This window comes from Molossus molossus, unplaced genomic scaffold (assembly GCF_014108415.1).
Source record: "Molossus molossus isolate mMolMol1 unplaced genomic scaffold, mMolMol1.p scaffold_m16_p_15, whole genome shotgun sequence".
NCBI classification, from domain to species: domain Eukaryota; kingdom Metazoa; phylum Chordata; class Mammalia; order Chiroptera; family Molossidae; genus Molossus; species Molossus molossus.
Genome location: NW_023425350.1, coordinates 6,485,070 through 6,557,158, shown reverse-complemented (window position 1 = coordinate 6,557,158; position 72,089 = coordinate 6,485,070).

Genomic DNA, 72,089 nt, shown 5'->3' with positions numbered 1-72,089 from the left:
AATTTGATAGATTTTGAGGCTTTTTCTAGCTCTGAGACTTAGAAACACCTTCCATGGCAGGCTCTATTTATTTATTTATATCTAAACATACCTCCAAAAGAGAAGAATTGATATTGGCCTTGTAAATATTTCTAGATCTGTGTGTAAACCCGCAAGTCCAAAACTACACGTTGAGCCCTCTAGAGAACCACAGTGAGCACTCTAAGGACCAGTTTGAATGTTTTGAGACGTAGGGAGAGAGCGCGAATATCTATTAGAGACCCACGGACACCAACTTGAGATATTTCACAGTTTCAACATTAGATCCCTTTGCATATCTTTCGATGATGTCCTATATTTGTGAGGCTGGGTTTTGTCTGGTTGCTATGATAAAATGCATGAAAATCATTGTGAAATAGAAAATGAAAATGATGTTCTCTAGTCTAATTTCAATATTTGAGAGGCGGCACTGTTTTTTGGAATAGGCTAATTCACTGCATTTATTTTTTTAATGGAATGTATTGGGGGTCACATTGGTTAGTAAAACCTTATGGCAAGTGTACAACTCAGCAAAGCATCATCTGCACACAGCACCGTGCGCCCACAGCCCAAGCGAAGCCTCCTTCCGGCCCCATGTCCCCCCGTTGCCCACCTCCACCTACCCCACCCCACTTCCCTCTGGCTGGCACCACACTGTTGATCATATCTACGTGTTATATGTACATCTCTCTCTGGCTAATCTCTTCACCTTCTTTCATTCCGTCCCCCATTCCCCCTGCCCCCGACAGCTATCAGTCTGTTCCATGTGTCCATGCCCCTGGTTCTACTCTCCTCATCATTGTGGTTACTGAAGAACAAAGTAAAAATATTTGTTCTTTTATTTCACACAAATTATTTTCTCCAAACTCTATTAAGTCCTTAGGATATGCATGTTTAAATAAATAAAGGGAACTGTGAGGTACTTCTTTGGTCTAAGATGTGCCACAAAAAAATCTGTTGAGACGTGAAAGGCACCACTCACTGAGAACTAATAAGAAAAAATATATATATATATTTCAAATAGATTCTCAGTTATATATAAAATGTAATAGCTACATTAGAGTCGAACTCATTCAACAGATAAAAATACTTATGTTGAGAAAAAATGTGTTTTTCTAGAGTTAGGTGGTTAAGGGCAGGTTGTTCTATCTGTCTACGTGGATGATACAAAGAGAGACTAGTTGTCATTCTCAAGCCCTTTTACAAAACACATATTTCTATAGAAAAGAACCAGCAGCTGCTAAAGAGTTTCCATAATTATGAAAATTAGGTGTGATCCCATGCTCCTGGGGACTCGCCAGTACGTCCAGCTGGTAGAAACAATTGGCCAGCTCAGCATGAAGACAGGCGCTATTGATTTTTACAAAAGACTTGGAAATTAACTTTTATGTAAATAAGGCATTTTTCTGTTCATGTATTCTATTCTCTAATTTGTTTATTATTATCAAATTTTTATCTACCCATGAAGGTCAACATAAGAATACAGAAATTATAAAGAATAATCTACTTTTCCCTGGAAGATTGAGGGCAATATAATATACACTGTGTGAAGGAAACATAAATGAAGACGCTATTTGTGGTTGACTTGGAATATTGTTGTATATCACCATGAAGTAGGTGTTCAGTGTATCATCTTTTGCATTTATGTAAGTCAGAGGAACATGCTAACTTTTTTCCAGTTTCAGCAATTGCTTTAAAACCCTGATGTATCTTCAGAATAGCCATGATTGAAGTCATAAGTAGTATTTCACATGGATAACATATAGAAGTTTTTAGCAGTAATTGAGAAAATTATAGGTAACTCATTCCTAAGTGCATAAAATTACGGTACATCTATGTTTCCTGAATAATTAGCTTCCCCCTTAGGGACTATAGGAAGTTCAGAATTATAGAAAGCACGGCTCTCAGATCAGTTCCTCAGAAGAATAGGAATACTTCTTGAATGCTTGTAATGTGTATTTTTAACAATGACCATACAGTAGGTTTGCAATGCTTTATTTTGACTAGTGTGTATTCAATATAAGAGCTGAGTGAATTTGAAAAAAAATTAATTTTGTCTCTCCTGTACATTGTTAACATGTTGGAGTATATGATTTGATTCTTATTTCTTTCCTATTAATGGGTACTTAGCAATCACGTGAAATGTAATGTTGATTATTATTCTGTTCCTCACCATAAGTATTTTCCATATACATATGTAATCCTTGTTACAATTATTTTAATCATGTCGTGTTGTTCCAATTAGCAAAATTACCATAATTTACTAACCTTTTAAAAATTATTTAACATTAAGAATTTTTTCCAAAATTTCACTCTAGGAATTAATGCTGATAGCTAGTTAAATGGATGGATACATAGATACATTTAGATGACTTTCCTGAATCTGCACTAAACTGACATTACATGAATGAAAAGGTAGAACCTCAAAACCAAAGAAAGGAGGAGAGAAGGAGATAAAAGATGATGACAGAAAAATATTTCAAGAAGTTTTCGGAAATTGTAAAATGAAAGGATGATTTGCTTTCCTTACAAGATTTGAGAAAGTAAAATGTGAAACCTGGAAAATGTTTTAAGGGTGTATAGTAAATGTAGAGATATTCATTCAGTCTCTAATCTCAGTGAGAACAGCAAGAATCTTTGGTATTTGAAGTCCACCCCCTTCCCACTCCCCCTACAGAGCCCCCCGGAGAAATCGCTCTCATGGCTGCACTCCGGGAAGGGGTGGCCAAGGAGGGGAGGTGGCTGGGTGGGGGTGAGGGCATCCTGTCTTCTTCAAGCTGCCAGTCGAGGACCGGGGTTCACTTCTACACATTTACCCAGAAGACTTGAAAACGTGTGTCTGAAGGCCAAGGTTTTGCTCAGCTTGTCTGTTACACCAAAATACCACACCCGTGGCTCCCATAGCAGAAATTATTTCTCTTAGTTGTAGAGGCGACAAGTCCAACATCAGGACACCAGATGGTCCCTTCTGGTGAGGACTCTCTTCCTGGCTTGAAGACGGCCGCCCAGCTACTGTTGCTCACATGCCGGACAGAGCGAGAACCAGCTCTCTGGCGTCTCTCTTCCAAGGGCTCCCATCACGAGCTGCACTGATGACCTCACTTAAACCAATTAACTCCCAAAGTCCCCACCTCCTGATGCTGTCACATTGGGGTTTAAGGCATCGATGTATACATTTTGTGGGTACACAATTCAATCTCTAGAAGCCAGTATAAAAATATGTATCACAACTCTATTTATAAGATTCCATTATGCCCTAAATGTCCATCAACTAGCAAATGAATAAACAAATTGTAGTATACATAGCCCATAGATAGTATGCATAACAAGACCAAATTGTTGCTCTTCGTATCAACGTGATGGATGTCAACAACCCATGTTATGCTAAAGAAGCCAGATGATGAAAATATATATTTTATATAAACACGATGGATGCGGAAGCCTAGAAACTGTGTTATGTTAGCACACTGTGGGCTGCCTGGGTCCTTAGTTGGGGGAAATTGGAAAGAGGTCACGGAAATTTTTAGAATGATGACAACATTCTATACCTTTTAGAGTGTCAGTCACACAAATATACAAATATGTCTCAGTTCAGTGAATGTCGCTTTAACATATGTGACTTATTTTATCTCAATCACACTTCAATACAATAACTAGACACAGTATAGATCATAAGGTATTCTGTAGCTTTCTGATCATTTAAACTTGAAGTTTAACTAAAGAGGGAAGGTCAATTACTTCAAGGCTTTCCCTGGGTCACAGCGAGCATCACAGTTATTCATTGAATAATGAGACGCAATTTAGTATTATAAACAACTTAATGTATAATAGACTTTAATGATTCTGTGGAGGTAATTTTTCTATATTTAAAAGTTAGGATTTTCATATTGGAAAATGGCTAATGGGTAATAATTAATAATGTTTTACTTGCGCAGCCGATGTGGCTCAGTGGATTGAATGTGACTCCATGGACTGAGAGGTCCCAGTTTGATTCCTGGTCAAGCCACAAGCCCAGGTTGCAGGCTCAGTCCCCAGTAGGAGGCGTGCAGGAGGCCGCTGATTGGCATCTCTCACATCGATGTTTCTCTCTCTCTCTCCCTTCCTCTTTCTTTACAAAATCAATGAAAACATATTTTAAAAAATAAATAAAATAAGCACAAAGTTGTAGACAGTACCCACGTTGGGTGATGCTCCCGGAACACTGCAGTCAATATTCTAGTGCTTGTTACAGAGAAGAACTAAAATGGTCTGTTCACGATAGTTTGCTTAAATTTCTTCGAAAGTATCACATTTTGCACATTTACTCCTAAACCTTTTCTGCTGTGTCATTGCAGAGTGAAAACCACGATTGTGTGCAGCACACACACAAACACGCACACTTACGTGAGAGAGAGCACTGCTTGCTCTCACAGCTTGACTACAACCACAACCAAAACACTGGCGATGGCACTTCTTCCATAAGTGTTAGTCACCAGAAAGCAGGTCATACAGGGAGAAAAGGAGTCCATCAGCTTACTTCCTGAATAAACACCGGGTCTGCCCATCGTTCTGATTCTTGTGCCGTGAACATGACTAAGCACGTTAGCCCAAACCCACCTCTTCATTGTACTCTGATCACGAGCTTTTTTATTTGGTAGAAATCCAGTAGAAACGCGTAATCAGCCTATTAACAAGTAGGTTTATCCAACAGACTACAATTTACCTAAGACGGATTAGCTCTCATTCAGAAGAGAGGGCTTTCGGGCTACATCAAGTAGCTCCTTACATCTTCCCGAGCTACACAGTCTTCCCAGGCGAGGCCTCTTGGCTGGGCCTTGACTCTTCAATGCCCAGCACAGTGCCTGGAATACACTAGGTGTATGCTCAGCATTTTAACTGAACTAAGCAAGTCTCAGGTTGATACTTACTTCAAGCATTTAGAACCGATGCCGTAGCATGAAGCATAACTTACAAACAGCTGGGGGAACCAGAGCTTTTCTTTTAAAATATATTATTGTATTATATTTTCTTCTATCACCATTTATCACCCATACCCTCTTTGACCTCCACCCAACCCTCTTCTCCCTACCTGAACTTTTCATTATTTAAGACAATATATTTTTTATCATAGATTTGGTCAGACTGATTCTTCCTAGTCAACAACCACAGCAAGACAGTGAGACAATGTCCGTGTCTCTAGCCATTCATATTTCTGAACCCTTCATGTGGGCCAAATACTGTGCTGAAGACATCTGCATTTTTATCTAAGGTCAGTCTGACTTAAACCCAAATAACAGTAGATACTCTCAATATCCCAACTTTTAAGTATTTATTCATTATTGATTTGAGAGAAAGAGGAAGGGAGAGGCAGAGAGAAAGAGGAATATCGATGAAAGAGAACATCAATTGGCTGCCTCCTGCATGCCCCTTATTGGGGATGGGCCCACAACCTGGGCATGTGCCCTGACTGGGAATCGAACTGACGACCTCTTGGTGCTCAACCACTGAGCCACACTGGCTGGGCAATATCCCCATTTTTGAATTGAGGAACCTCAGAGAAGTTTGATAGCTTGTGCAAAGACGCAGAGCAAGGGACTAAGACAGGGTTGGAACCAAGATGTTAGACAGTGGAGTGAACATTTTTCATACCTTCAGTGTACTGCTGACTGGCTTCTCCACACTGGCCGTAGATATATAATCAACAGCAACATCTCCATGCTTTCTGATTTCACTTTTCCTGTCAATGTCCAACTCTAATTATGAAATCAAGCTTTATTTTAAGTGCTTGAAATCCCTCCCTCCCTCCCTCCCTCCCTCCCTCCCTCCCTCCCTCCCTCCCTCCCTCCCTCCCTCCCTCCCTTCCTTCCTTCCTTCCTTCCTTCCTTCCTTCCTTCCTTCCTTCCTTCCTTCCTCAGTTACCACACTTCTCTGCAGGTCACGGATTGTGCTTAAAGTCAGGAATACAAAGAGATCAGATGAGTTCTTCTCCCACAGGAGCTCACTCCCAGTTGCGGAGATGGCGGGTAAACAGACCCAGTGGGATGCACACAGAGAGGAAAAGGCTAGATCTGCCTCCGGCGGGTGAGGGGTGAGAGTATTGCCACGCTCACTGATGGAAGGGGAACACTCCGGGCTCAGGGAAATGCTATGTGAGGTGACTAAAGGTCCTGGGGTATCTAGAATATAAGGAACATTCTGTGAGTTTTAACTATTGAGTAAGTCGGTCCAATGGGATAGGAGAATAGAAATGATGAGTCAGCACTTAAGTTGATTTGTTCCGTTTTGTACCCATTTAGGTGTGAGGGATAAGCTAAAAAGGCTTGCACCACAGAGTATGCATCTTTTAACTCTGCCTTTAACTGAATGAGATGAAAAACAAGCAGGCTCTTTCCATCACCAATCCTCACATTATTCACCATCTCAAAAAAATGACAGGAATATAAGACAAGAATGTCATATTCCTTAGTAGAATACCTTCCGTAGTTTGAATATCTCCTCCATAGGTACTACTGAAGATTTCAAGGGCCACTTGAAGTCTCGGCCTCTTGTAGAAGCAGGAAACAGTGTCGCTGGAGAAGTCCGATGTCCTTCTGTCCCGACAGAGGAGCGCTCTGTTCTCAGAGCTGTCTGCGAGTCTGAGTCATGCCTGGCCCTGGCCACTGTGGGCCTACACGGCCGCTCTCCCAAGCCACAAGAGTGACAGCAAGTGTGACAGCCCTCGGCTGCTGAGACCCCCTGCAGGGCTGTGGCCACCGCTTGTAGAAGTGTCAGAATGCAACGAGTGTTTATGGGAAAACGAAGACACCGAATGCAGATCCTCCAAAGAATACCATCCAAGTTAATTAGCTTTAAAATAAATCAGCTAACGTTTGTGCCAGACGCAGAGCTGATACACAGAGGTGAGAATGTGTTTGAAATCAGACTGAGCGATGCTTTGAAGCCACTTCTTGTCTCTGCAGAAATCAAGCCTGTTAACCTCTTGAAACCCAGGCAGATGGAGGATGCTTACGTATAGCTTGATTCAAGAGGAGGAAGCTGAGAATCAAGAAGGCTGACCCCTGTGCTGTACACCCGAAACTACTACCGAATAATAGTGAATGCAAACTGTCATTGAAAAATAAAGCACTAAGTTGGATCTTTTTTTTTTACTGCTCCCATCCAACCTCTCTCTTGCCACAGAAAACTTGGTGACGAACGGCCGAACACAATCTCAGCAAAACCTCACTTTTTTCTGCTTTGAATATAGCTGCACGAGACTCCAAGGGATCCGAAATAAATTCCAGAAGCAACATGGAAAACGTTATAGAATTATTTTAGATAAACATAATAAAAATATGAATAAAGAAGAACAATGATCAAGCTGATACGTGATTGAAACTGAAATCCGGGAAAGGAAAACCACGCTGTACTTCTAACGGGTGGGTCGGAAATGCTGCAGCCTGGAAGGGTCCAATGCATCCGGTGTTTTCATTGGTGATGCTGGGAGCACATTAAGAAACAAAGCAAGACTGTCGAATGAGCCCTGGAGTCCCCTGTCACAGCAGCGAAGGACACAGCCAGGTGTCGGGAAGGAGGTTCTCATGCTTCTTCCAAGTCACTTGCATCTCGGCAGCAGAACTGACTGGAAAATGCCCATGTCGCTTCTTTTCCCAGATGTTGGCATATGGGACTCACCCCCCTTCCTTATGCCTGGTGTCAGTAAACAGCTGGAGAAACGACAATGGGAAGTGCTTACAGGCTGCCAGCAATGTGAAAAGAGTCAGGAAAGAATAAGAGGTATTTCCTCCTTAACAAGAATATGATAAAAGGAAAAAAAAAGGGGGGGTGGGGGAGGGATAGCAATACTTGAATATGTTATGACTGAGAAATTTCTGGAATTGGAAAAAGGCATGAATTGTAAGAACGCAGAGGCAAAATAATTCCATGTATAACAAATAAAAATCATCCCACATATTTTGGGAAAGCTTCAAAACACGAAATATGGCTGTCTTCAAAACGGCCAAACGGAAAGATAGATGAATCACAAAAAATGTCGATTAGACTGACAAGTTCTACAAACGGCAAAACAGAAGCAGCAAAACCTGTAAGAATTATAATGACTTCAAGTGGTTGAGATGTACACATGAAAGCAACACACAAAAATTAACTTCCTCTCAATTCAGAATGTAGATCCAAACAGACATGAATATACGTAGAGCTATAAACCTCAATAGTAACCGAGAAGACTGAGATGAAATGAGATACCTGTTTACAACAATCACGCTAAGACCTGTAACGTGACAAGACAGACTGTAAAATCTGGCAATGCCGATTTCTATGTAAGATAAGGTACTGGAAAAATCATCTTTGGAAATGTCACAAAGGTTTCATTTACTTGAAAACAAGACAAGACCTAGTATTTACTAATCACTCTGAGTTCTCAATTGCAATGAAAATTTTGGACATTCTAATTTCTCTTTAATGATTTCAATTGAAATTTTATAAAATGTTTACTGAGAATTACTTATGTACATGTATTTATGTATATATTTACTTCAGATATGTTGGAAATACATACATATATACATGTAATTATCATATATTTTATATAACATGCAATATATAAGTTACATAGATAATATATAGTGTATATGTATGTAATATAACATATATAATATAAATTACATATGTATAATACATATTATATATATTTGCTTCAGAAATTCTTTGCCTTTGCATTACCATGTACTATGAGCCAATGGGGCCCATATTCACTAATTCAGAAGAATAGATTTTCTTTATTTGCTTATAAGGAAATTGTCTTGGCATGCTACAGTTGTCTTCCCCCCTTTTTTTTTGTTCAGATAGAGTGGGAAGGAGAGAGAGGAAGAGAGAGAGAGAGAAACATCAGATACATCGAGTGGCTGCCTCCCACAGGGCCCAACCAGGGCCAGGGACAAACTGCAACCGAGGCACGTGCCCCCAGCGGGAACTGAACCTGGGTCTCTCTGGCCCACAGGCTGATGCTCTAACCACTAAACCAAACCGGCCAGGGCTGTCTTCCCTTTTTAAATTTGCCTGTTTTAGGATTTTCTCAAATTTTTACTTGTGAATTGCCCTCATAAGGGTTCTTCTCTAGACCCTTTTCATTTACCGAGTTTTCTACACAGTAATCCCTGTCAAAGCAAAACCTCCCCCTACCAGGTCACCCATTCTACAGTTCAAGTTTTGTTAAGAAATAAAAGAAATAACCATTGTCTGTTCTGTGTTCACATGGCTGGTTGCGTTTGCAATGTGTAATGGATACGGTTATTTGTTTTCATAGCTGAAATGAATTTGAGAGTTCACTTTACCACTTTACGTAGCCTTTCATCTCTCAATGAATTTATTCCACAATATTTTATGGAGCCAGTTTATTTATCATAATTCAAGGTAGACATTAAAAATGAATAAGGTATGTTCCATGTTTATGTGTGCATTGTGGGGTGGGTTCTGGGGTACATACTAAAAATGAATAACGCATAGAATGCTATTTATTATTCGGTATAAACTAGGTACAGAAAAGGCAAAGAAAAAGTTGGTAAAACACTCTGTTTTAAAGATTTTGGAAAGAGCCCTGGAGAAGTGTGGTTGTTTGCCAGGTACTAAATCATGCCCAGAAGTTAGGAGGCAGAAAAAGGGTGCAGCCGAAACAATTCCATTCAGAGGAAATTGTTTATAAAAAATACTCAACTCAGAGACATTCCAGGGAGTGCCTTGGGCCTGGGACGGGGCAGGGTCAGGCAGGGGCAAGAGGCTGAGCGTCAGAGGAAGAGGGTCGAGCCGCAAGGTTCTTAGGAGACTTCGAATGGTAGCGAGGGTTTCAGCGTACTCTTGTATGTGAGTACATGCGAGAGATGAAGGAGGGCACGGCAGATATTTTACAGCAATAAACTGGGGCATGTTATCTTCATTCTGATGGATTTTTCTCTGTTCCACAGAAGAACGATTAAGTTTTGCCAAGTGTCAGAAAGAGAGACCATAATTAAAACTCCCGGGTGGGCACACTTACTTTTTATAAACTCTGGTCTTCAAATCTTGCACCCTTTATTCTGACGTTGGACACTTTCGAACTACTAGGAGTTGAATTGACCTGGACGTATTTCTGGGGAATGAGGTACAAGCCCATTACACTCTCTGATTGATGGAGGGAATAAACAGAAGCCAATTTGTTCTTACCTTGGAGAGCCCGACAGTGGCCACCATAATGCGCAATTCAAGACGAGGGAGATGTCAACCACAGGACAATGGATGGCGAGAGCCAACCACATCCCCGATGGCAGGAGGGAAATTGTAAAAGCACTTACTGCACATTGGCTGTGACCAGAAAAGCCATCTTCTCTTCTTCCCTGGATGTATGTTCCTCCCTTTCAGATAAGATTGAATTACATGTATTAATAATGATGCCATGCATCTTTCTTTGAGCTGACTGTGCTGTTTCATGACTGATACGCTGAGATCTTTTTAGCCTTGGACACTAAGTTATCAACATTTTTTCATGGTGCAGAGTTGTGCTCTGTATTTCAGAGGACATACTTTACTAACACTTATTTACTCGTAACTACTCGTTAGACTCTTTCCAAGCCATTGCATAAATTAAATCACTTCATTATCACCACAAGCCACTTAGTACCATCCAGTTGCTCTGTCTCTAGAGCTTGTGCATTTGACTCCCAAATTTTGCTATTTTTAAAGAGTTAGCACTCAAAGACAGTTTTCAGAACCCCTAGTCAAACACAGTTTTAGCCTCTGACATTTTTGGTGGTTACAAAGTATTCTGATAGCAGAGCTGGGAATCGGATTATGGTCTCTTTGTCCTAAATCAATAGCTGTTTATTCTGTATGATGTCACTGTTTTCCTGATAGGTACGTGAATTCATGGTGCACATGCACACACACACACACACACTTAATGTAGGTGTTTATAATTGGCATTTACACTGCAAATGCATTTTAGGCATGAAGTTTCATAAAATGTTATTTTTCCCTAAGAGAAATAATAGAATATTTTGTGTTCATTAACATGAGTATCTTGAAAACAAAGAGACGAACGCAACTTAGAAAGCGATGAATATTTGTTGACGGGCCTATGAGTATACTCACACATGTATATATGTATATATATATAACATACACATAAATACACCTAGATATATGTATGCAAAACGGCCCTCAAATGTGGATATATGTGCGTGTGTATACCCATCTGTATGTGTGTATTCATTGACTTACAACCCTTCTTGTTGGAATGCTTTCTATATCACAGAAATCTTCCATAATAACAAAATAATAATCTGCATAAAGTACATACCACGGTGTTGGTAGCACATAGTAAGTTGCCAATAAAGATAATTTATCAATTATATTCCGTGAAACTAAAGGATTATGGGGTGTCACCTCCAGGTGCAGCACACAAGGTGGCTCATAGGACAGAGATGAAGCTGGGCTGTCAGTGACCAGGGCTCCTCACGGTGCCTTAAGTGCCCAGAACCTTGAACCTGCCTCTGCTAACCCACAGGACAGTCTGCAGTACTTCCGCCCTCCAGGTCCCACACTGTGGTCACCTTTCTGCTTTGCTTTCCTGGCCTCCGGGGCGGAGCGCTGTCCCGGACACAGAGCCTGCTCAGTGAATGCTCCTGGAATGAATGCACAAGCCGGAGGGGATGAGCTCGGCTCTTTTTCATCTGCGTCTATTGATTCGAGCAAGCCAGGCCCTCCCTTTCAGCATTACTTTATCTGTAAAATTCACAGATCATGCCATGGCCCCAAGATGCCAACGACACTGAGTGATTCATTGCAGTTTCACATGTCGAGGGACTCCAAAGGAAATCGCAGTTTTTTCATTCTAGAAACATTTAAATTTTTTTTCCATAAGGGTAGAAGTTTAAAAACTGTACGGACGGTAGAATCCTTCCGAACTAATATTACTATTTCATACCCCACAGTAGAACTGTCCACTCTTGATCTCCCGTTAGGAGGAAAGGCCATGACTGGACGCCCACGCTGGGGACATGCAGCTGACTTCGGAAGGAATCTCAGGACTCCTGGTGATGCCTTTTAATCACAGCCATTTCGTGAATGTTTCATGACAAGTATCGTAAGAGGTGGCAGGGATGGTGGGAGTCTGTGCAGTGAGTTCATACAGCCGGACAGCATCTTTTAAGATCACATAACCAGGGTTCATTTGGAAGAAAGACATTTGTCAATGGTGTGGGCAGGGCTGACGACCACTGAGCATTTCTGTTCCTCTGTTTCCTTGTCCATTACAATGAAGACCTGCCCTTGACCTCCCATTGTCCTCTATGGACAACCTCAGGCGCGCCATCTGCAAAGTGGAGGAAATAATATGTCTCATACACTAATTGTGAAGATTAAGGGAAATAGTCTCTGGAAACCCCTGTGACATTGCTTTGCCACAGTAGGTAGTGTTACTGCAATTGTTGTTATCGTTGAATTCATTATTTTTAGATGGCTGTGATATTCTACATGGCATTCATTTTACTAGCACCCAGTGGGGTGAAAACACAATTGTGAACATTCATTCATAAATGCCCACTTTCCTGGGGAGACCCTGGAACCATACACCGCCTTTAAGGCCATTCTTCACATATATGCGCACACACATGTAGGCATCTCACAGAAAAGCACTACAGAAACCAATGTTTCTCAATCATTTCATCCCAAGGATTTCACATATTATATGGTTAACTCCTCAACATGCTTGTTTCTGACTCTTCCTCTCACCCCCAAGGCTGAACGGGGCTATCCCTAACTTTGGTTTAGTTCATTAGGTTAACATTAGAAATGAGTGTCATGACTGAACGTTTGTACCCCCTCCCCCAAATTCATATCTCGAAGTCTAATCCCCAGTGCCATGGTACTCGGAGGTGGGGCCTTTGGGAGGTGATTGGATCGTGAAGGTGAAGTCCTCAGAATGGGAATAGTGCCCTATAAGAGGCCAGAGAGGTAGCCCAGTCTCTGTCTGCCATGGATCAGTGAGAAGTCAGCCATCTGCAGGCCAGAAAAGAAAATGCACCAGAACCCAAATATACTGGCACCGTGTGCTCCAAATCTCAGCATCCAGAACTATGAAAAACAAATTTCTGTTGTTGATAAACTGCCCAGTTTATAGTAGTTTGTAATAATACCTGAACTACGTGAGACCTAGCTCCCATTAAGATCTACACACCTGTTCCCTTGTAGACATGATGGATCTCCAGCAGGTCAGAAGCGAGCTGTTACTTCATTATTGATTCTAGTTTGTCTCCACAGTAGCTTCTCTGATCTGTGCACGTCACCTCCTGATGTCATTTGATCATGCTTGTATCATGCTCTAAGACCCCAGCTGTTCAAAAATAAAATAAATTCATAATCCTTCGCATCCTGAACATTTTATCAAACCTAAAACTATGACAACAAAGCATGACTTTGTCAAATTTATTTCATATATCTATTTTTTATTGCATTCAACATTTATCATTTGAATACACTTAAAGATCGTCTTAGCAAAATAAATGTGAATATATCTGACCGGCATTGCGGGGCAGTGGCTGGAGCCAAGGGCATGCCGATACTTTCATTGATCACAGTCTTGTTTCACCAAAGCAGAAGAAAGGGATCTCTCAACACCAGCTACCAGAGAATAACCAGGCCTGGCCTGCTGTCTTCTCAGCCTGGGACGGACAGAATGAAGACAGAGGATTAGCCTTAAAGGAAAGCTGGGTAGACCAGAAAGTAATGTTCATTTAGGGTTGACGTAAAAGCCATGCAGGGCCAAACAGGACCTCACCAGCTGTCTCAAAGAGGAGAAATCCCTCCTCCCGCAACTCAGGACCTCAGCACACATGCGACAGGGATTCCAGTGGCCTCCCCCTCACGCCCCTAGTGACTTTTCTCACAATTGATGAGTATGGGTAGAATGGAAACTGTACTTTTGAGGATACATAAAGTTTATGTAATCATTATAAAAATGGGCATTAAAACAAAACATCCATGAGGTTACTGTTGAGGAATTTTTCATTTATTAACATTATTTTGTCTAGTTAGCTTTTTACAAAACAATTTTAAGGCTCTTAGTGCAATTTGTTTACAACTTTGTTGTCATTCCATTTAATGTAGTATAACTACAAATATATAAAATTAAGCTGCAGATGCAGTTTTCATTATAGTCAAAGAAGCTGTGATTTTCATTTTGTTTTTTATATATATTTTTTTTCACTTTTATTGTGTGTTTTATGTTTTGTTAGTGATGGTGACCATTCACAAAGATGATCTGATTTCTATTTTAAAGTGTACTCTCTTGAGGACCGAATTCCAAGACACGTGTGCCTTGGTGGCTTATCCAGCTTAGAAACCTGCCTTCGTGGTATTTTCCAGATTCCTTTATTGAGCCCTGTTTTGGACTATTTGTCTGTGATGTGTGGTTCAGTTTTCCTTGTTCCACACATGTGTCAGCAGAATGTCCATGGATTTACCAGGGAATATACTAAACAATGTGAACAGTGTGCATATACACATGGAATCCTCCAAGTTGACCTAGTGTAAGAAGCATGTTTTCCCTATGTGACAGGAAACTGTACAGATCATTTTGTCATAGTTAATGCTTATTTTCACATTAACTCTACAATATGTTCCATCCAATAGAATATGTTAGGTGTTATGTTTTCCCTGCATTGAGGAAATAAGAATAATATTACTTAAACTTACATCTAATATTCTTGAACTTGCATATTCGTTGTGAAATTTACAAAGCCAAAAACAGATCCCAAGGACCTACCTTAGACCAGGCATTTATACTTTAACACTCTCTGGAAATAATATTCACATACCTATTTCCTTCATAGCATTTACAGTTGGATCATAGGTTTGGGGATCAAAAGGGAAATAAAGGGGGAACATCTGTAATACTTTCAACAACAAAGGTTAAAATAAAAAGGTATGGATCTGTTTCTTTAAAACTTACTAGTTGTGTAAATTCTTATACATGAATAGACTTCTAAGAGGTGTAATGACCTCGACTATAAAATAATGATCAAAACATTTACTATCGAAGAGAATTTTTAGGATTAGGGACTATTCATCTAAGATACATGGTTCATATTATGGGTGCTGTTATTATGGTATTTTTAGTAATATCGCTACTTCTAATAAATCCTAATGTTTTGAGAAGATGTGTTGAAATATATATATCTCCAGCCAAAATTTTATTTCAAAGAAAGGCAATACCATATTTATCTTTCTTGAAGGGCTTTATCTTCAATAGGCTTTGAAAGATGAATGAAATTCAACATATGGAAGAGGGAGGCTTTCCAGTAAACTGACTAATATGCTCGGAGGGAGGGGTAAAATAGAAACTGGGACCACAGTTTCGGAAAAACAAGCAACCCATTAAGTCTGAAGATATAGTCTGTAGTCTGAAGATAAATAAAAATATTTAATGGAAGTATTCCATTTACGGGACTGTTGGCAGACTAGAGATGATGGGAAAGGATCTTATTTTAAACACCTACAAATAGTATCTTTGAAATACAAAGATGAACTTGAAAAGTAAATTTAAGGAGACATAAAGGAATCGGAATAGGAAAACTCTATGTTAAACTATAGGCTGGCTCAGGCATCTCCCATTAATAACTGTCAACTGAGGGTGTTATGTAAGCGACGAGGCCTTGGGCCCAATGTAAGGTGGAGAGTTGAATTTCTTGACTCATATCTTAAGCTATGTTTCTCAAGGTGCTCCGCACTCTGGGATTAATTGTACTCTTTGACAAATAGAGCAAAAAGTAAATGATTCTCCCTTAAGGATTGAATCTAGGTGAAGAAAACAGCAACAGAAAACTAATACATGATAATCATTAATTGGACTGTCCTTGAACTAGTAGTTTAGAAGGTAAATCTGTGTTCATACCCATAATCCTTAGTCCATGTATCCAGACAGATTGGAGTTCTGATCAGATTAATATAATAGTATCTTTCACTGGAAGAAAGGTCAGGCATGTTTATGAACAGCCCCCCTTAAAAGACTGGGGTCTCCTACATTCAGTGTTAGTTATGTGTACTATAAACCACTGTATATATGGCATATGCTTGTGACTATCTTTTTGTTACCCCGTGGGAAGTAGAACAGTAAGTTCACAACTGCTGTGAACATGGAGTTAGTCTGCCTGCCCGCAGTACTATGAGGAGTGAGGCCCTGTGTCTCTGACTCAGGAACCACATGTCTTCTGCCAGCATCTATGACATGAAAAGCTAACATGTCACTTTAACCTACAAGTAGGATGATATCTGAAACACTTTGCTGTCCTTGACGATTATCTTTGCTTTGCAGTCCCTGTTTAATTGACTTCAGAAAAAGCGATTTTCTTTGTCTAAACTTGAATTTCCTAATTTGCATGATTTGTGGGTTGGACGATGTGTAAGATCCATTCAATGCTGATATTTTAAGGTTTGTGTTTTCTAATCATATCAATACCAGCTTAGGATGGCAAGACGGCTATGGTCATGCCCATGCAAAGTAACCCATTATTGCTCGGCCGGTGTGGCTCAGTGGATTGAGCATCATCCCATGGACTGAGAGGTCCCAGCTCAATTCCTGGTCAGGGCACATGCGTGGGTTTCGGGCTATATCCCCAGTCTGGGGCGTGCAGGAAGCATTCGATTGATGTTTCTCTCTCACATAGCTGTTTCTTACCCTCTCTCCCTTCTCTCTCTCTAAAACCATCAATGAAAAAAATATCGAAGTAATCAATTATTCACTGTAGTTCAGGTGCCAATGTCAATAAATTGAGAGTGGCTGTCACAACCAATGGTCCTCAAGACTAACTGTCTACAGAAAAAGGACCTGAAAATCTATTTGGTCTAGGGTCAAAAACAGAAAAGAGACATTTCACTTTGAAAGGAGAAATCATATCAATTCCCCAGACATCTGATAAATGGTGTTGTCAATGCCAAGGTAGGTGGCGTCACTTAGTGCCTTCACAAGGTCGATAGTTTGTCTTATTTGAGAATTAGGAGACATCCCAAGTTTTAACCACATTTAGTTCTGTGATATTTCCCAGAAGAATTGAAGCAACTAGCAGAATGTAGGAGCCTTCTTTGATAAAGTGAGTGAGAATTAAGGGAAGCAAAAGGGAGAACAGAGATTGTGTGTGTGTGTGTGTGTGTGTGTGCACGCACACGCAAACTTATTTCCGTGAAAGTGATTATGATCTAATAGCAAGGCCTTTTCTTTTTTGTTTTAATGATTGACTATGTACAAAATTATTCTGTCAAGAAATGACTGTAATTTTTAAGCATTTGCTACGTACCCGACAGAGTCCTTACAAAATACGACTCGTCATTCTCTCTGAGGATAAGAGGGGCCTAATGGGAAGGCCATGGTTGCATATCTACTAAGTGAGACAGACCTAACTCCAGGTTTCTGACAAACATTTTGGGCCCTTTCATACTCCCCTCAAATGCCTTATTATTAGACTAATTTCCTATTATAATAGCTAAAGTCAGTAAGCGAGAAACTCTCACATACATGTTACCTGTAAACGCGGGGTCAAGGCCAGGGGCGCTGACACCTGTGCTCACAGGGGACAAGAATGATCAGGAGGAGAAGGTGGGTCAGGTTATTGCTGTTACTCATATAAGCCTTGTAGTTCAGCTGGTACCACATGGCATCTGCATCCCTTGGCTAATAATGCAAAGTTAGGTTGGAGAAGAGATGAGCGTGATGGGTATGCAACCATCTACTCGGTTTCTTAATGCACAGATGGGTACACAACCATCTACTCGGTTTCTTAATGCACTGGGGTAGTGTAGAACCTGGACGTGCCAAGTGAAAGCCACTTGACACTAGAAGACTGTTGCATTTTCTGAAAAGAAAACCTAATAGAATCAACTATGGCTTCACTTCCATCTCTCCATTATTTTTAAAAAACATATTGCTACTTCTCTCTCCTCTACTCTCTCATCCTCTCAGTACCTCTGGGAACTAGTGAGCCCCCCCCATACAAACTGTCAGATCTGTGCAAGCAGAAAATATCAATCACACCATTTCGTGTTTTAAAATTTTGAGAAATACGTCTACCTTGAGTTTTTGAGGTTTATAAATATTGATAAATATGGATTCAGTTCAGAAACTAAATCCAAGTGTTTATCAGTACTAGTGATAGTCATATGACTGATAGGGTTGTTTGTTTGTTTGATACTTTTCATTATCCAAAGTTTTCAGAACGGGCACCATCCCTGCCCATGTCTTTCTTCACGTGCTGTGGGAATCTCCCTGAAGCACTACATCCTTAATGAGGAAGGCGAAGCCAGAGGGTCATGCCTTACTTCATGGAGTGGGACTTACAGAGGACGGTCAGTGTTTTCCCTTTGGCTTTGACAACATAATTACCATCGCATTAGGCGAAGTTGTATAAAGGGACATACTCCGCCCAGATGAAAGCCATGGCAAGTAGTCTGCTGGCATTAGTGAGTCTCTTTATGCTGAGGGCTGCTCACTTTCACAACCATTCATTAGAAGCCTGGCCAAGTCAGCATCATTCATTAACTGTCTCTCTACTGAATAGGAAAAATGAAGGGAGCCCTTTAATGTGACATTAATAAATTGCAACCATTTGGGGAAGCGTTCAAATGTAAAACGTTGGGGTTCATCGTTGAAATTATATTTGATGACTTGGGTCTGTTCTGGCTCGTTTAAAGATATAATTTTCACAGGGCTTTATCCTTGATGGTGGGTGATAATGGGTACTCCAGTGAAGTCACAGAGTAAGTTGAAGCAGAACTCAACAGTAACAAGATCCAAACTGATAGAATGTGAAAGCCAGAGGTACCCTTGAGAAACATCTAGGAAGAGTAATTTTCAAATGTCAAAAAATTAATCTCTTATTTATTTAAAGAAAAATATAATTAAACAGATAGGTCTAGTGGTCTGATTTACCTCATTTTACAGATGGAAAAATTGAAGATCAAAAAGAAACAAGAAAGGTACTACAGTTCTTCAGAGATTAATCATACTCCATCAGGGAGAATTACTTTGCTTTCAAGTCCTCTTGGAGTATTTAGAAAGGCTTTCATGTTCTTTATAAGCAAATAGAGACAGAGAAAGAGCATTATAACATTTATGTTGTACTTCTGTATAAAGTGGTGTGCAAATGTGTGCAATGTGTGTGAGATTTTGAGGAGGATGAGAGACAGATGTGTTGCAGGGAAGAGAACCCTTGAAGTGAGCTTTGCAAGATGAGTGTACACCGCGTCAAAATGTGGTATTTATTTATTTCTTTCGCTCCTTTCATTTCCAAAAGACTGTGACCTTTTTGAGGAAAGAGACTAAGCTTTATATAAACAGAGTATGTAAACATGGCTGGCATGTCTCAATCCAAGCTGAATTTTAGTACACACAATGAAAATTCTTAACATTAGTTAAAAATATCCTATGTGTTTGGCTTCAGAAGTCTCTTAGTATTTTTTCCTTAATATTTATTGGCTGATAGATGAATTTTGACCATTATATGATTATTATTGATGGGATGATTTTGTTAAGAATGTCTCTGAAACAATCACTCTTTCTGTAGTGCGTTAGCATGCTTTATAGGAGACAGACATTTGCATAATTTAAATAGACATTTGTTGGACCTTGGCACTTTCATGAAATCTAACATTCTGCAATATTGTCTATTTAAAGTTTTTGAAATAGGATGGAATGAATTTTGTTCACACATTCAGAAACGGGTAAATAGATATTCACTTTGTTCCAATATTGATTTGGCATAATAGAATATAGGGATGATTCATAATGTATATTATCAATTATTTGTGAAAACAAAAAAGCTATATGGTAGGAGCTATAGCAACACTCAAAGTCCAGAAAAATTGAATTAATTATTAATGGATTTCCATGGAGAGGTAAGACAGCCATTTGTTCATTCATTCATTCATTCATTCATCAAATATAAATGAAGAGCCTACTCTATGCCAGAAAGAGTTGTATAAACATCGGAGATGGCCACAATCCCTTCATGATGCTTTCCTCGTATCCCCATAGACAAAGCTGTTATTATTCATACACCAGACCAGGGGACTAGAGTGAATGTCACTATTCGATTGTCTTCCCGCTACATGCAAACCAGAACCTTAAGATTCTGTGGCCGAAACCACTATTTTATCCTTAAACAGAGTGATTGAAATGGTTATCATCCACACCATTTGAGGGTACTCAATAATTTTCTGCTATGTTTCAACCAAACACTAACCCATTCTCTTAAAACATACTCCAGTAGAAACTGCTCATGCAGCCTCTGAGCAGCAATTGTCAGAAACTGTGACAATGTACTCAGAGAACGAAAACAATATGACACAGTTATTGTCCATAAGAGTTTCAGAGATAACGGGTGGGGGGACAGATATTTAAACAGCAAATTTCCAAGAAAGAATTGCTAGGTATATTAATAGAGGCAAGGACTAGTTACAATGTAGCAAAAAAGGCAATGATCATAATGATCATGTTTCGCTAGGATTTTAGAGCATCTACATTAACTGGTATAAATTCCAATTCAACCAGCAGTCATGATCAGCAGAGGGACTGTGACCAGTGATGGACAGGTCCTCAGCATCTCCTGGTCATGGTGTCACAGGGTTTCCAGAATCTGACTTCACACAAGGCTTCACTCTTAAGCAATTTATGTCGGTTCTCTCTGCCTCAATGTCTTTATCTGTTGAGTATGTCTAATAATTATACTCACTTGTAGAGTTTCTTTGAGGATTAATTTAGATAATACCAGATCTCATTAAATCTGAGACACCATCAATTGTAAGATAAACCACCATGTTTTATGCACTAGGAAAAACATTAATTTACTGACAATATTAATGAAAAGATGCATTCAATTTTAAGGGACCTGTGATTTCAGTGATGTTTAGATATAAAAAAAAAGGGTATCTTAAAATCGATGATATGAATTATACAAAAAGCAATAGTATAGTTCTAGAATGATTTGCTATTATTAGGTCAAAAGTTTTTGCCCATTTGACAAACAAGGGAACTTTGATAAAAGGGAGTAAAATAATTTGCTGAAGGCCAAAAGTCAATCTGATTTAGGAATATAATTATGATTGCTACACTGATGTAATTTCCAATTTACCATGCTTAAGAATATGAATTACTTATAGTAGATATAACAAGTCAAATAGTATGTCCCCTCTTTGATAAAAGATATGCTAATTCTAACAGTAAAATGTTTAATTTACAGAATTTGTTCTATATTAGTTGTAGTTTGTTTTACAAATATGTTTTAGTTGTTATATTAGGATTAAAACTGTTTTCTCAATGTAGATTTTTAAATGAGACTTTTTTCAACGTGATTGTATTATTTGTCAAGTTCAACACATAAAAATATATAACTGCATTTACATTATTTGCAATAAAATTTAAAATGTAAAATTTAAAGATACACATGCACAAAATAACATCCTAAGATATTCATTGATATTTTACCAATGAGGAGACACAGATGCAGAAGGAAGTTACGCCACTTGCTGATTATTTCAATAACATTTCACCTTAACATGTGTATCTCTGTTTGTGTGGTGTGTGTGTGTGTGTGTGTGTGAACATCTGGAATGGATTGTTGTCATGCTCCTGTGCTGGGTACCTAAGGAATATCTTACCCACTTATAATCTATCTACCCTCCAGAAACCATATTCATTTTTGTTCTCTCATTTAAATATATTCTGTGGTCTTGAAAACATTAGAATAAAATACTCTCTGGCTATCTGACTGACTCAAATTTAAGAGTGCATAATTTCTCCAGAAATGTTATTCCACTGATATAATGAGAGAGAAACCCTGCCACAGCCTGTCATTCTTCAGGGGCAAGGCTGGCCTGAAACCAGATGACAGTCACTTAGCTTTGTGTTAGTGCGTTAGACAACTTATTGAGTGTAATGATTATTTGATGAGATAAGTAAGCTATTAAAATGGATTCAGCCAAAGATCAAGAATAGTAGGAGACTCATTTATTTTAATTTTTGTTTCCATCTCCAGTTGCGGAGACAAGCCTGCTCATACTTTGATCAGCCAGGGTAAGAACAGATATAATGGCCCGAGGCCCAAGGGTGAACGAAAAGAGAAAGTCAGCACTGGAAAGTGTCTGCTTCATGCCAGGCCCTCAAGTCGATTTTAGTAGATCACCTGCTTAAGCCTTTTAACAGCTTCAAGGGTTAAATTTCCGAGCTGAAGACACTGATGGTCTTGGAAGTACAGTCACTTATCCAAGCTCACAGAGAGAGTAAGCAAATGCTATGGCCTCCCAGAGGCCGAACCGCTCTTTCTGCAAGATTATGTACAGTGATTGGTTTAAGGGAATGTCATTCTTAAGGCCTTTGCCAAGGTTTTAGTATGGTTACCAGGAGATCATTTGTGTATGTGTAAATGGTCCTTGCAAATATCGCAAAGAGTCCAAATTCTGAGAGGGCTGAGGTCCACTTGGAGCTGAAGAGACCCGGTGAGCGGGGGAGGAGTCTAAGATAGGATGTCATCTGACGCACCCCATATTCTCCAGACTCGATCCACACAGACTGTTCCCTACAGTTCTTTGCTCCGTTAATGCAAGGTTTTAAATTGCCAAGGACCCCAAATTGTTTACTGGCTTCTGTACATTTCTGTCATTCACTGATTTATTTCCAAGCTTATGATCAGATACTGGGAGTCTATGTGGGCACTGATGTTTTACAATATACAGTTCTACAAGCTTTTCTGAGAATTGTCTGGGCTCTCTCTATTCTTTAGACAATAGGAGCTCCCTTAGGAAAGAGCAATCACAACAATACATACATGGTGGACTTATGACAAATACAGCACAATCTTTGCTTATATCTCTGTAGTTAGGATACCATGGGAGTTTCTACTACATACAATGCAATGTGAGCTTTGTTACTTTATGACTGATATCTTTTCTAAAACATTGTATTTTTTTCTTCCAATTACTCTTCTAGTTTTGTCCAAACCAATGTCTCTTTAGATGATGGTAACAGCAATGACCATGAACACAGACCTATCTGAGGCACTTTGATTGTGATATACCTAGTATCTAGATGGATCTGTCACATAGCAAAATTAGTATAATTGTGCATATTGTTCTTTAGAAAATCCAATAAATGTATAAGTGGTTTCCTATGTGGGGGACATAAGTTGAATATAGTTTTGAATTATGAAAACGTTATCAAATTAGGATAATGGAGACAAAGGGTTTTTATTGCATACCTTGAATTAAAGTTATAAAAATTATAGTCTCAGTATTATATATTAAAGGGCACTATAATTAATTTTAAGAAATCAAATGGGAAAACAACAACATTTCATGTCTAAATATATGGCTACTAGTTTACTTTTTATTCAAATTGTATCTTTTAAACAGTACTGTCAGGATTATACAGCACGTTAAAATGGCATAAAAGTGCTCTAAGTGTGTAGTTGAAGAACCTCGGAGGGACTTTTTGAAGTCTGGTACTTTCTTTGTTCAATGGTCCACTTGCAGGTTATTCTGACTCTCCTTGGGAAAAAATGAGAGTAGGTTGGAATGTTGGAAATGATCATTCTAAGCCTCCTTGAGTGCTAAACCAGACAAGGTGCACTTAAAGGGAAAACTTACTTGGAGTAGGAGCCAATACTTCTTGTCAAATCTCACAGGCATTTTAATGCCAGACCAATACTTTTCTACTTTTTCTAAAATCCTCATCATGAAGAATATCCATATAGATAGAATCTAATAATGAACTGTAGGAATTTAATACATATTAAATGCTAGAAAGACAATAGGCAAAGAGTTTTAGCAGATTCCCTGGGGACAGAGAAATATTAAATGGGGAAAAAAATGTGATCTTGGATACAGGCAGATTAAATTTTATTTCATTCCTCTTAATTGTGTTGTAAATGATTCATCATCAAAATTCCCAAAAGTTTATAGGGTACCCAGAGGATTCCACAAATTACAATTTCTCATTTTGAAATATTTGCTTTAAGAACTGATGTAGATCCCATAACTTCATGCTGTGCTCATTTTGCTGCCGTCCACTCTCCCAGCATCGATTTGGGATAGTTCAAATGAGATAACCTTATTGTTAAAAATATTATCCGGTACAAAAGAGGTATATTACAGTTATATTGCAGACCATTTGGTAACAATAAATAATGAAGCAATAGTAAAACATAAAGATCATCTAGCCATTGTCTACAATTTTCCCTAATATCACTACAAGAACAAAAAAATAAAATAAAAAATGCTTTTATTTACAAAAGTTAACATAAATTTTAAAAATTTAGAAAATACATGTAAAACATGTTAAATCAAAACACATATTTATATATGTATGTATATATATATTTCTGCCTAGTCACAGAAATCTCTAGAACCATTCCCTTGAAAATAAGAATTCAGGAGACAAGAAATTGATCTTTAAATATTTCTAGATAGTTTAAATGGATCCTATTTAATATTAAGATACAAGTTGGGCAACACTGCCCATACTGAGCATTTTACATTTATTGAGATAATAGCAAGATTTTGGAATCTCTACTATGACAATTACAGAAATAAATAAGATTTGTGCTATTTTCTAAAGACACACTGAATGTGATTGATTGATCCTGTCTCCTCTCACTTACATGGAGCATCATCTCTTTATAAGGTATAGATAGGCAAGGTGTTTTGATGTACAAAGATGAAATCAACTTTCTGTCTTTATTACACTTTACGGGACTCTGTAGATAATGCATATAAGTGTAGGCTGATGTTTTAAAAAATAAATCACTATACAAAACAAACAGATTAAAAACATCTGAGTGGGATGTTCAGATAAGAACACATAGACCCATGTCTCCTTGCTTCCCCATCTAAGCACAACATAAACACTGAACATTGTGCAGAAGAGAAGAGGAGGAGAACTCTGAAAGAGGTAAACATGAAAACTGGTGTGAAATTCCAGGATCCGGGCAACAGCACAGTGTCAGAATATCTTGTGTGTTCCCACGTACCAGAGTGACCAACCGCATCTGGTATTTTCCCATTTATGACATAGTGGCAGAAGGTAGTCCAGGTAGGCTTATTATTTTCCCCAATTATACTGTAGTACAGATAATACCAGCTGTTCCAGAACAGGGGACACACTCTTCTTAACCACCTGACTTGAAAATGTACTTTCCTGCCCAGAGATTCCAGGCTGGAGGGCAGACCCTGCAGGGCAGACCCAGTAGACAGTCTTGGGAAAAATGGAATTCCTACAGGACTAAGAACAACAGGAATACGAGTTCTCAGTTCAGTAGCCTACTGGTACCATAGTATTTACATCCTCCCCCACAGTAGAGAAACCCTCCTGCCCCGCAGGCAGCGCCCACAGAGTCCAGTAGGAGTCCCAATAACACCAAGTTAGCCAAGGAAACTAAAACAATACTGTAAAGAAGGAAAAGCAAACAGCCATTGAAATCACAACGCACGAAAGTAGGACTCTGTTCTCATACTAGGCCAAAGCAGTGTGAATACCCGATAGCGTAAAGGAATTAAATAAATCATTACACAATGATGAAAGCATTAATCCACCAACTAGACATAACCATTCTAAATGTGTACAGACCAAAGATCAGCTTTCTAAAATACACAACCAAAAAACTGATAGAACTGAAAGGAGAAATCCGAGACTCCACCTCTGCCATTATTACACTTGATCGAATGAGAATAAAAACCAGAGAGGATCTAGAATATTTGAAAAACACATTCAACTAATGGGATCTAATTGGCACATATAGAACACTGCATCCAACAATAACAGAATGCATTGTAGGCCTCTTTGGCACACTCACCAAGATGGTCTATATCGTGGACCATAAAACAAACCTCGACAAATTTCAAAGAATTGAAATGGTACAAAGTGTGTTTTCTGGACATAAGATCAAACGAGAAACAACAGAACAGAAATAGTACTAACCAAACAAGGTTATTCTCTAAAAAAGTGAGAAATAACATATTTTAAAAATTCAGGGGTCAAAGGGGAAGTCTTAAAGGACTTAAAAATGGTCTTAATTAACACTACTAAAAAGAATACATAGAGCCCTGGCCGGTTTTGCTCAGCAGTTAGAGCATCAGTCTGCGGTCCAGAGAGACCCACTAAGGACATGTTCCCGCTAAGGGCATGTACCTCAGTTGCAGTTTGTCCCCGGCCCTGGTTGGGTTGTGTGGGTGGCAGCCACTTGAGGTGTCCCTTTCATGTCAATGTTTCTCTCTCTCTCTTCCACTCTCTCCCTCCTATTCTATCTGAACAAAAAATAGAAAAAATGTCCTCAGGTGAGAAATAAAAAATAAATAAATACATAGAAGTGACTAAAGACAAAAAATTAATATATCAAAATATGTGAGAAGCAGCCAAAACAGTGCTCAGAAGAAAAGAGATAGCAGTGAATGCTTAACATTAGAACTTGGAAAATGTCTCAAATCAATAACCTAAGTTTTTACTTAAGAAAACTAGGGAAAAAAATAAAGTAAAATAAGTCTCAAATAAGCAAAAGATAGAACATAAATATCAAAACAGATTTCAATAAAATTGAAAATGGGAAATAAAAAATGTCAATAAAACCAAGATTTTTTTTGAGAAAAATTTATAAAATTAAGACTTTTCTTTAAAAAACCCTAAAAACTAATAAAAAGATACAAATCACACACTTTGAGAGTGAAATAAGAAATATTACTGCAGATTCCACAGCCATTAAAAAAAAAAAATGAGTAAAGAGTGTGAACAACTTCATGCTTATGAATTTGATGACTTAAAATAATTGGATCAATTCCTTGAAAAATAAAAAGTATCAAGAATTCACCAAAGTAAAATCAGCAATCTAAAACATCTGCCAGAATGGCTACTATCAATAAATCAATAAACAATAAAAGCTGATGAGGATGTGGAGAAAAGGGAACCCTCATGCACTCTTGCTGGGAATGTAAACTGGTTCAGCCACTGTGAAAACAGTATGGAATTTCCTCAAAAAATTAAACATGGAACTGCCTTTTGATCTTGTGATCCCACAAGAATATACACTAAGGGAATATATACTAAGAATCCTGAAATACCAGTCAGAAAGGATATATCTACCCCAATGTTCATAGTAACATTATTTGCAATAACCAAGATTCAGAAACAGCCCAAGTGCCCATTTGCAGATAACTGGATAAAAATAACTGTGGTACATTTACACAATGGAATACTACACAGCCATGAAAATGAAGAAACTCTTAACTTTAGTAACAGCATGGGTGAGCCTGGAGATTACTATGTTAAATAAAAGACGCCAGTTAGAGAAAGACAAATACCATATTATATCACCTACATGTGGAATCTAAATAACAAAATAAACTGATGAACAAAACAGAACCAGAGGCATGGATACATGGGACAGACTGACAGCTGTCAGAGGGGCGGGGTTTGGGGGGTATTGGATAAAAGAAGGAGAAGAGATTAGCCAAAGAAGATATGTGCATAACTCATGGACACGGACCACATTGCGGTGATGGACAGGGGTGGAGGGGTGCTGGGGCTGGGTGGAGGTGGGCAAGGGTGGGGAAATGGGAACATCTGTTGTAGTGTCAACAATAAAAAAAGTTAAAAATAGTAAATAATGAATATATAAATAGCTCTATAATAATTAAAGAAATTGAATCTGTAGTTAAAATCTCCTGAAAACTAAACCTCCAGTACCAGATGTTTAAACTAAAGAAAACTACTACTTAATATTATAACGAAGAGTCCTGGCCAGTTTGGCTCAGTAGTTGGAGCGTCGGCCTGCAGACCAGAGTGTTCAGGGTCTGGTTCCCGCTAGGGGCATGTACTAAAAAAATATATATATATATACACACACACACACATATATATATACACACATACACACACATATATATACACACACACACATACACACACACACACACACACATATACACAAATTAATACTAATTCTACCTGAAAATAGAAAAGGAGTGAATACTTCCGAACCCTTTATGAAGCCAGTTTTACACTGATACCGACACCAGAAAAAGAGTGTATGAAAACAAAGCAAAGCAAAAAAACTACTGATTGGAATCCCTCATGAATGTAGACATGAAAATCTTAACAGAATATTATAAAATAGAATTCAGCAATATATAGAATGAATCATTATAGACCATGATTAAGTGGGGTTGATTCCAATGATACAATAGTTTAACATTACAAAATCAACATTATGATGATAATCAACAAAATCAACAGACTATAAATGAAAATTCACATGATTGTATTAATTGATACATAAAAGTCATTTGACGAAAATTAACACCCACTGTCCCTGGTCAGGTAACTCATTTGGTTAGAGTATCGTCCTGATATGCCAAGGTTGTGGGTTTGATCTCCTGTCAGGGCACATACAAGAAGCAACCAATGAATGCATAAATAAGTGAATCAACAAATCAATGTTTCTCTCACCCCACCTTCAAAAATCAATAAATAAAAAACTCTCATAAAGTTAGGAATGGAGAACTTCCTTAAATTCATTAAAAACATGTAAAAACAACCCAGCTAACATTGCGCCTAGTGATGAAGGACCAATGCTGAATCTGGGAGCAAGCGACCATGATGACTCACACGACCCTTTTCAGAATAGAGCTGAATCTCCTCTAACCAGTCAACAAGGAAAGGCAAGGAAATAAAGGCACATAGATGGGAAGGGGGGAAAGTGAAATTATCCTATTCACACATGACATGATTGTCTATGTAGGACAAACCAAGGACTTTACCGAAAAAAGAGGGAACTGATAGTTGATTTCAGCAAGGTTACAGGATGTATAATGCATATACAATAATTGTCTTTCTCTATAATAGCAATGAAAACAATTACACAAATTAAAACACAATATCATTTGTGACACTCAAAATGAACTAGAGAATGAATTCTCATTCTCAAAACTACACAATGTTGATAAAAGAAATAAAAATACTTTGGTAGGTGAAGAGCGATACGGTGTTCATGGATCAAAAGAGCCGACGTAGTAATGGTGTCAGTGTTTCCTAGGTTGATCCACAGGTGTAACATCATTCCTGTCAAAATGCCAGCACAGCTTTTTTTTTTCTTTGCTAATGATACAAATAAGATTATTCTAAAATTTACATGGGGAAAAGTCAAAGAACTAAACTAGCTAAAATAATTTTGAAAAAGAAAAAATGTGAGAGAAGTTAGTCTACCTGACTTCACCACTTACTACGCAGGCACATTACTAGAGATTATGTAGCACTGGGAATAGAATAAGCATGTAAGCCAATGGGAGAGGACAGAGAACCCAGAAACAGACCCATGCAGATATGCCCAGCTGATTTTGTACCAAGATGCAAAGCAACTAAATGGAAGGAAAATAGCCCTTTCAAGGAATGGTGCTGGAGCCGTTATATATTCATAAGCTACAAAAAAAAAAAAAAAAGACTCTCAATCTAAGCTTCCTACATTATACAAAAATTAAATCAAAGTGAATCCTAGACTTAAATGTAAAACTATAAAACTAATTATAAAACAATAGAGAAAAACATCGTCTGGATCTAGGGCAAGCCACAGTTTTTTAGTCTTGACATCAAAAGCTCAACCAAGAAAAGGGAATGATTTTGCCTAGTGAAAGCTCATGTGGAAAGGATATAAATACAAGTTACAGATTGTGAACAAATTGGTAAAACTATATATTTGGCAAAGGACTAGTGTCTAGAACATATTAGGAACTCACCGAACACAGTAGTGAAAACAAATAAACAGTCCAGTTACAATATGTGCAAAAGACATGAAGAGACATTTTAATAAAGAGGATATACAGGATGGGCCAAAAGTAGGTTTACAGTTGTGAGTACCCAAAACACAGAGTTTATTTTTTCTATTATTATTGATTAATTATTATGTTATTTTCCATACCAACAACTGTAAGCCTACTTTTGCCCCACCCTGTACATAAAAAGATGCTCAAGATCATTCTCCACCCGAAAAATACAAATTAAAGCCACAGTGAGATATTACTACATGCCGATTAGAATGGCTAAAATAAAAACAATAGTGGCAACACCAAATATTGGCATGTGTGAAGAAACTGAGTCACTCATAGCTTTCCTGCGGGAGGATAAAATAGTACCAACCCTATGAAAAACAGTTTGGGACCTCCTAAAAAAAAAAACTAGACCAGCAATTTTACTCTTGTGAATTTATCCCAGAGAAATGAAAACATGTTCACACCAAAATCCATAAAGCAAATATTGGTAGCAGCCTTATTCATAAGATCTAAAATCTGGAATATACCCCACTGTCTTCCACTGGTGATTGGTTAAACAACGGAAGTACACACATGTCATGGAATACTACTCAGCGATAAAAAAGATCAGACAATTGATACACACAGTTAAGATGATTCTCCAGACTTATGCTGAGTGGAAAAAAAATCCCCAAATCTTTTTTATAATGAAGTTCTAAAAATGCAGAATAAACTTTCTGCCAAGGACGAGGAATGAGCGGGAAAAATGGTGGACGTGGGTGTAATTGTCAAAGGGCTGCTGGAAGGATGCTTCCGATATTATGCTGTTTAGTATCTTTAAGGGTAGGGACACAGAACTGCCTATCATGAAGTTGTGTAGAGTTTAATACACACATATATGAGTACAAATGAAACTATGGGTATCTGATTTAGATGGATGGATTGACCAGTCACTGACCAATCCTGATTGTGACATTGTGCAATGGTTTTACAAAATGTCACCATTAGGTGAAACTCAGTAACACATAGAAGGGATCTCTCTGTGTTTCCCTTTACTGCGTGTGAATCTATAGTTATCTTTATTAACATTTTGTATGATGCTCAGACGTGAGAGAGGGTTAACTATTCCATGTATTTCCATGCATAGTAAGTACTTATATAAGAAATATTAAATTAAAGATACTGTAGGGTTCAAAAAATAAGAGTTTGGAATTAAAGAAGAAAGGGGAATTTTCAAAAAATGTAAAACTAATCAGAGTCGGATATTTACACCAGAAAAGAGCAATGAAAATAGCTGCCCCAAGTGTGAAGTCAGGTGCGAGCCATGTCTCTGACATCTACCATGTGGTGTGTTTGCAAAACCAATACTGGAGGAACACTTGTCTGTGACCCAGTATCAGAGACGCGTGCATCAGGTACAAGGCAGATGGATTAAGCAGAAGAGCAAACAGAAGAAAATAATAAAAAAGAGTGTTATGCAACAAAAACATGCCTCCGCAGCGAGGGATCTGAAATAATACCGTTTCTTGGTGACGCTATCAGAGCGACAGATCCAGGGATTACAGTGTGTTGGAATGCTGCCTCACAGCGAGCTGTCCCAGAGCCGCAGCATGTTTGGCTGCCCCACAGCGTCACTGCAGTTTTAATTAACATTTCAGAAGCAGCAGATCTGCTCAACATCCCTTCTCATTTAATTGATAGGCTTTTGCAAATTGAACTGCTTGTTTCGTGCATGGACCATTGCTTACCACCTGATTTGGATGGCTAGCTATTAAATGTCATCTGTAAACATCATGAAACTGAACGCACATCCGTTCTGCTGGGAAGTACAGTTCAAGGAATGAGTCATGTCTTGTAGTGGAAAAGTAGAGAATACCTGTTTTACTTATTAATTTTGATCCTTTATAGAGAGAAGAAGAGGGTATTTTGCCTTTCGTACAGGTAACTGTTTACATAGGCACATAGGTATATTTTATAGATGCTAATGCCAGCACGTGAGTTAAAAATATTAAAAAAATAATAATACCATGGGGATGATGTTCAGACATATAGTGGAACCTATTGCTTTCCTACTAAACATATTCTCATCTCCCTCCTTCTTAACAGAATCCCAAGGTTCCTCAGATATTCACCTCTCCAACAACTTTGTGACTCTCATTTAGAAGATTTTGAGCTTATTCACAGCGCCATTGAATAGTCTGAGAAAATCAGAATAACTGTATCTATAGTTTTCTGTATTTGAATCAAGAATGGCCATGTGATCGAGCACAGAGCAATAGGATTCTAGTATTTCCCAAAGCTTCGGCGAAAGCCCCCTCCTGTACTTTCAAGAGGTGAAGGTCCCCACAAGAATATCAGTTTTTATACTGAATCTGTAAAAAGGCCATCCTGACCTCTACATTTTATTCTGCAAGTTCTGTAGTCCAGTGAGGAAAGTGTCTTATGGACGTAAATGTGGTCAGTTCTGTGAAATTCTGCTGGAAGACCAAACAGGGTGTAGCTGATGACTGACCACTCACCTTAGCAATGTGGATATCACTGAGGACCTGGATCATGTCAATTTCCATGGCTATCAGAAACAATGGATTGGAGAGAGTTGAAAAAGATGGGGAAGAAGAACATTACAGACACCTAGAAACAACCCAGGGTCCACCGACAGGCCGAATGGATGACTGAAATGTGAGCTGTACCTATCAAGCTGAATATTGTTCTGCCGTAAAAAAAAAATGAAGTTCTGATAGGTGCTGTAATAGCATGTGAACCTTTGATATATTATGTTAAGTGAAAGAAACAAGACGCAAGTGAATGAATATTGTATGATTTCACTTAATAAAATATTTAAAATGGAAAAATTCATTGTGAGGTTACCTAAGACTGGAGAGAGTGGCAATAGGGAGTTATTGGTTAATGAAGACAGAGTTTCTTGATGTGGTGACGAGAACATTTTGGAATACGAAGTTGTGAGACTGCAAAACATTGTGAATATAAAATGCCACCGAAATACATACTTCAAAATGGGTGTAATGGCACATTTTCATATAATATGATATATATTTCAATATATAGATTTATATTACCCCAGCAGCAATAGTAAAACAAATGTTACATATGGTCAATAGAGACAATTCTTTCAAAGTCTTTTCTATAAAATAAGTAGAGCTGTTGAATGTGAATTGGACAAATAGGCGTGAAGAAACTGTAAAAGTAAGACTATTGTGGTTATCGTAATTAATGACACTTGGAGACAGACATAAATCAGCAGTAATAACATTTTGAAATGCAACAGGGAAACATTTTTCAAGATAGACTGAAAGAAAAACAAGGGAAGTAAAGGTTTTCTCCTTGAAAATCGAGGTTAAGCCCTGGCTGGTTTGGCTCAGTGGTTGAAGCATTGGCCTGCGGACCAGAGAGTCCTGGGTTCGGTTCCCGCTAGGGGCACATACCAAAAAAAAAAAAAAAGAAAAGAAAATTGAGATTGGAAAGAGTCACTTTTTCAAAAGAATGCCGTGGGCTCTTTGGAGGTCATGAAGAGGCGGGTCTGCCCGTATTACCTGCACGTCTGCGTGAAGGACTAGAGGTGTATGAATAATGCTCAGTCCTTCCATGGACTCTATTTTTCTTTTTTCCTTTATTGATTTGAGAGAGAGAGGGAGAGAGAGATAGAAATATCGATGAGAGAGAACATTGATTGGCCACCTCCTGCATTTCCCCACACTTGGGATTTGGCCCACAACCTGGGCATGTGCCCTGACTGGGAATCGAACCGGTGACCTTCTGGTACATGGGTCAATGCTCAACCACTGAACCACACCGGCTGGACCATAGGCTCTATTGATACGTATTTTTATATAGAGTGAATATGTTATTAGGCATGTAGTTACACTAAAAATGCTATGAAAGGTTATTCTAAGAAAAATTCTTGTGGAGGTGAGGAAGAAGTCACGGAGGAAGCACTTAAATAAGTCATCTAATTCCGATGAATGAATCTACAAAGTAGTCACAAATTAATTAGTAGTAAGCATCACCAGTACCGCATGCTCGGGAATCAGAAAACAAGCTTTTTAGGATGTTGAGTGCCAATGAATTTATTAATTTAATTTTAACAAATTAAAACTAGAAAAAAAATATGTTCAACATATAAATGTGGCATGATTTTATTAACTTATTTCATTTTAGTAAGTTAATACGTTTATGTTTTCACATGTAGAATCAATGATGGTTTAACACACACTCGTTCCTCTATCATCTCAAGTTGCTTTCGCTCAAATTAGATCTGGTAGGGGATAAAGGATCAAACTAGATGACTTTACTATTCCTCCCATTTTCTCCTCTTAATGTGTAACATCATACTTTCATATTTGAAAGGGTTTGGGGAGAATTGAATGAGAAAATGTACATGAGGGAAATTGTTCTTTCTTGATGGCTACTTTGGATCAATATGTGCGTTGGTTCATTTGTTAAAGAACTGCACACTAAGCACCTGCTAAGGGAAAGCCCTGTTCTGAGGCTTAGTTACACATCAACAAATACAGTTAACAAAATCCTTCCCTGTTTAGTTTATTCTTGAAATAGGTATCTTTTCTTTAGTCTTTGTTGGCCCCCATGTCTCTTGATGAGATTGGAATAAAGATCCTCAAGTTACCACTTTGAGATTTGTAAGAATCAGGGACATACTTGCAGCTATGGTTCCTTATGGCTTTTCCACAAACTACAGACGCACAATGAACCAACTTCCCCTTTAATAAGATTTACAAACCAAAACAAACAGAACAAGCAAAACCAAGCAACAAAAAAGCGAAATGGCTGGGCAGGATCACACTCATCTTTAGACCAGCTAAATGAGGCATTTTTCTACTTTGATAGTAATACTAATAATGATATATAGCACTTATCAAATGCTTACTAAATCTAGGAGGACTATTAAGCAGTATACATGTGTAATTTTCTTCAATCCTTTTTTTCATGTTTTTTAAAAATTAATTAATTTTTATTACAGATGTTTCTCCGTTTTCCCCCCTTGACACCCTCCTCCCGAACCATTGATTATGCATATATGCATAAGTTCATTGGTTTATCTCTTTCTTCCCCCCTGACCGCCTCCTCTGAGGTTTGTCAGTCTGATCCCTACTTCTATGTCTCTGGGTCTATTTTGTTCATCAGCTTATTTTGTTCATTGTGTTCCACAAATAAGTGAGATCATGTGGTACTTGGCTTTCTGATTGGCTTATTTCGCTTAGCATAATACTCTCCAGGTCCCTCCATGTCGTCTCAAAGGGTAAGAGACCTTTCTTTCTTACAGCTGCATAGTATTCCATTGTGTGAATGTACTACAGCTTTTTTATCCACTCATCTATTTATGGGCACTTGGGCTGTTTCCAGATCTTAGCAATTGTAAATAGTTTCTTCAATTCTTAAAGCTCTATGCCATTTATTACTAGTTTATATAGTTCCTTTCTTTTTGTTCCAAGCTACATAGCTACAAAGTAGCAAAACGTAGGTTTGAACCCAAATAGCCTGCATGCTTACACTACCCTAGTCTCTTTGACTTATTTTTTTTTTTTTAGGTAATTAATTCTTCCTGATTCTGAACTTTGATATTAAATATGGCCTAGACAAATACAGAGTTCTCATATCTTTTTTTTTTTCATCCTCACCCTAGGACATTTTTGCATTTATGTTCAGATAGAGTGGGAGGGAGAGACAGAGAGAAATGTTGATGTGAGAGATACACATCAACTGTTTGCCACCCACACGACCCCAACCGGGGCTGGGGACATACTGCAACCAAGGTATGTGCCCTTAGCAGGAAACAAATCCAGGCCTCTCTGGTCCACGGCTGACACTCTAACTGCTGAGCCAAATTGACCAGGGCCGGAGATCTCATATCTTGAGTAGTTGACCCTCAAACCAATGAAATAAAAGAAATATAATCTGTCATTGATATTATTGAATCACATCATTGTGCTATGGGAGGTAGGATGATTGGTGGTAAATGGATTATAATATAATTTTTATGGTAATAGGAAATATAAAAGATATTGAAAACCTACATAAATCTTTAAGTAGTACATCATAATATTTTATAATTTAAGATTTTATGCATATTACCATTGATATGACTATATGCTATATATACATAAAATAATTATACACATAATATTTTATGATATGCATGTATGTGTTAATCTTACTTCTTCATTATAAATTTTATACTTAACACATGACTCTGAACTCTACAATAATATATACATAGAGGCCCAGCTGGTGTGGCTCAGTGGATTGAGCAATGTCCCATGCACCAAGAGGTTGCTGGTTAGATTCCCAGTCAGGGCACATACCAGGGTTTCAGGCTTGATCCCCAGTAGGGGACATGCAAGAGGCAGCATACTGACATTTCTTTCTCTACCTCCCACTTCATCTCTCTCTAAAAAAACCAATAAAGACATATTTAATAATAATATCATATACACAGAGCACCATAAACTTACATTATCTTTGCCCAGAAGTCAAGAGTAAAATCAAGATTATTTTTTCTCCCATAATTATATCTATCTCTGTCTGTAACTCTATTTGTGTCTCCTCAGTCTGTCTGTCTATCTATCTATCTATCTATCTATCTATCTATCTATCTATCCATCTATCTATCCATTTATCTAGTCTTACATACATAAAACAAAAAAAATATCTGATCAATTCTGATAGATAAAATCCCCAATTCTTTTTTGACTGAGCCATGGTAAGTATTGGATGCAGCCGGTATAAGAAGATATGCTTTTGCTGTTTCACAAAATACTTGCATTTTAATTCTACGTACACTATTACCGCTGTTACTATTACGCACATATTGTTATCATCAGTATATCTAATGTTTTAATGTTTATGTGACCACATGTGTTTACATATGTTGCATTGATTAAGCATCAGTCGGCATTTAGCAAACAAGGGAACTGAGAATTGAGGAGAATGGATAAACTGTTCGGCGCCACCCATCTCCCTGCAGTCGCTCAGCGCACCCTCTCCATCCATCATCTTCACGGAGACCTACTGTGAGCACATTTCCCTCGTTCCTTAATAAATCACCGATGCGCTTAGGCCGAGCTGTTGATGATGATGGTCAACACTTTCACGGGCTTTGAAGTAAGCTACAGAGCACATTCACTTACAGTCACATACAAGTATCTAGAAACTCGAGGGATTGATCTGGCATCCTGACTTTGCAAGAAAGACGCTGGAATTTCGAGGGATAAGATGATTTGAAAACATGCCAGACAGCTGGCTTATGATGGTTAGTATTTGCACCTCGTTGGTCTGAAGTGGAACAGTATTCGCCTTATATCTCCCCACAGTCACTCACCTGATCAATCCTGCCCAAAGCATTTCACCTTCTCCTGCCTCGTCTACGTGCCTGATGAAGGTTTGCAGAACTGAGACAGTTCTTAATTTATTTTAGGTATTTAAAAATATATACATAGGAAGCTAGCCAAATTATGAGAGCTTTAGGACTAAAGTGTTCACACTCTTTGGAAGTTTGACCCTTTTCCACACCTGTTCCAAACATTACATGGCTGAAATGTATTTTTAGTGTTCATTTCCAATGGGTAATTTTAGGCAGTCTTGTAGCCACTATTCTAACTTGGAGAAGCCTATATTTTTGAACAAAATAGGCACTCTAAAAAAGAATTCCATTTCGATCAATACAAACTGAGGGTATTGCTATTTTCAAGTATAAATTATTTCCCCTGGGGCCAAGAAGCGCCTGTTGGGGAGTAATCCTTCCTCTTGTCGTGATTCCTGGCCCTTTGACATTGTCGCTGACTGTTCAGCTGGCTTGTTGGCTGTATGCAGCAGAATCAGGACACCGCCTCGGCCCTGCAGGGTGTCACATTATCATAGTATTCATGACATGGACGCCCCCAATTTCTGCAATCAAGATGCCTCAGACTTGAGGGGCCCAGGGTTTTCTCTTTAATCAGCTATGGCACACACTGTACCCTGAACTCGAATTAGTCCAGTAACAGGAATAATCAAGGCAGAATAAAACTCAGGTTATTCTCCTTGGTCCTGTTTATCTCCCCGCAACCACGGGGAAGGTTGCTACATCAATCAAGTCTCCTAATGAAAAGGTAATTATTTCTTGATTTCTCTAGAGCAGATGCAATGCGATCCAGGTTGCTTCTGCTGGGAGTCCCTACTGTGTTGCCAAACAGGAGCGGTTATCTAGGAAGACAGAAGTAATTACTTGCAAGATGTTCTTGTCTTCCTAGGTAGGGCTGAGTGCTAGTTACTAAGATTCACCTGGCATTTGAGCAACTGCTAGGGGCCAGGCAGAATGCTGGCAGTTTTTATGTGCACTTAGTAATGTATTGCATGTAAACTTCCCACATGTGGGCACGCACATGTATGTGCATCTGAATGTTAACACTGCGAAGTATGCATCGTTCTCATAATACAACGGAGAAACAGGTTCAGTGAGCATGTGACATGGCCAAGCACACAGAGCTCATCAGTGGCTCAGGAGTGTTTCAAACTTCTGTTGCTATATCCCATGCTCCTTCTAGAACCTTTTCATTATGAATGTGGCAGTTTGCAAAGCCTCTTTCTAATGCATCACACGCCACTCATATATGCACTGCAACGGCTTGACATTGTCATTTTAAGTACTTATGACAGCAGTACGACTTTTCTCCTTTCCTAAATTGGGTCACCGTCTGGAGGTGGAAGGTACACCCTGGGTTTTAGCCTAAGGAGCTATTGAGAAATACTTAATGGATTAAACAGATGACTGTATTATCCTCTCAAACATTATTTAACTCCTGAGCTCTCATAGCCAAATATTACAAAATATTATGTGAAACATAGCAATTAGCTAAATTTGGCATTTCTTTTCTTGTTGATATTACCTGGGAGAAAATATACAGTATTTATTTGGTCTAACCATTAAATTAGTGACTGGACAATTTTGCCTAAAACGTGTCTAGTTTTTTAGAAGGTGGGAAAGTGACTAGAAGCAAGACATTATCAGAGTCCCAGGAGAAAATTAAAAAAAGGATAAGAACTTCTGATGTAATATGTATACTTTTGCTTAAAAGTAATGTATTTCCTCTTATTTAATAAGAAAATGGATTGTTACCTATTCAATCAGTGAATACATTGATAAAAGAGCAAAATGCACATTCATGGATTGTAGATTAGGGTTTCTCAACCTCAGTACTATCATATTTTAAAAAGCAAAATTCTTTGTTGGGTTATTTCACGCATTGTGAGGTATTTAGACCCATTCTAGTCCTCTACCCAGTATAGGTCAGATGCACCCTTCACCAGTTATAACAACCGAAAATAATTCCAGACACTGCCAACTGTCCTCTACTGGGTACAGTGGGCTTCAGTTGAGAATTGGTCTAATGGTCAGTTCTTGAGTCCAGATCCATCCAGTTGTAGCTCCAGCATAAGCTGACAAAGTACACTACTTACTTCCCTTAACAGAGTGATAAAATTATGGCGTGTGTTGCTATAGTAGTTGCTATGATAGTTACCCAGTTCCCCTTTTAGCACTGAAAGATTTCTTTTCCCACAGACTGAAAATACTTCCTGATGTCCAACTACACTACAAAGCTGTAGTTATTAAAACAGTATGCTATGGACAGAAAAAAACAGACACAACATCAATGGAACAGAATAGAGAGTCCAGAAACAAACCCCACTGGTATGGTCAGTTAGTCTATGACAAGGGCGGCAAGAATATGCAGTGAGGTAATGAATGTCTCTTCAATAAACAATTTTGGACAAACTGGAGAGATAAATGCAAAAAATGGATCTGGACAACTTTCTTCCATCATATACAAAACTCAACTTAAAATGGATAAAGACTTCAAGTGTAAGACCTGAAAGAATAAAACTCCTAGCGTGGCTGGTGTGGCTCAGTGGATTTCGCATCATCCCATGGACTGAGAGGTCCTGGTTTGATTCCTGGTCAGGGCACATGCCCAGTGTAGTGGACTTGATCCCCAGGGAGGGGTGTGCAGGAGGCGGTCGATCAGTGTTTCTCTCTCACATCGATGTTTCTCTCTCTAAAAGAAATCAATAAAAACATATTTAAAAATATTTAAGAATAAAATTTCTACAGGAAAATATAGGCATTCTGTCACAGAATCCAACTGAGTACACGCAGACACTAAGAGATAAAGTCATTCTTCAAGTAAATGTCATGTCCTGTGGGGCCATCGAATTCCAAAGCAATGACTGGGTAAATAGAACATATTAGTGAGCTAGTTCAGTCCTTTCTTACGGCAGCATAATTGAGCTCCAACACAAGTGGATTTATGTTCATCATGCATTTCCATCTCCAGCGTGGTCCAGCCACAGTAAAGTGCTGTTAAGAGGCTTTATGAGTCTCCACTCAGAAAAGTTCCCTAGCATCAGAGAGAAACATTTGGTTGCATCATTAGAAAAATCACCAGTGACATTCTCCACTAAGGAACATCTATCGTATTTATGCTAACCTGCTGATGTGAACTTGAACCTTTCTGTACTCTGAGCTGCGATCCCAGCCACAACCTTCTTCTCCATCAGTTGTATCCAGTGGCACAGCTCCACCGGTGGCTATGGAGTCCTGGCCTTTGTCTTGGCTCTGCCCTGACCCCATTCCAGCGAGTTGGGCCACTTAGCAATTCAGGATGGTGCATTTGGTAGCCCAGAAAAATCTGATCTCATGGGGGGGAAATATCACAGGCTGGAGAGTTTTCCAATCCTGACTCTGCCTACCCTCATTGTTATCATTCAACAAGCCATTTTTTTGTTTCCGTCTGATGCAGTCTGGTGTGATTTTGGCGCCTTTGAAAGAGATGACAAACATGGTCTATAACTGCTATGCCCTTTGAAGCCAAATTACCTCTACCCTTCTGCAGTTTTTGTGTGAAACTCTCATTTAGCTTGGGAAATCAAGTTTCCTTAGCTGGGATATTTTTGTTGTTGTTGTTTTTAGTCTTTCTTTCAAACTGTGAAATACATTTCGTTTTCATTTTAAATATATGCCGTAGTGACATTGCCTTTTGCTTTAAGTCATGAATGACTAAAATTGTAATTCTTTCTAAAATAGTATAGAGAAATATAACAACCAAGCATTGTACCATGAGAAAAATAATGAACTGAAAACCTTGAAATGTAAGCTATTTCTTTAACTTACATCTATCACTCAAAAGGAGTGGTGGTGAAAAGTGCCCAGAGGTCAGAAATGAATAAATCACAACAGTGGGAGCTCAAGAGTAGCTGTGAAGAGTGGCATAGTATTCCCTGGTTCCCAGTTGCTTATGTATAAAAATTAATACCTTTTTTGTTGTGATTCTAAGATCCTTAGTAATATGATCACCTTCGTAGTTCTATCCAATCTCACCTAGAGTCAGACTCCCGTGCAAACTGTCAATTATGATGAATGTTGTCTGGGCCCTTAAAACTACCTTCCTTTTTGTACCTCCAGTAATTATTTTTTTTTAAGTTTTCCAAACTGTAGCTTTTATTACAGCCTACTCTAAATCAGATGCACCTTTTTCTGTAAACGTGCCTATGTTCATTCAAGTTTGGTCTCCTAAATAGGCAAAATGAACACATATTACCAAATTGTTCTTCAAGGAATTTTCCCTTGAAAAACGTATTACCATCTTTGAAAAATAACACAGACATGTTCTACTAAGGAACGCGAAAATGTGTCCTTCTCTCTGTGAGTCGCACCTCTAGGAGTGGTCACTGGCCTCGCTGATTGGCCCTGAACTTGAAACAGTTACTTGTTTTATCTTAGAGTTAATAGACCTTATACGTTATTTTATTTTAGAGTCTAAATTTTTTTCTGATTGTTGTTTTTTCGATTTATTCATTTATACAACAGCCAGTAATTGAGAGACTTCTATGGGCAAGCATTAGGTGCTGAGGGCATAGCAGTGAATGAAACTAACGCTGCTCCCTGTACTCATGAATTTCACATCGAAATGATTGCAGGACACACCCATGCAGGCCCGTGTTAAGATCAAAAGAGAAGAGAGGGTGACTAGAGGAACCAAGAGGTCAGAGTGCAGCTTGGATGGAGGACAATTCTGGACCCAGCAACTAGAAAAATGATCAAGGGTCTCTATCTTCTTCCTTTGTTCTCCTACCCTCTAAGCGTTTGATTTATTCCTCTACATTCCCTTCCTCTGAAGCCTGGGCTTTTGTGTGCCCTGTAGGTAACTACCCATATGATCCAGAAATAATCTCTTGTTCTTCCCCCTTCCAAGAGAAAGGTCTCTGTTTACACTGTGCTGGTCAACTCTTGACTAATGGTCTGTCGGCTGGGAGTGGGGCTGAGATCGTGCGTAACTGCACCATGGCTGCACCCACTGTGATCTCGTGATGGGGGAAGGTTGTTTCAAGGGGGGAGCTGCAGAGAGCTGAGAAATATCTCGGTTGACCTCATAATATCCTCGTGGGCACAGGTTTTACGTTGATTCTGGCTCCCTCTGAGCCTGAGAACCAGGTAAACATTACTTCTCCTTGGGATATGAGTTCTTGTCTGTACCCATTTGGCTGAGAAAACATATTTTCCTGCCTTGACAGTGTTTTTGTGAAAAACAGAAACAAAAATGTAAACAAAATAAAATAATAAAAGTAATTTATAAATTACCCCAAATTGGTCACATTAGTAGTAAACAAGGTCATGCTTTTTAAGGACTGTAGCTCAACCCAGCCAGTGTGGCTCAGTGGTTTAGCGTGGACCCCTGCACCAAGAGGTCACCAATTCGATTCCCACTCAGGGCACATGCCCAGGTTGTGAGCCAAATCTCCAGGGAGGGGCATGCAGGAGGTGGCCAATCGATGTTCTCTCTCATCGATGTTTCTATTTCTCTCTCCCTCTCCCTTCCTCTCTCTAAAATCAATAAAGAAGAAGAAGAAGAAAGACTGTAGCACATTCTTAAGCGTAGCTGTGTCTGCCAAGCATTTGTCAGGCTTTCTGGTAGATGGCTTACAGGTCTGGGCAGTGCCCACTTGTCCTCTGTACAGTCTAAAAGGACGAGAAGATGGAATCAGTGTTTCCTGCTGCATTTGTTGTGTTCGCGGTAATTGTATCTTGTGTATCCTGAACCATGCATTGTGTCCACGTGGCTCACTGGCTGTCACTGCAATGTGAGTATCTACAGGTCGCCTTCAATTCTTTCCTAGGGAAAACCTGAGGGGCAACAGCCTAAGCTTCGAGAGTTTTCCCACCTACAGTAAGAGGCAGGAGGAACACAGGTGTCCACTGCTAATTTGCTCACTGCTATTGTATTTTCTTTCTTACCCACTGAGCATATTCTTCTTATAAATACCAATAGATGCTCCAACCTTGTAGTTCTCAGTTTCAACAAGCAACATCTGGACATTTGCTAACAACAACAACAAAAAGTAAATAACAGCTTATCACTCCTGAGATATTTTTTTCCCAAGAATCTAACAGTTTTGATCAAAATTAAACAGTTGGATTAAATATCATGGCTTGATCTCCTAGACTGGAAAGACCATGATATTGCTTTAAATCTAGAGGCCGGCGCTAATTTCTCACAACATATTGCAAATAGTATTTAGAATGTCAGCAATTTAATAATACATATGAGGGGGACTGCTTTTCCCTTCACCAACCTTTCCTCCATTCTGTCTTATACCCCAATCATGTTTCATGCTGATTGATCATGGCTTTTCCTTTCAGACCCAAGCTAAAGACATACCTTGTTGAAATCCTTCCCTGACTCCCTCCTATCATGGTTCCATGCTTTTCCTCATTATCTGAAACACCTGGCTAGCCAGGGTTCTTGACACTAGCAGGCAACGTAGCAACGTTAGCTGAGCAAATGAATTGGGTTCACAACACTGGTCGGAAGAATAATGCCTTTCATGCCAAGATATCCGCAAACTAGTTCCCAGAACCTATGTGACATTACAGGGCAAGGCAGAAATAATGTTTCAGAGGGAATGAATCGGCTGACCTTGAGATGGGGGAGACGATCCTGATGCCATTAAGCCACTGTGTCCCCAAGAGTCTTGCTCATGCAAAAGGGAGGGAAGAGGGTCAGTGTCAGGTTGATGCAGCATGAGGATAACTTGACGGCTGCTGCCGACATTGAAAATGGAAGGGGACGGGGATGGGAAAATGTTGACAAGACTGTCTAGAAGCTGGAAGAAGCAAGGAAGCATTGTCTTCTAGAGCCTGCAGAGAAATGAGGCCACCCTTCCAACTTCTCAAGTGTAGCTCTGTAAGACCCCTTTGTACTTCTGATCTCCAGTACAAAGAGCATTCATTTATGTTGTTCTGTGCCAAAGATGGTAATAATTTGCTAAGCATCAATAGGAAACTAGTACAGACGCCATCATAACATTGTAGTGGTTTTGTTTTGTTTCTTTCTTTGTATAAAAATAAGTACATCTCCGGCCTCTAAAGATGATGTGGCCGTGTGCAGGGTCTTTCAGTACCAGAAGAGGTAGTATGTCGTTAAAATACGCTGAGTTTAGAATGAGATGTTCTGGAAGCCTAGCCCAACACAGCACCGATGTGGCCTCGGCAAACCAAATAGTTTCGTCTGTTTAATGGAGATAATAATATACACTTCAGAGGGGCATTGTGAAGATTAAGAATAATATGTGTACGTTATCTGTGGTGGGTCATTGTACACCGTTGAAGTAAAATAAATGGACCACAGTGGAGAGAACCATTTTGTATAGTAGATGTAAGGAGGTATTAGCACTCGATGAATGGAGGGCGTTTCCATGAGGTTCCTGGAGGACATCCGACCCGCCCTTGGCCTTGCGTGAAGGGCGAGGTTGTATCAAGTTGTGTTCAGTATAAGGCGTTAGTAACAACCACCCAGAGCCACAAGCAGTGCCCCCAGGTGGTTACAAGTGTGGGTTTTGGAGATACATTGCTTTCCATTGAATCCTGGTTCCATGACTTCTAGACCTTAGCAGTCGAGGGTCACTATTTAATCTCTTTATGCTGCTGCTTTCTCAGCTGTCAAAGGAAAGGTATCTCTGGGAATTTATTGTGTAGACATGTCGAAAGCATGTGGAGTAGAGCATTTATAGGTGCTCAATAACATATCAGCTACTGTTAGTGTTATTTACAGCATATATGGTGGGGTGAATGTAGCAAAGGTGTTCTATGATACTTTTCAGCAAAGCGAACAAGAGCAGAAGCTTCTTTAAATTCCCAGCAAAATGTCTCCAGTGGAGCAATGCAATGTACCCTTCTGAGTGTAAACAAGAGAGTCCAATTAGAAGTTAAGTTCAATGAGAACAGAAATGATATTTTGCCATTGATGTAGTTCACCGATTTATCCCCAGACCTAGCACAGTGTTTGGTCCATAGAGGCACTCTTTAAATACCTGCTGATTAACAGTACCTGTCAGAAAGAAAGAAAGAAAGAAAGAAAGAAAGAAAGAAAGAAAGAAAGAAAGAAAGAAAGAAAGAAAGAAGGAAGGAAGGAAGGAAGGAAGGAAGGAAGGAAGGAAGGAAGGAAGGAAGGAAGGAAGGAAGGAAGGAAGGAGAGAGAAAGAAACTAGAATGTAACCAGCCAGAAGGAAACTCTTGTGTGTCATCAAATCCAGCCAGATAAGCCTTAGCTGAAATCACTCAAGGACGGGGTCCACCCTGCTCTGTGGCCAGCCCCTGTGACTTTGGGTGACTCATTCTAACTTGTCTCAGAGTCTACCTTTGATTTCCCAGAAATCTTTCTGTTATTGATTTTCTATTTAATTCTGTTGTGGACCTTTTTGACACATAGAAATGAGAATTCTATGTTCTATTCTATCATTTTGTTTGATTTTATAAAACGATAATCATCATAACAATACTAACATCATCATGATTATGTAAGCTCTAGTTCAGATCACCTCTTTGCATCTGATCTACATGGTCTACCCATCATGTTTGCGGGGAGTATCACTAAACATTTAACATATCAGTAGAGTGTATGGCACTAGTGCTGACCTTTGTCGCTGTTCACGGAGCCTCTTCCTTATTTCTTAGGTGCTGCCCTCCATCGCCGAGAGGTACAAGGCATTATAAATAGAACTGCACAGAAAAATGAGATGTTTTGTTGAGTCTATCCCACGGCTAATCTCTTCAGCACTCTTCTTATTTAAGTCGAATTATCTTGTTTCCCACGTTGGCATTTTCCAGACAGACTCTCTGTCATTTGGTGCCACACAGAGCATTATATCACCACCAATATATCATTTTTCATGGGCAATAATATAGTATCAAGGTGTAAGGGGAGAAAATATAAATCTCTCTTCCAATGGGTGAGTAAGAATTAAAAAAAGAGTAATGATTCCGTGAGATTGCAGCAGAAGAAAAATGAGGCTGGATATTTAAGCAGCGTTGATTAGAAAGTAGAAAACAATCATTTGCCGCAGTAACTGATTTATGGGCACAGTCTTGTGTGTACACGGGGGTTATTTGCTCCAGAAGGAAACTGTAGACAAATTCATAATTTATAATATTTATAAATATGCATATGATGAAGTAGCGAGTAGTAAGAGGGGGACAGCAGAACAGGTATTCTGATGTTTTTCCTATAGATGTGAAGATGTCTATGGTACCATTTTTTTTTGTTATCATTAGTAATTTTAACGCTTATCAATAAATCTTTTTCATGATAATAGCCGTATGAGCCACGGTAGGTGTGGAAAAAGAATTAGGAAACGTTTTGGAGAAAAGCTCTTTCAATTCTCTGGCAGTGAATTTATTCCCTTAATTCTATAAACTTCACTTTTCACATCAATAAAATTTCCAAGTACAGTTTTAGTTGCATCCGATAATTGTGATATGCTATGTTTGTATTTATTGAGTTAAAAATGGGTCTGATTTCTCCTTCGATTTTTTTTTTTTCCTTTATTGATTTTAGAGAGAGAGGAAGGGAGAGAAAGAGATAGAAACATTGATTAGAAAGAACATCAATTGACTGCCTCCTGCATGCCCCCCACTGAGGATTTGGCTCACAACCTGGGCATGTGCCCTGACCGGGATTCGAACTGGTGACCTCTTGGTGCAGGGTTGATGCTCAACCACTGAGCCACACCGGCCGGAATTCTTCGATTTGTCTTTATGCTCTTCCTTTCCATGTCTAAATAAATTATTTAGATTATTAGGTTAATGGATTGTTGAGAACTGTGTTGATTACTTTCCAAATATTTGGGAGATTTCCCAGAAATCTTTCTGTTATTAATTTTCTATTTAATTCTGTTGTGAAACTTTTTGACACATAGTTTATTTAGAAGTGTGTTGTTTAATTTTCAAGCGTTTGGATATTTTTCTGTTATATTTCTGTTACTGAGTTCTAGTTTAATTACATTATGGACAGAAACAATATTGCATGAGTTCAAATCAAGTACTCCAAAAACTGTAAGTTAATTTAGGAAAAGTGACATCTTTTTTATATTGCTTTTTTTTTTTTCTATTTAAGAACATATGTCCTGACTTTTGTCCAAGATTACTGTTTCTCTCATGAATGTTAAATAGGTTTTTACTTTGGCCAACGTTATTTTTTGTTATATTAATATTTATGTATTTTATTTACTTTTCTCTATCATAAATGAGTTATTTTCTTCAATTATGTTTCTTAACTAGTTTTTTATTTTTTAAATATGTTTTTATGGTTTTTTTTTTTTTTTTTTTTTTTTTGAGAGAGAGAGGAGGGGAAAGATAGAAACATCAATGTGAGAGAAAAACACTGATTGGCTGCCTCCTGCACGCCCCCTGCTGGGGATCAAGCCTGCAACCTGGACATGGGCCCTGACTGGGAATTGAACTGGGACCTCTCAGTCCACCGGACAGTACTCAACCCACTGAGCCACTCCGGCTGGGCTTAACTAGTATTTTAACGTGCATTAAAAGATACTGATTTTTTAATGTTAATTATATATCCTACTGATTTAGAAGAACTCCTAATTTTTTGCCACAGATTTCCCAATTATTCTGATAAGTTTCAACTACATGCATATGTACATCGTTACCCTTTAGAAATAAAAACGACTGTACTTCTCTCTCCCGAGTTCTTATACCTTTCTTGTGCCTGATCTCATTGGCTAACATCTCCATAGTGTCAAGTGGTTGTGGACATGGTGAGCAGCCTTGTCATGTCTTTTTTAACTTTATTTTTATTGTTGACGCTATTACAGATGTCCCCATCCTCCCCACCTTCTTTGCCCGCCTCCACCAGCCCCCGCCCCCTTCCCCCGGCCATCACCACTCTGTTGCTGCGTCTATGCGTTATGTATACATGTTCTTTTTTTTAACTTTTTTTTTCTTTATTGATTTGAGAGAGAGAAAGGGAGAGGGAGAGGGAGATAGAAACATCGATGAGAGAGAACACCGATTGGCCGCCTCCTGCATGCCCCCCACTGGGGATCTGACCCACGACCTGGGCATGTGCCCTGATCGCGAATCGCATTGGTGACCTCTTGGTGCAGGGTCGACGCTCAACTCCTGAGCCACACCAGCCAGGCTGCATATATGTTCCTTATCTTCTCTCATCCAGTCCCCTCTCTCTGACAGATCAAAGTAAGTGGTACAGGCAGTGAGAAGGCTGCTGGTGTTTCTCGATTAAGTGAGAACTGACATTTGGTGGAGCGCTCTCTCTCTCTCTCTCTCTCTCTCTCTCTCTCTCATCTTTAGTATTTGATTTAGCTAAATTCTTCTTACTGGAAAATAAATAAAAAATTTAACCTAAAAAGCTACCCTTGTAATATTGTCTTGTGCCTGGTACACCAGCTTGTCCTGAGGGAGATGCTACTAGAATGAACAATTTTTGCCTAGTAGCCCCGCATGGAACACTGTTACTCCTCCGTATACACCTTACTTTGCTCCCCATCCTGGGCGCGTCTGTTGTTTCTGAGTGTTCTTAGCACCCCTAGTCCTCCCTCAGTCCCGCCACCTTCCCAGGTCGCCCTTCTCTGAGGGGTTCAGGTCCTCATTCACCTGTGCCAGTCAAAGCCTGGGGTACTTGCCCTTCGGTGATGGCTGCGGGTGTATTTTGTTGTTGCCCTCTGTCCCTCAAAGATTAGTTGTTAAATCTGTGAATTCTTGGAGAAAAATGTTATATAAAACATGTTGTAACATTTTCAGTTGCAAATAGAATTCCACTTGATGATACACATCTTGCTTCCATATTTTTATTAAATGTCTCTATGGTTTAATATATGTACCTAAGAAATAGCATTTTTTCCTAGTGCCCATTAAGAGATGAAAGAGATCTACAGGCATTTCCAAGTCAGGAATGTCTGGTTTATATTTCTGTTCTAAGGGTATAGCACAGCATTTACTTCTTAAATACTTTTAAAATGTCTTAAAATAGCTCTGCCATCTATGGAGAGTGACCCCTTCAGGAGATGATTGTACCCTAATATGGGACTGAAAATGAATTGATACATATTTAAAAATTTTTTTAATTTATTGACTTTAGACAGAGAGAGAAACATTAATTTGTCGTTCCACTTATTGATTTATTCATTGGTTGATTCTTGTATGTAGCTTGACCAGGCATTGAACCCGCAACCTTGGTGTATTTGCCCGACATTCTTACCAACTCAGCAACGTGGCCGGGACCTAAGCGTGGATATTTTTGCATCTCAAAATATGGTTAGTATTTGAGCCCTGGCCAGTTTGGCTCAGCGGTTAGAGCGTCGGCCTGCGGTCCGGAGAGACCCGGGTTCGGTTCCCGCTAAGGGCACATACTTCGGTTGCAGTTTGTCCCCGGCCCTGGTTGGTCATGCGGGTGGCAGCCACTCGATGTGTCCCTTCACGTCGATGTTTCTCTCTCTCTCTCCCTTCCTCTCTCTACCTCCCGCTCTATCTGTACAAAAAAAAAAAAAAATGGAAAAATATCCTCGGGTGAGCATTAAAAAAATATATATATATGGTTAGTATTTGAGAAGTCACAAATACTATGTCTCCTTTTCTAGCTATGTTATAGAGTAGAAAAATCGATCTACTGCTAGATGAGTGACAGACTAGAAGTCTACCGTGATTGTAAGAATGGTGAGCAAAAGGCCAACACTCAAATACATTACACATTAAGTTAAACCGAATAGTCTAATGCTTTAATAGTAAAATAATACTCCATCAAATCAAATCATGTCTTATTAATAAGACAGTTTCATTAAAACTAAAAATGTAGTAGTAACAATGAATCATTTATGGCTTTTGAAAGAAATATATTTTGATATCTCCAGATAAAAACACTTTATCTACAATCCAATTACCTTAAAAAATAAATTTGAATTAAACTTTAATCTGGAGTTTGCTAATAATTGAAATTTGCTTTTCAAAAGCAATTTCATGTTAATATTTCAAATTACAATGTATTTTATATGTGTCCATGTGAATTAAGACACCAGCCACATTTTACTTCGAAGATAGAGTAACTCACTGAATTTTCTATAATTTAAACAACTTTTTCTACCTGTTTTCAGATTACTGAAAATCATAAGTATTTATTTTTAAACACTAATTTTGCCAGGGTAATCATTATTTTTAGTACATGTTGCACATATAGTCTCTATTTTATAAAACAGACTTATAAGAAGATATTGATAAGCTCCTTTTACACATAGTCAATAAGATCCGTTTCATTTCCCTAGATTAGGGAGCCAATATATTGCATAGGTGGTATTCAAAACAGAGCTGATTCTACCTCTCTCTGATGCTGCTTTATATTTTCAAAACTCAGTGTTAATAAGGGTTAGCGGTTATATGTATGTGGGCAGTTGTAGTATGTAAAGGAGCTGAGAAATATTTTAACTGAATTAAAAGGCTCCTCTGGACTTACACTTTCCAAAGTCCTGCAGTATCGGGAAGGGAATGCTATCACAAGTCAGTTCCTGTCCATCTTCATTTCCTCATGTCACTGATGATGATGGTGGGTCATTTTTCTATCATAAGTCAGCAAATGTCTCAGAGTCTGAAGAACAAATCCACCTGCTTTTCTGTGTCCAACAAACAACATAACAATGTCCACATACAGCCCTTAGAAGTCATGACCTGAGATATGGTAAATTGACCGCAGTAGGTTGTTCATGCATTCTCTGCGGAATAACAGAAGGTCTAGGAGAGGCAGCAGCAGGTGGACAGAAGACACCCCTACAGTCTTGCTGTTCCCAACTTTCTCTCTTTTGAGCAGTAAATGACAATAAACAATCTCCTATTTGGAAGCAAACATTAGTTCACTGTGTCTCATTAAGTAATGTCCAAATTATACCATCATTTTATCTCTTGCAGTGCTTTTCAATATGCTTGCTATAATGTTTAATTATTTTCTTACTTCAAAAATATTATCCCCAATATAAATATCTCTTAACATGCAAATCATCCTTTCTGGGCTCTCTAGACCTGACTTCTAAAGGGACCACTCACGTCGATCATTTCCATCTTACTCAACTCTCACTCACTTTTCTTTTTTTTTTTGTATTAATTAATTTTTGTTACAGATGTTTCTCCTTTTCCCCCCTCCCCGCCCTGTCCCCAGTTTGTTGTCCATGCCCATTGTTCATGCACACATGCATATAAGTTCTGTGGTTTATCTCTTCCCCCACCCCCTCTTTAGGGGATTGTCAGTCTGTACCCCACTTCCGCGTCTCTGGGACTACCCCATTCCTCATACTGTTCTGTTCATTATATTCCACAAATAAGTGAGATCATATGAAACTTGTCTTTCTCTGTTTGGCTTGTTTCACTTAGGATGATACTTTCAAGGTCCCTCCATGTCGTCTCAAAGGATAAGAGATCTCACTCACTTTTCAATCAACTGCACTTACTCTTTCCCCAAATTTCTAGTGACTCACATTCACTGCACCTGACAACCTTTTCCCCACCCCTCAAATCGCCTTCCTTTCCCCCTCCCACATGCATTATGATTTCATCTATAAATATGTTTGTATGTATCTCTAAAAGGCTATGAACTCTTTTTTTAAAATATGTTTTTATTGATTTTTTTTCAAGAGAGGAAGGGACAGAGAGATAGAAACATCGATGTAAGAGAAAAACATTGATAGGCTGCCTCCTGCACGCCCCTCAGTGGGGATGGAGCCTGCAACCCGGGCATGTGCCCTGATAGGGCATCACACTAGGACGTCTCAGTCAGCGGGACAATGCTCAGTCCACCGAGTCACAGCGGCCGGGCAATGAACCCTTTTATTAAACGTAACCACAGGATTATTTTACTGCTGAACAGAAAATAGTGATGATTCTTTAATATCGTAATGTAATCCATCTAGTCATTATTCATTTCCTCAGCTGCATTTTATTCTTTACAGTTTTTTGTTCAAACCGGGATCCAAATTAGGTCTACACATAAAAATTGGTTGGTATGACTCTTATGTCTTTTATTCTAAATCTCACATTTTAATGTGCATCACCAGTGAGCTAAAGGTGTCTCTTTCCATACATCTCTCCTCTCTCTCTCCTTCCTCCTTTTTCTGTTAAATCAAATGAAGCGGCTTTGGATCATTGCAGTCTAAGGGTGCACAAATCAGTAAGACATGCCATTATCAGCCTAGAACTTCTTCCTCACTGGAATATCCAGGCAATTACTGAGCCATATCATTTTGCTGTTGCTGTTAATCCTCACCCGAGGATATTTTTCCTTTGATATTTAGATAGAGTGGAAGGGAGGGAGGGAGAGAGAGAGAGAGAAACAATGTGAGAGAGAGACCTCAATTGGTTACCTCCTGCATGACCCCATCTGGAGCTGGGGATTGAATCTGCAATCCACGAATGTGCCCTTGACCGGTAATCGAACCCGCAACCCTTCAGTCTGCGGACCAATGCTCTAACCAACTGCTGAGCCAAACTGGCCAGCGCTCAATTTCATTTCTTAAAGATGCTGTGAAACTACCCAGTTTTTGCCATTTCTATGACCACCTCTGGTTCAAAAGAATAATCATCTCTCTGTGATTTTCAATTCAGCTTTGAGGCAATTTTCTCATTTGCTTCATGTTTCAAAGAACTATCATTTTTCTTTGTTAATTTTCACATGTCACTGTGGGAGTCAGTTTCCCTGGGAATAGTGAACGGACCTTCCTTTGGTGCTGATGCCTTTTAGTAGTCCTCACCTCTTGAATTCGAGCTTGGCTTATGACTTGTTATTGCAGACTGGATGTGTGCTTCTCCCCAAAATGCATGTGTTAAAATCTGAACCCCCGATGTGATGAGCCCTCGCGAAAGCGATGTGTGCCTTTATAGCAGAGACCCTGGAGTTCTCCCCTCGCACCGTGTGAGGGTACAACGAGAAGACCTCTGCAGCCGAGGAAAGGTTCTCACCGGAACCCACCGCGCTGGCACCCTGATCTCAGACGCCCAGCCTCCAGCCCCAGGAGAGATTCGGTTCTGTTACTTACGAGCCATCTGCTATGTGGTCGGAGCAGATGAACGAAGGCCCGTTCAGAACAGAACGCGGCGAACCTTTCACTGCGCCAGTCCGTGCGGAAACTTGAAGGAGGCATGCCCCGTAAACCCTCCATGTCTCATCACGTAGGAGCCCCAGCCTCTCATGTCCCAGGTGCAGACGAGACCATGGAAGAGAAAGTACGGAGAGCCCGAGTGGACAGAAGAGGCCTTGAGGTTAGATGGAGGGGAACTCAAAACGCAGACATGACTCCAACCTAGCTCTCCCCGGAGCCCCCAACCACCCGACTCTCTGAGCTGATGTGCTATTCACAAAACTAAACAAGCCCTTGCAAATTCTTCATCCCTAGCAGACATCAAGGTGCGAACAGATGAAACCCACTGCCCTGAGTAATATCAGGAGAAATAATGGAGTGATTGTTATTTTATCAGACTTAATTTTAAGAGAATTTTGTTGACCTGAAATAAGATGAACGGCACAGAAACGAAAACTCACAATATCAAACACTGGCTTTAGGATCAAGAAGCAGGTAAGGACCATTGACCCTTAAGAGATCTGCGGTAGCAACTAGAGGCCTTAATGATGCTCTGAAGAATGACCGGTGAGGCCGCGACCACCGGTCACGTGGAAGATGGAAAACATGTCAGCAGCTTGAGGATGTGGTGGCGGAAATCCCCGAGGAGCGTAGAGAAAGTGCCAGAGGATCTCTCTACTTTCCCTGTATGATGAAGTGAGAAGTGGGATGAGCTAAAGGAGAAACGTTGAGCTTTTTTTTCAAGTGTGTCTCAGTCGAGATTGTCTCTGACTTAAAGGAGACATCTCACGAGTTGCTGGTTGGTTGGAGGGAAGAGGAAGGGAACAACAGGAAACCACCAGAGCACAACTACTGCCCACAATTTAAAATCAGAGTTTTAGCAGTTACACGTTGACGAGCATCATTGTCTCTTCAGAATAAAAGGGGCTTTGGAGGTGTTGGAGCTCCTTGGAAACAGGTCCGTTTTAGACGTGTGACACACGAGTAACTGTTCCAGGGGGCAGAGGGATAAACGGCTCCGTGTCACACAGGCTGGTAGGTGGCAGAGCTGTAAATAAAGTCTAGTTCTTCTGACGGCCTCCTGGCCACCAGCATGGAAGCTTTCTGCTCTTTGCTAAGTGGGACAGGGGAGCAGTGGGGACAGAGAAGGCTAAACTGGCAAACCCAAACCAGGCTTCCTGAGCATCGTGGGGAGAAGTAACCGAATGGGCTGCAAGACAGAGCGGAAAATCGTTCTCAGCAGGTGACAGCCCCGTGGCGTTTCTCCCTGCATTGTTGCAGACACGGTACAGGCAAATCTGAGCTGGTTCTTGTGTGAGTCAGGTTAGAGCTACGACTGTTTAAAAAGCTCATTAGCGCTTTGTGAAGAGTGTAGCAGGACTCATTTTCCTCAGATCACTTCAGCCTGTCACTGAGAGGGAGAAGCTTTGAAAAGTGAACTGACTGACTACAGATCCATTTTTTTCTCAAAAAGAGAAAGAGAGAGAAAGAGAGTCATCCGAAGGGAACATCTTGCCCCCATCACTACGGTTTTCTGGATGGAGCTGCTTTCTCCTTTGCCTGCTGTGGGTACCACTCAGGTCCACTTCGTAACCCTGGCTTAGCTGCGTCTGAAAGAGCAGCAGGGACTCTTGGACCCGGACCTCCATGAGGACAACAGGCGCTTTGTCGGGGATGACCTGCCCAAGGCTCCGGAACCAGAGACACAGAGTGTCCTGTGCTCACATCCCTCACAGACGTGAAAAGATAGACCACCAGACTGTGTCCTGAACTCAACTCCCGGTTCTTCCACTTTAAGAAATAAACACGGGTCGTCACCCAGGGTGGCTGACAGGCGAGGTCTGTGCCCGACGAGACCACGTGTGTGTTCTGTGTATGGTTCCTGTCGACCGACCTCACGCTCGTTCTCTAGAGCGTGTAGATCTCGTTCCAGAGTTTTCCAGACTCTTCCTGTTCACACTGATGTATTTGGCTGAGCTTCCGCAGTTGAGCACTAAGACTCCCTCTGACCTTGCGGTGGGCATGTCTGGATGTCTGTTCACGGCGTTAACCCCAGGAGGGGCGGGGTGGTCCCGACGGCTCTGGTCACGCCACGTCCGCGTTTTCTCTGCCGCAGACTCACTGTTCGGCCCTGTGTCCTCGCCTACGAGTGTGCACGTCCCCAGAGACCTGCGCTGGCAGCAACTGTGTGCATCAGTTGGATCCTTATACAGCAACAAATGTATCACTTCGAAAAGCGGGGATAGATTTATACTGACGTGACCATTAATATTTTATAGAGTAAAATAAAAATGCATATTTTAAAGAGATAATTAGATGTTTTTAAGTGTGTTTGAAATGAGCCATTGACTCCTTCATTAACTGAGGAAATTCAATGAATAAAATATGAGCACAATTACAATAGCATTATGTATCAATAGGTTAAAGTTTGAAAAGCTTTTAAATACTATTGTTTCCCATCCAAAAGAACTCTGCTCACCTTTGTGTCTGGGAGAGATGTGCAGACAGATTTAGTAGTTTTTGGCTTGTGAGCACAGGCGTGCTTTGTCTTGTTGCTCCTCGTAGATGTTCTGTTTTTTATAACTCGAAAGTAGGGCCCTCCACCAGAAGAAAGATTAGGCTCGGATGGTTAGCATATTTTAGGAATAAAGTATTTTTTTTAAATTTTTTTCTTCTTTATTGATTTTAGAGAGAGAATAAGGAAGAAGGAGAGAGAGAAAGAAATATCAATGAGAGAGAACATTGATTGGCCACCTCCTGCATGCCCCCCACTGGGGCTTTGGCCCACAACCTGGGCATGTGCTCTGACCGGGAATCAAACCAGTGACCTCTTGGTGCATGGGTTGACACTCAACCACTGAGTCACACTGGCTGGGCAGCAATAAAGTATTTTTAATGATAAAGAATTTTTAATTAAGGTATGTACATTGTTGTTGTTTTTTTACAGAGAGTGCTATTGTATACTTAATAGACTACAGTATAGTATAAACATAACTTTTATATGCCATGGGAAGCCAAAATATTTGTGTGACTTGCTTTATCACAATATTTACTTTATTGCGGTGGTCTGGAACGAAACCCACAATATCTTTAAGGTATGCCTGTATCTTTGTTTGTGTCTAAGAAAATTGGTTAAGTTGAATGCTTCTAAGTGGAGATACATTTGCATGTTAGTATCTCACACGGTCAGGTAATTGGACACACCTAATGGTGCTCAGATGTGAATACCCACAATGTTCACTCCAGCATGACCACTACGCTACCTCCTGGATATTCGTTGACGCCGAGGGTCCCTGTCCTTGTCTACTTGGGCTGCTGCAACAAACACCCCACCCTGGGTAATTGGAAAAACAACATACACTTACTTCTCACACGTCTGGAGGCCGGAAGTCCAGGGTCGGATCCCGTATGGTTAGACCAAAGCCCTGTTCCCGGTTTTAATCCCTCTCAAAGGCCCCCCCTGCTATCATCATCTTTATGGATTAGGATTTCAATTTAGGACTTTGGGGAGGACGTGAACATTCGAACCATATAGCACCACACACCTGCATGAGAATCTTTAAGAGTCAGCCACAAGAGAAAAATAATAGTAGAATAATGAGCAGCTCTAATCCAAGAGTTTCTAGAAGAAGTTTCATCTCAGGATTTAAAAACATAAGGTGATAATGTATGTTCTACACTTGGTTCTCTAGACTTCAATTTTAAGACATTAAACCTTTTTGAGAAATGGAGAAGCCATGTAGAAAGGCACCTGAGGCTGTACTTGATGGGTGTCTCATTTTCTAGGTGAGGTACTTGGGCACAGACAGAGAGAAACCTTTTCTCACACAGTTTAAGTCATGTTTTCACTGACTAAGTCATGTGGAGAACAATAAAGAAAATATAATGCGTATCATGTTATAGTAAAGTTATAATCTAGTGATTTCCAGTCATTTCAAAGGGATATAACAATGATTTCTCAGCCAGCGTTTTATAAACCTTCCAACTAGTGGAGGCAACCACAACACTTCTCGAAACATTTCCCAATGAAAAAAGTCACAGTTTCCCTCCTTTTATCACTATCTTTCCAAGGAAGTGTAAACAAACTTTGCATGAAAAGATTTGGATACACATACTAATCCCCAATCTACTAATTGAAGGATATTTGGAAGGTATCTAAATTCTGAGTATCAGTTTTTTGTTTTGTTATGTTATGTTTTGTCAGCAAAATGACAATTATATGATATGGTTCTGTAAAAATTTGCAGAGTAAAGTTAGATGTGTGTGAGGTCTGTATATCAGCATTTGGTCTTTCTGTTTCCAAAAAAATCTAAGCTTTACTCTGATCCCTGAATATTCTTCCATGTATCATGCTATCGTATAATCTTATCACTCCTTTTCTGGATTTTGACAAAGTTCAATTTCATATTAAAAAATGTAAACTATGTTAGTTGTCTTTTTTCCCTACCATAGAGAATGTTGAGTGGGCATTATCAGCTCACTCATCTCTGAGTACAATGAGAACAGCAATTCAAGATCAGAATAATAATCCTACCGTAGACTATTTGCAATGTGTACTGTGCAAGCATTTAAACTTGAACCATAAAAATCAATGATGACTAAAGCAACAATAAAGAATACCATTCAAAGGGGGCGGAGCAACAGGAGTCTCATCAGTCTTCATCCCACTCACTGGTGGCAGAGTGGAATCCCATATCCACCACTGAATTACTTGAATTGTATGTGCTAAGCTAACAGTCTGAGGTAACCAAATGTATAGACAAAGGCAATCAATAGAGGTGAAAATCGAAGGGATTCTGAATCAGAGGAAGAAAAGATGATTATCACATGGAATGAAGTCTAAATGTTTGCAAACCCAAATTATATCTTTGTCAGTCTGGCATAATTCCCACTGAAGGGGTCAACATGCCTGAGGAAAGGGTTATAAATCGTTCATTGGTACTTTTGATTTTTAAGACCAAAGATTGATAAACTAGAGCCCGAGGACCAAATGTGGCCCGTGGCCCGATTTTCTGCTGACACTGGATCGAAGAGTGATTTTACATTCCTCAAATGTTGTTAAAAATTAAAATGAAAACACAGAAGAAAATGCAGCCAAAACCACGTGCAGAATCGATAAGTATTTACTGTATGTCCTCGCAGAGGAAATAGTCACCGATTGTGCTTGACGCTAAGAAAGGGAGAGGGGAGGACGATTTGTGTCCATTCATTCGTTCAAGCCCTTATTGTTGGTATCGCCAGCGTCACCGTTGCATCCAGGGCCGTGGACGTTAATGAGGGGAGGACGATTTGTGTCCATTCATTCGTTCAAGCCCTTATTGTTGGTATCGCCAGCGTCATCGTTGCATCCAGGGTCGTGGACGTTAATGAGGGGAGGACGATTTGTGTCCATTCATTCGTTCAAGCCCTTATTGTTGGTATCGCCAGCGTCACCGTTGCATCCAGGGCCGTGAACGTTAATGAATGAGATCTGTTTCCTTGGAACCTCATGAAACATACAGCTGGTATATATTTTGATGCAGGCAGTGGTCAACTTGAGCACAGGATACAACGAGAGGAGGCATTATCTAACACAGCCTGGGGGTGGGGGCCAGAAGACTGGGGGAGCATTCCATCCGAAGCAGCCACATGGAGGGAGTAGACTTTAGACTATAAGACCAATGAGCCAGTTAAATAGAGGTCTTTTACAAAGTAATGTTGACAGTGCCATCCGATGGTAGAAATACATCACAGATGCATAATATATATCCATAAACATACAGACAGACGTAAGCCGAGGCTTTATATCTTTTATTCCAAAATTTTAGCCATGAATTCACTACAATACAAAACTCACTACTTTACAAGCAACGGCTGAATCCAAATTGTCTCTGGCAGACGGAAAATGTGAAGGTTACCCGCTCACATGGCTAAAGCTTTTTGCTAGTATTTCTGGAGGAGCCTTTCAGAATTTGTATTTTCCCTCGACAAGTATATTACGCAGGTTCTAGAGTAGATGTTGGGCAAAGGGTTTTCTACAACAGTCTGTACTTTTAAAAGCTTTCCCCCGCTTCTTTCAATCATGGGCAGTGAATCCGTTACCTCCTGGGGGTTTATATTTCAAAAACCTAAGATTGACATCTTCAAGGGGCAAAGAAAAAAAATGCAAGTTTTCTCCTAGGAGTTTTGGAGTATATTTCTTTATTATCAGAAGCCTAGGGTAATTAGTTTGAAATGTCCTTTGTAGTAGAGGTCAGACAGCAGGGGGATGCTTCCTCTGTATCCCTGTCACTCACCACAGCACCCTCCCCTTCGCAGTCCTCACTTTCCCAAGGATGCCACCGCTCCGTGTCCTAACCAGGCTTGGCCGGGCGCTCTTGGACCTGAATCTGCAGCAGCCTGTACCCTCCCAGCTTTGCACAATGGCGCACTTTCTCCAGCGTTCCCTGCTCTCCCGCAGAGCTGTGACCTGCACGACCTTCCCTCACCTCAGCTCTTCCGACTGGAGCCTCAGCCTCCAGCTGGGAATCAGGGGCCAGCCACGCTGTCCCCAGTGGGAGCCAGTCCACAGCTGCACCCACTCACTTCCTTTCCACACACAGTGCTCTGTTCTCAGATCAGCTGATAAGCACGTTCCAGCAGCGCGTTCTGGGGGCATCTCTGCACTCACATGGTCGCCCACAACATCTAACCCATGGGCTTCCCTCCCCTCGCAGAGGCCACTGGCCAACCTGGGATTTCCCCGTAGATGCCTCTTGCTCAAGACTCATTCCTTGTTTCCTGGAAGGGCTGTTGGTTCCCAACCTCTGGTGAAACCGCAAACTGGCCCCCATACAAGGTGGGCAAAGAGAGGCCAAAGAAAGAGGCAGGCCACTCCAGGTTGGTCGGAGGAAGACTTGCTGAGCAAGGAAACTTGCACACGGGGCCTGCCTTGGGTGCCTGAATGACCAGTAGATCACTGCACTCACCTGCCACAATTTAAAAGTTTATATAGAGACTTCAACAGGGTTTAGTCATGGATTCAAACCAGATGGTCTCAGCGACACCTTACTCTCTCAAAGCTACGTCCTTGAAACTGCGTCCTTGAAACTGCTCCAGCCGTATGGTCAGTGGCTGGAATGTTCATGCTAAGGACAAGGGAGGAGCTAAGAAGCCTCTGATTGCCCAGGTCAAGTTCTTGAACCAACTGGTATTCATTCCTCTCAGTGACCAACTCCACCATGACCCAATTTCTACTGCCCTGAAAGAGCCAAGTGGAAACATTTCTGTTCCTTATTGAATGCCATTCCAGATGTTTCTCATTTAGACAGACTTGTGAATAGATATATAAATAAGTACAATAATAAACTGATCAAAATAATTTCATAAAAATGGGATTCTGCACCACACTATACTATTTTTATTTTTAGAATATTTAATATTTTGCAATAAAGCGAACCAGAAATAGCATTATAGATAAGTAAACTTTAGTTCAATATTTCACCACAAGGGATTTTTGTCTTAAAACAGACTTCTAAATTATAAACAATAGAAACGTAAGATAAAGATAAAATGAGGTAAGGATTTGTGATATTTTTCTGATTCAGTTTTAAATAGTGTCTTCTCAAATCCTTAATTAATAGAGGACATGATATTTTTACCTCTCTTCTCCATATAGGGTGATATTTTTGGTTATGTGATTAAGCTTACATTGTAAATGCTTTAAATGCCATTTTCCTTTAACTGTAATTTAGACACATGCTGTTCAATTTTAATTTTATTTTTATATTTATAGAGTTAGTGTTTAGCATCAATCACTTTGCTAAATATTCACATTTTTTTTGGTCCCGTGTTCTGATTTCTGTCTGGTTTGACCAGCTCTCATCATTCGGTAAGACTTTAAAGTCAACAGCATGGGTGTCTTGGTCCTTTACATTTGCCAGAACACATGACGCGTCTCAGACCGCAGGGTCATTTTGCTTTCTGTCGGAGTGTTGCAGTCGTCACCCTTTGCCTTCAGGCACTGAGCAGTTTGCTCGAGTCCTCCACCCCACAGGCATTCATGCTGGCTGCTGCTTCTCTGGCTGTACCAGACTCCCAGCTCTTCCCCCTGAATACTTTAACAGTTGTACTTCTTAGTCTTCAAAAACGCTCACTTTGTTTTATAGCGTCTTCTACCTTTGAGCTGTATAGGTGTCACAGTTTTCTTTTCTCTCTGAAGATAATTACATATCGTTTTAAAGTTTTCATCTGTTCCTTACTGCATCTCTTACGATGGATTTATTTACAATTATTAAGTTTACTGTCAAATTGTGTCACCTATTCCTGTTTAAGAGGGGGTGGGGGCCATAACACTTATTGGAGGTGGTAGGTGTGGGAGATTACATGTTTGTTGGTAAATTTCTCAATGGCAGAAGAAGTTACCAAATGGCTTTGCAATTTGGCAGCCATCAACGTCAATAGTTGGCATTCCAACTTTAGCATGGGTATAATACTGACCACCAGCTTATGAACGGTATGAGGGTGCATTACAATCAATGTCATCCACAGTTCACACCCTCTCTTGTGCTGACGAGCATCTTAGTCCTGTGCTCTATGAATGGTGTTCCCAAGCCTGGCACTTCTCTTACTAAAGTTCTCCAGAGAACAAACATTTAATCCTATATATGGTTCTGCAAAAAATAGACACTTGACTTCGTGGAATGTGGATGGAAAACCGATCTTTCTCCTCCTTAGGTAGCTTTTCACACCAACTCTCACCAACTACAGCCCTAATGCCTTCCTTTCTGAGTATTTCTGGTTCTGCTGGGCTTACTTGTTCTTGCTTGTGTCTGTGGACATTTGTCATCGATTGTCCTATGATTGGCTATGATGAGATTTTCTCACCAGGGTTCTGCACTCATCAATGAGAGATCAAGTCTTCAGCTGTGTCCTTGATGTGTCTCATTCTTTCCCTCTGTGGTTTCTGAGGGGGAAACGTTTCAAAGCTTTGTGCCATCTTAAAGTCAGAAACCCTTACTTGATTTGTTTTGCTCTTTTTCTCAGAAACATGACATTTATAATATACTTTTCCCTTCTTGATTTTTTAAAATCTCTCTCCATTTTTTAATTTACGGTAGGCAGAATTCTACAATGACCCACACGTTTCTGCCCCGGGACCTGTGGTCAGTGTTCTCCTCTCCTCCAGGGCCGGCAGGGCCTGTGGGTGTGGGGAGTCGCTGTCACAGGTACTGAAATGGTTTCAGACTCCTTTGCGGCAGACTTCTGCAGGCTTTGAAGAGGGGAGTAACCAGCTTGTGAGAGGGCAGTCTTTCAGAGCTGAGAGGACCCATGACCAATAGCCGGCAAGAAAAAAGAGTTCTGTACAGCTATGAGAACTGGATTCTGCCAACAACTGGACTCTCTGTGCCACAGCTGTGCCCATCTGATCACAGCCTGGGAGGTCCCGAGCACAGGGCTGGTTAACCCACACCTGGACTCTTCACCCACGGAAATAACAACTTTTTTAGCATTGCTTTAACTCACTACTATTTCCAAATGCATGCATTGTATCATGTGAGTTTCATTTTTATGGTTATAATATATCTTCGTTGTCATCAAATTTACTATTTTTTCATCAACTGTCTTATAAATTTAAAAAAAATTTTTTTTCTTCATTGATTATTTTTAGAGAGAGGAAGGGAGAGGGAGAGAGAGGTAGAAACATCGATGAGAGAGAACATGGACTGGCCACCTCCTGCATGCCTCCAACTAGGGATTTGGCCTATAACCTGAGCATGCTCCCTGACTGGGAATTGAACTGGCAACCTCTTGGTGCATGGGTCCATGCTCAACCACTGAGCCACACTAGCCGGGCTTCAATTTTTATCTTTAGATACTACTATTCCCTCCATCTGGAGTCCTCAAGACCTTGATGGCTGCATTAACAGTACTTAAAACTAATGTACTATAAAGCACTGTGTTTCTAAATCTGTCTTTAACCACCTAATATAAAGAGGTAAACCTTTGGAGCATGTGAGAAGTTCATATGAAAATGGTTCAAGGTCAAATTTTTCCCTATTCCTTGGGCACTCTGGTTTATCATTCTAGCTGATCTCCGGAAGCGCCCCGGAAGAAGTACTTATTATTATTTTACCCACAACAGCATCATTTAAATTCCCGTTATATAGGCTTGTAAAACACAGTTATAAAACCACAATGGAAAATGATCTTCCCAATGGTGTAGCTAAACTAATAAAGTCATTTTGGCAGGGATGAGCAATTATAGTCCGAGCAATGTAAACTCAGTGCACGTGCATAACACCACGGAGGCAAGACGAATGATCAGAGGCTTGAGAAGGTGATGGGAGCCATGTTTCCATACTGCACCACACAGACATCACCTACCTGCTTTCTCAGGAGCCCACCACAGCAACGCCTTCCTTCCCACTCATTGTGATGAAACATTTAGCAATCTTTTATGCAAAAATGCTGTGTTCTTTTCAAAGGCATTGGGAAAAATTCTTGGACAGAGAATGAGCGTATTATTTAGCGACATTTACAAATGATTTATAGATTTATTTAAAATGTAATCAGTGTATATTTTATGTTGCATAGCTAAACTATAATTGTTTCCATACTAAGTGAAGCACCAAGGTTCATTTAATTTAAGGACTTTCAAGACACATTTATTTAAGGGTAGTATTAGTTGTTAGGAATGCAAAGTGAATACATTCCTGTCTCTGCCTAAAAAGTAGTAACCTTCAGTGCTAAAGATGATAGAGTGCCAATCTTAGGAGTCTATTTATTCACTCTTTTATTCCATAGTAATTTGGTACATACTATGTGCAAGTTACTGCCTATAATGTGGTACATGCACAAATTCTATGACTCTGTGTATGTGTTTCATATAGCTACCATTTAAATAAATAGACATATGTTCCTTAATATCATATAAGAATTATTTACACTATTGATCTTTGAAGTCATCACTATCATCTATGTTTTGCCAGTACTTACTCATAAAGTACTTGTGGAGTGTCATAACCTCTTGCTGAAAGCTACTTCCATCATATCCATGCACAACTTAACCCTCAAAACACAGCTCAGTAGCACCTTCTCCACCCACCATCATATGTATGTACATATACATGATCCTATTGGAACACTCTCTTCCTCTTCCCAGTGCTCATAGTATTGACTCTACATCTGTAAACACTTGCCTCGGGCTGGAGTACCTCCCATTCATACTGTCTCTCTTATTACGCTCAGCAATAAACATAATACAAGTCAACATCTGTCCAACGGTCGACATGTGTTTCTGTCAGGTGAGACCCAGGTGTGATTTCTATATTTTGTTCCAGGAATTGGGGGCAGTTTCTGGTGAGAGAAAATCAAGAAAGCTACATTTTTACCCACATAAACTGATGTGGATAAAGTCTGGCCACAGTACGTTATTTTTTAGTGAATTTCCTGAAGAGAGTACATTTCCCTTGGTCCTCTCGATGTACTGTTTTGGCCTCATTCTACACTTTGAGAGGTAGATTGTTTAGTTTTAAATATTTTTCAGTGTTCCTTCTTATTTGCTTCTTAGCACATTAATATTTTAGAAACGTGTATTTAATTTCCAAAAGTATAAATATTTTGTCTTTTTTTCGTTGTCGATGTTCTTTTTTTTAATAGCCAGTGAACTTTGACCTCCCAAGCACAATCGGATGGACCATACACATTGACAGTTGTTAAGGTACTTCATGAGGTTAATGGTGTCCGTGGTGATTCTCTGATACCGTTCTTCTGGGTGTACATCATTCTAGACCACAGGGAATTCTCAGTCATATATTCGATAGCAGCTAAGTATTCGTGAACTTACATTTAAAATACTTTTTCTGTCATTTTTGTGGGTTTGGTCAGAAACGAGCAATTTCAGCATATGTTCGGTCTATCATCCTAAAAGCAGACATTAGGAAAATTGTTTAAGACCACAGGAAGCAGAGAATGTCTTATTGTTGCCTTCACACAAGTGAATGACAACTTGGCCGACTGTAAAGTTCTTGGAACACAACATTCTTCTCTGAAATTTCTATGTATGTTGCTAAAATGTGGCATCTAATTTCCTGACCAAAGTTTTATCTTTTATAAAAAGTGTATTTTCTTAATGCTTGCAGTTTTCTCTTCTTGATGTCAAGACATCTTTGTGTGTGCTTTTTGTAGTTGGAAGCACTCTCGGTTAAAATAAAAATGTATTCATTATTGTTATTTGCTTGAAATGTCAGACACTAAAAGGGACTTGTTAATATTTTAAAAATCAGCTGGATTTTGGGACACCTTACTTTCTACTATATTATTGCAAATTAAAAACTCATAAATATTGCTCAAACGTTAATTGAGTATTAGCTACATTGTCAGTATAATATGAATCAACCCAGTTCATGCTATTTTATATTTTTACCTTTACTTTAAAAAATATTTTTAATCGGTTTGAGAGAGAGAGAGAGGAAAGGAGAAGGAGAAAAAGAAACAATGATGAGAAAGAAACATCGATCAGCTGCCTCTTGCACGCGCCTTCCTGGGGATAAAGCATGAAGCCTGAGCGTGTGCCCTGAGTGGGATTCGAACTCACGACCTCTTGGTGCACGGGATGATGCTCAATTAACTGAGCCACACCAGCCAGAGCAAATTTTACGTATCTTTTTTTTTTTTTTATGATAAAAGTTTTGTCATTCGAACTTTCTTATTGTTTGATATTTGCTTGCCATATTATTATTCCACTGTTTTATTGAATTATATTAATATTTTAATTTAACTATATTACTATTTTCTTTTCATTGCATCTACTGAAATCAGAGTAGAGTTTTAGTTTTTGACTAGCTTTATCAAATGCCCCCAGGCTCTCTAGTCTGTAGAACAGGAACAGGGGAGCAGAAAATCATTATTATAGGAAACAGTCAATGCCTAGTTAAATTTGAGTCTATCAGATCAGTGACAGCTTCTTACTTAGGCTAAGAATATGGTTTTGCTGAGGTTGAGTTTGGCTATTAGTAAGGTATTGCCTTCTAAAGAAAAATATAAGTGCGTAGTTGGCTTGCATCACCCTTTCTGAATGATAATATACGCGGACGGCTTGTGGTACAGCGAACACTAAACACGTGGGAATGAGCGAGACCACCCTGCGCAGCCTGCCTCCGTACAGCTGCATTTCCACGAGGGCGCGGAGAAACGCGGGGAACCGAGCTGGGCGACCCCAGTGTGTCTCTGTTCTCTGCGGCCACACAGACTAAGCTTCATTTCTAGATCCTTGGTTAATAAATTGGGATGTAAATCGAGTTTCCAAATGAGCAGTCTACACCTGGCTTCGTCCATAGTTTGGTCTGTTCGTTTTCTTCATACCAGGTGTTCAGCCAAGAAAATTGGCTCATTTACTTGGATGTGTAGAAATAAAAAATAAAGATAAACAAACAAACAAAAAACTAACACCATTTCCTTGCTTCTCCACCTTCCTCCTACTCACAATTCTAAATCACTTAGCTCTCATCATCTAGACATCCCTTATGTCATGTGCTGTCACTATCATGTGCCTGTGTAGGGTGACTTCTCCAAGACCACTGTAGGGCTCAGTCCCTGACGATGTGTCTGTTGGGAGACACACTTGAGGAGTTGAGTTGTGAGCTGGTTTGAAGCAAAGGAGTGTGACCAGGGATACATGAATGTGGAGTTTATGTCACAACTATTAAAGAAAATAATTCTCACACCTGTTGAAACAGTAAGAAAGACTTAATTCAAAACTACCACAATAGGAGGTAAGACTATTACAACAGGAGAGCGAGATGAGGCTCGACTATGAATAAAAGAGCAAGTGAGGGTTTAAAGCCAACTAGCAGAAGGAGTGGGTCGGTAGACGGAAAATGACTAAGAGCAGACATACGGTAGGGGGTTTCTTGCTGAAGGCAGGTCAGGGTGATCAGATGGCAATGGTCCTCCCGGAGGAGTTTGATCAGATGCGGAAGTTGGGCAGATATCAAGCCTTCTCTTTCCCTGGTCTTTGGTAATTGGCTTACATGCATGTGCTGATCGATACTCAGTGCTGACATCTGTAGTTCCTGGTCTATGAAGTTTTGTCCTCCTCGGTGCTCTGTGCTACAAACTCTAGCAACTCTGGTCTCCTGGACTTTCTGCTTCATTTCTTCAGCTCTGGGAGGGAGTCAGCTGGATTCTGCCTGCATTACTCTTCCCTATGTGAGGGTTTGATAACCCTTCTAAGGCAATAAGCTAGGACATTTATAGGAGCATACTTCATTTGTTTTCCATGTTACAGGGATCAATGTTTGGTGTTGCTCACTTGCCAGCATCTTGGGAACTATTGTGTCCTGTACTTTGTCTGTGTGTGTGGCTAAATTAGATACCTACTCTCATCTTGTCTGGAAGAAGAAGTCCAGGTGTCTTTTATTATATTAAAATTTTAAAGTTACTTGACCAAGATTATACTGAATCACGTGTCTGAATTGAGAATATAATTCATATGAAAGAGATCTGACTGAAGCATTTGTCACTTCATCAGTCTCTTTGCTCGGTTCCCCTAATCTGGTTGACGAAGTAGTTTCTCCCTGATACTGAGGAACCTCAAAGGGAAGGGGGAGGGAGGGTGGGATGAGATAAACCGAGGAACTTCTATGCGTATATGCACAACCAATGGACACCGACAATAGTGTGGGGAAGACAGGAGGGTGCAGGAATGGGGAGGAGGGGTCAATGGGGAAAAAAGGGAGAGACATCTGTAATACATTCAACAAAAAAGATGAGTTAAAAAAAAAAAAGTATCATCAGCTCTTAAAAGCAGCGAACACTCCTTTGATCAGAGAAATTTAGTTCTAGGCCTTATAATATATTTATTACTGTGTGCCATATTTTTCTTACTTATTTATTATACTCAGTATATTGTACCCATTAAATGATGCAAATTACCTTATAACAAAAAAAAATTGTCTCTTCAGTTATAAAGAGTAGTAAATGACTGTATTCCAAATTCTTTTTTGTTTGTTTGTTAATCCTCACCCAAGGATGTTCTTTCCATTGCTTTTTAGAGAATGTGGAAGGGAGGGAGAGAAGAAGGGAGGAAGGGAGGGAGGGAGGGAGGGAGAAAAGAAGGGAGGAAGGGAGGGAGGGAGGGAAGGAGAGAAGATGGGAGGGAGGGAGGGAGGGAGGGAGGGAGAGAAGATGGGAGGAAGGGAGGGAGGGAGGAAGGGAGGGAGAGAAGATAGGAGGAAGGGAGGGAGGGAGGAAGGAAGGGAGAGAAAATGGGAGGAAGGGAGGGAGGGAGGGAGGGAGAGAAGATGGGAGGAAGGGAGGGAGGGAGGGAGGGAGAGAAGATGGGAGGAAGGGAGGGGAAGGAGGAGGGAGGGAGAGAAGATGGGAGGAAGGGAGGGAGGGAGGGAGGGAGGGAGGGAGGGAGAGAAGATGGGAGGAAGGGAGGGAAGGAGGAAGGGAGGGAGAGAGATGGGAGAGAAGGGAGGGAGGGAGGGAGGGAGGGAGAGAAGATGGGAGGGAGGGAGGGACAGAGAGAGAGATTGATAGTTGCAATAATTGTATCACATAGAGCAGAACCCTATTATGTGCCATCTTCTGTGTATAACATGTTTAAATATCAACTCTATTTACACATTTCAAACTTATTGGGCAAGTTCTACTTTTCTGTTTTCTATATGTGAAACCCAGAAAAATCAAGTTGCTGTCACACAGCCAAAAAATGCTTTGGAGAAACTAACTCCATCTTCCCCCACACTGCAGCGCATGCCGTTCTCATTTCCCTGCACCCCCAGGTCGTAGCCTCCGTTATTACATCTCAGCAAATTACCGGTAGAGCACTAGCAGGTATTGAGCTACGTCAGTGCAGTCCGTGACCTCATTCACGGACGTCCACGGTCCTTTCCATTCACATTGCACGTTCAAGCTAAAGCCAATTGTCTCCACTTTGAGTCAGCATCAGTTTTCCAACAACTGTTAGGATTTTATTTTTATGCCTACCTAGGATTCAGTGCAACACATGAGTTACGTTAGACTTTCCAGTGATGGTCAGCCCATAAGTCATATAGATCTGTTCCTGGCAGTATCTCCCGAGAACACATGCTGTCATGCTTCTTTACACTATCAAATCACGCGTGCAAAGAGTGTGCATGATCTTCACTATCAGGCTGCGTGATGAGATTTCAGACATGAATGAGCAATAAGCACGGCGAAAGCAGGGAAGGTCACCTGTAAGTAGACTCATAGAAAGAACTGGGCTATTTGGGTGTATTGTTGATTTAGGGAGGCATTAGACATACTTCCAAATCTGAGTGGTTGTCATATAGCTATGAAAACAGCATGTGCCTTATTGTCCCATGAATCTCACATAAAGAAATAGTATAGGAAGCAAGGGTGATGTAACGTTATAGTGATGAGCTGTTCCTGTTCTTCAGGACGGTCACATGGAAACTGCATGACGAGAAGTCCATCAACATCATGCGTCCAAGATTCCATACCTTTAAACAGCTGAGTTTATAAGTGGCTTTAGCTCCTTTCTGACTGGTATTCTATGATTTTAAAGAAAAAAGCGTTTCCATTTTTTCTTTTCGTATTCATTCACAAATTGCAAGAAGGAAACGTATCTCTACCACGGGAGTCACGTTGGATTTCCTTTAAAACTAAATCCCGAGAGTCCCCAGCTTTCTGCACGTGAGAAACACATTGGTTCTCAGCCACCTGGAATTTGTCTCCAGCACTGCGGGCATGAGCGACAGAAAGGTATGCGAGTTGTCTTGGGGAACGAGGGACAAATGTGTGCAGAAAACAGAAATGCCACAGTGACCCATACTTGAAACGGGTTGGAAGCAAATGGCAAGTCCAAGCCACCCTGAGGCCCTCTGGCTTGTGTGTGGGTCATTTTCACGGAGCCCCTTCTTCTGCTCTTACCGTGCACGTGCGTTTCCCAGTCTGTCCCAGTGTCTCCTTCCTTCAGAAGGTTTTCATTGCCTGTCGTCATTCGGGTACTTAGAGCTTGGGCTTTAGAAACTGTGATTGACCCCTCTGTGACTCTCCTTTGTTTCCGGGAGCTCAGCTTCCTTTTGCAGGGCACGTCTCAGGGCCCCTGGACGCCCGAGAGAAGGGTAAGGTGATACCCATCAGTTTAAGGATGAAATGAGTTCACAGAATTCAGCGTGTACGTGGCACGCGTGGAGAGGCATACTTTCACTGTCTGCTGTCTGTCTCCTCCAATAGATCTTGAGTTCCCTCAAAGCAGGGCCTTATTGTTTTCTGTATTCTTAGTACTTTGGTTTGAATCGTTTCAGGAGCATTTCAAAGTTCTGACAATCATTCCATCCCTGGAGAGAAGAGTCTTGCTGTGCCTCAGAGGCTAAATGAAATGAGAAAGAGCATCCATTGCGTGTATGCTATGAAGAGCTGACTTTTTGAAAGAGAGTTACAAAGGGCAGAGAAAATCTTATTTTATTCATCTGTGTTTTCTAAACTGGCTTTTTTATGGAAGCTAAGAAAACCATTTTGTTTCTATTTCTCTTTCTCTTTCCTCTTCCCTCACCCTGTCCCCTTTCACTGTTGGAGTGGTAACCACCCCCAAGTCTAGGAGCTCCTGCTAAGTCACATGATTACTGATAAACCCAGCTGGCTGTTGGCTTGTCCCTCTCCTGGATGGATGGATGACATCCCTTGGAGTGGGTTTCACTCCCTGAAAAAAGAATAAGCCTTTAAAGAAGTAAGTAAACACCTACTTCTCATTAACATTAGAATGCACGGATGACAGTTTTGAATGCATGGTATAACAGTGTTTGTTTTTGAATAGAAGCACTCAAAATGCTTTACATTTCAAAAGTTCTATGATACAATGAGAAACAGAGTAAGAGAAGTAGGAAGAAATGTTATGTCATCAGCTTGGTCAGCCCCCAAATACACTCAGGTGTTAATAATACAAATCACTGCAAAACGAAGAACACCTACAGAAAGAAAATGCAAATGTACTTGAAGAAGCATTTGGGATTAGTGCCAAAGTGAGAATAAGAAACACAAAACTCTTGTCCAACAGGTTGGAGTAATCGTGATCTAACCTGACGCTGAAGCGTAGGTGCCTGTTCCGCGGGGTGGATGAGGAAGGTCATGGTTGCCGAAACATGGAGAGCAACAGATTCAAGTTCACACGGACTGTTTGCTGGTGGCTCTGAGCGCAGAACCTCTTGGCAGCCGAAGCAGAGACGATCACTGTGGGTGACACGAGATGGGCATTTGCCTCTCCAGGTTCTGTGGACAAACCTAAGCCCGTCCTGGGCATAATAAGAAAATACTTCCCAAGAAGGGCACGATGGTAGGAGGGACCGAAAGAGATGTCCTCAGTCCTGCTGAAGGGGGAATGCGGGTCGGGGAGAAAGGTAGAGAGGCACACTTCACCCCTACAGAATGGAAACAGCTTTGGCTGCCATCCGGCATGCGGGAGGCCCCACCCTCACATGCTCTCGCCTTGGTGGTGAATACGAACCCCGCAGAGGCCAATGTCAGAGGAGATGGCTAGACACAGCAGGTCTGGCAGAAGAAGAGCAGTAACTGGACGGCAGTGAAATCCATTTGCAGACACGGACTGTTCATTTCAGAAGCTACAAAACCTAATTTCGGAAGTCAGTGTCTCGGCAAGACGTAAGATACCAGCGTCAGCCCAAGTGTTCTAGGAGAGCATAGAGCATGCGGGGCTGACCAGGGCTAGGGCAGTAGACTAAGTGTTTTCAGTTGAAAGTCAAAAGAGAGAAACATGGCTGGGGACGGCTGCTCCTAGGTAGGACTGTCACCATCGTCCTAGTACTGAGGGAAGAGGGATTAACAGCTAAAGTCACGCTAAATAGATATCGTCTTTGCTGGTCACTATTGACTTTACCCTCAGTGTTGTGTTT